Below are 72,089 nucleotides of genomic sequence, written 5' to 3'. Positions count from 1 at the left end.
TAATCTGCCAATGGGTTAAGCAAAATAATCTTAGTCCAAACTGAAAACAAGATTATATAGTTTATTCTTGGTTTGAAATAAGATTATTTTGCTTATCCCATTGGCAGATTATTTTACTTGTTTTAAGGAAAGACTTACTTAATTTTGACTTATTTTTCCTGAAAACAAGAAAATAATTTTTACTTGTCAAGAAAATGCTTCTTGATTTAAGAACTTTAAGATATTTTGACTAGAAACAAGAAAAAAACTCTAAGTAAGAACAGCATTTTTTGCAGTGTGTCATTGCTCCCTATGGAGGCCTCACGGAGCCAACTAAAATATCTTAATTTGTGTTATGAAGATTAATGAAGGTCTTACGGGTGTGGAACGGCATGCGGGTGAGTAAAAAATGACATTTTTGGGTGAACTAACCCTTTAAGGGAACTTAGTGAGCATCGATGCTCCCTGGTTTTCATGGTGCATTGTGGGACTTTTTGTTGTGCAAATGTTTCAGTGCACTGCAAGGATTTTGTGATTGAGAACGCCCTTAAAACTCCCTGATCAGTGGCCTGATTACTGCACCCTTAGCCTGTAGCAATTCCATAACAATTCCCTGGCGACACTAAAGCATTGTGGGGTGAAAAATATATAATATGTACTTTGCATTTAGCCAAAGAGAATAAAATAAGCTAAGAAAAAGGAAAAGCTGACTGATGACTAGCTAAGAGCTTTAGCATTTTAATATTTTAGCATGCAGTTATGATGGCTTCACACACGTGTTATGGCCATCAGCATTTGTTTCTGAGCTCTAAAAAACTTTTTCTGTCTGGCTCAGCTGGAATAAATATATAGTTTTTCTACTGGCTGATTTGACATGATCCTTGCTAAGCTCTGTGGCTTTAAATAGCGCTGTAATTCTCTGGAGATTAGTTCACTGTGGTGACTTAGTATGGCTGGCAACTTCACACGCAAGACAGGATATCTCTCATTCACTTAATTATGTAAATCAATTGGAGCCAGTTAAAGGATTAGTTCACTTTCAAATAAAAATTTCCTGATCATTTACTCATCCCCATGTCATCCAAGATGTTCATTTCTTTCTTTCGGGTCAAAGTTTGAACTAAATTGTCATATACAATATGCCAGTGCAAATATATAACAATTAGTTTAAACTTTGACCTGTGGAGGGCAGTAATACACTTAGCAGTGTCTATACTGCCGGAATTCTAATAGAGAAGAACAAGAGAGCTAGTTCAAGATGAGCATTTATGGTAAAAACGTATATAATTTGTAATTTTTTTTAGAAAATGAGTGATGGTTTCTCTAGATAAGACCCTTATTCCTCATCTGGGATCACATAGAATGCTTTGAAGCTGCACTGAAACTGTAATTTTGACCTTCAACCTTTTGGAGGCCATTGAAGTCCACTATATAGAGAAAAGTCCTGGAATGTTTTCATCAAAAACCTTCATTTCTTTTCGACTGAAGAAAGAAAGACATGAACATCTTGGATGACATGGGGGTGAGTAAATTATCAGGAAATTTTAATTTGAAAGTGAACTAATCCTTTAAATGATATGTGGTTTTGAAGGGAAAAAGAGCTTTGAAAGTATTTTTGAACCTAAAAGTGACATGCTACTCACTACACACAATTAAAGGGTAAATTCAAATCCCGTTGACGTGCCGTGAGAAAGGGGTTCTTGTAAAACCCTGAGTCAGATCTTTTGTTAGATCTCATAAGGACAGGAAGGCCAGTTTCTAATCCTGTCAGGCAAAGCTGACCCATCAGGGACAGGTTTACCTGCGTCACTAGGGCTAAAATGACAGCATTACGTGCTCAGCAAGACCCGTCGGAAGCGAGAGAAGAAGTATAATTTGATCAAAGATAAAAGACTAAATTGAACCTTGAACTTTAAAACTCTCTTATCTGTATTACAGTCTGTTAAAGGAATGTTCCAGATTCAGTGTTATTTTAGTATTATTTATATATTGTTACAGGAATTATTACTATTTTAAATTAGCTTTTTTTTAATAGCTTTTTTCAATTTTTATATTTTCAGTTTACATTTTCATTTTACCTTTTTTGTAATTTTGGTATGGTTATGTGCTTTTGTTATTTTTTTTTTAGTTTTTAATTTTTCAATAAATATTTCGATTTAGCATTAATTTATTTTTATTTCACTTTTAGTTTTAGTAATTTTGGTACTTCAAAATTTATTTTAGTTATTTTATTTCCTATTTCTAATTTCTAACCTTTTCATCTAATATTTTTAGTATTTAATAAAAAATATTATTTAATATCTAATTATTTTTATTTTATGTTATTTTATTTTATTCCATTCAATTCAATTCAATTCAATTCAGTTCAATTCAATTCAATTCAATTCAGAAATGTTTTTCGTACTTCTAATACATTACAATGCTGTTAATGACAGCAGAATTGGATCTCATTAGATTTTTGTGTGTTAAACAAACAAAAATTCAATTTTACAGTAATGCACTATAATTGAAGTATATGGGGGCAAGTAATTTAATTTTGTAGGGTTTAAAATTAAATTAACATTTTTTTATTCACCAGTGCTAAACTAATGCTCATTTTATGGGGCAATTTAACAATTGTGCCCCTTTTTTTTTTTTTAAATATACATAAATAATTAACACAATAAATATTGAAATAGTTTGTGTGATTATTTCACTTTTTGTTTAGATTATGATGTTTTAAAACCATGTCAATATTTTTATGATAGATTTTTAATATTTTATGATTAAATATTTGGTTTTGAGACAGTAAAATGAACAGCATACAAAGGTAAATGATAAAAAAAAAAAACCTAACACATTTTTGATATGACCTTCATATAACAAAAATCAACTACTGAGAAACATCCACCAAAGAAAAACCGAAATATGTGCATCAATGGATCTATGGGGTATTAATATATGAGATGGCAAACTGGCACAACTGTCCTCATATGGCACGTTTGCCCCTCCTCCTTTTTTCTCTCTTTATCCCTCGTTCACGGCTGAATAATTAATCCCAGAGTATGCTGTGTTCGGACTCACGTACTCACTTTCTGTCTCTCCGCTCCACTGTAACCCCCCTTTCACACATGCATGCTCATATTGGCCAACATGAACACACAAAGAGAAAAGAAATCCTTAGTCAGCATTCTTTTTTTCAGACGAGACCCTAAAAGTGTAACGGACTGCAGAAGTGACTGTCTTTGGTTTAGTTAACTTGGCATCTTTCAGGGTTTCCATGGAAACGTTACACCAGGCTTCACTTTCACAGTGCCCAGTATTCATATTCACTGCAGGAGTGAATGAGAATATGCAACACTCTCAAGCAATGTGCTGCTGTTGATGCTGTAAGAGGTGAACCAATATTATGCCTAAAGCTGGAACTTACTATAGGATAAATTACAATTACTTTTTAATAACTCAAATATTCCTTCTAGTCTCTCTTTAGCTGTTTATATATATATTATATATTTAAATTTAAGTAAATCATTTTTTTTTATTTTAACATTTAATTCTATCTATCTATCTATCTATCTATCTATCTATCTATCTATCTATCTATCTATCTATCTATCTATCTATCTATCTATCTATCTATCTATCTATCTATCTATCATATGTCTATCTATCTATCTATCTATCTATCTATCTATCTACCATCTATCTATCTATCTATCTATCTATCTATCTATCTATCTATCTATCTATCTATCTATCTATCTATCTATCTATCTATCTATCTATCTACCATATGTCTATCTATCTATCTATCTATCTATCTATCTATCTATCTATCTATCTATCTATCTATCTATCTATCTATCTATCATATGTCTATCTATCTATCTATCTATCTATCTATCTATCTATCTATCTATCTATCTATCTATCTATCTATCTATCTATCTATCTATCTATCTATCTATCTACCATATGTCTATCTACCATATGTCTATCTATCTATCTATCTATCTATCTATCTATCTATCTATCTATCTATCTATCTATCTATCTATCAATCTATCTATCTATCTATCTATCTATCTATCTATCTATCTATCTATCTATCTATCATATGTCTATCTATCTATCTATCTATCTATCTATCTATCTATCTATCTATCTATCTATCTATCTATCTATCTATCTATCATATGTCTATCTATCTATCATATGTCTATCTATCTATCTATCTATCTATCTATCTATCTATCTATCTATCTATCTATCTATCTATCTATCTATCTAACATAATATCTATCTATCTATCTATCTATCTATCTAACATATGTCTATCTATCTATCTATCTATCTATCTATCTATCTATCTATCTATCTATCTATCTATCTATCTATCTATCTATCTATCTATCTATCTATCTATCTATCTATCTATCTATCTATCTATCTATCTATCTATCTATCTATCTATCTATCTATCTATCTATCTATCTATCTATCTATCTATCTATCTATCTACCATATGTCTATCAATCTATCATCTATCTATCTATCTATCTATCTATCTATCTATCTATCTATCTATCTATCTATCTATCTATCTATCTATCTATCTATCTATCTATATGTCTATCTATCTATCTATCTATCTATCTATCTATCTATCTATCTATCTATCTATCTACCATATGTCTATCAATCTATCATCTATCTATCTATCTATCTATCTATCTATCTATCTATCTATCTATCTATCTATCTATCTATCTATCTATCTATCTATCTATCTATCTATCTATCTATCATATGTCTGTCTATCTATCTATCTATCTATCTATCTATCTATCTATCTATCTATCTATCTATCTATCTATCTATCTATCTATCTATCTATCTATCTATCTACCATATGTCTATCAATCTATCATCTATCTATCTATCTATCTATCTATCTATCTATCTATCTATCTATCTATCTATCTATCTATCTATCTATCTATCTATCTATCTATCATATGTCTATCTATCTATCTATCTATCTATCTATCTATCTATCTATCTATCTATCTACCATATGTCTATCAATCTATCATCTATCTATCTATCTATCTATCTATCTATCTATCTATCTATCTATCTATCTATCTATCTATCTATCTATCTATCTATCTATCTATCTATCTATCATATGTCTGTCTGTCTATCTATCTATCTATCTATCTGTCTGTCTATCTACATATGTCTGTCTGTCTATCTATCTATCTATCTATCTTTCTATCTATCTATCTATCTATCTATCTATCTATCTATCATAGTTCTATATATCTATCTATCTATCTATCTATCTATCTATCTATCTATCTATCTATCTATCTATCTATCTATCTATCTATCTATCTATCTATCTATCTATCTATCTATCTACCATATGTCTATCAATCTATCATCTATCTATCTATATATCTATCTATCTATCTATCTATCTATCTATCTATCTATCTATCTATCTATCTATCTATCTATCTATCTATCTATCTATCTATCTATCTATCATATGTCTGTCTGTCTATCTATCTATCTATCTATCTATCTATCTATCTATCTATCTATCTATCTATCTATCTATCTATCTATCTATCTATCATATGTCTGTCTGTCTATCTATCTATCTATCTATCTATCTATCTATCTATCTATCTATCTATCTATCTATCTATCTATCTATCTATCTATCTATCATATTGTCTGTCTATCAATCTATCTATCTATCTATCTATCTATCACTCTATCTCTATCTATCTCTCTATATATCTATCTATCTATCTATCTATCTATCTATCTATCTATCTATCTACCATATGTCTATCTATCTATCTATCTATCTATCTATCTATCTATCTATCTATCTATCTATCTATCTATCTATCTATCTATCTATCTATCTATCTATCTATCTACCATATGTCTATCTATCTATCTATCTATCTATCTATCTATCTATCTATCTATCTATCTATCTATCTACCATATGTCTGTCTATCTATCTATCTATCTATCTATCTATCTATCTATCTATCTATCTATCTATCTATCTTATGTCTGTCTATCTATCTATCTATCTATCTATCTATCTATCATATGTCTGTCTATCTATCTATCTATCTATCTATCTATCTATCTATCTATCTATCTATCTATCTATCTATCTATCTATCTATCTATCTATCTATCTATCTATCTATCTATCTATCTATATATCTATCTATCTATCTATCTATCTATATATATAACTATCTATAAATCTATCTATCTATCTATCTATCTATCTATCTATCTATCTATCTATCTATCTATCTATCTATCTACCATATGTCTGTCTATCTATCTATCTATCTATCTACCATATGTCTATCTATCTATCTATCTATCTATCTATCTATCTATCTATCTATCTATCTATCTGTCTATCTATCTATCTATCTATCTATCTATCTATCTATCTATCTATCTATCTATCTATCTATCTATCATATGTCTGTCTATCTATCTATCTATCTATCTATCTATCTATCTATCTATCTATCTATCTATCTATCTATCTATCTATCTATCTATCTATCTATCTATCTATCTATCTATCTATCTATCTATCTATCTATCTATCTATCTATCTACCATATGTCTATCTATCTATCTATCTATCATATGTCTGTCTATCTATCTATCTATCTATCTATCTATCTATCTATCTATCTATCTATCTATCTATCTATCTACCATATGTCTATCGATCTATCTATCTATCTACCATATGTCTATCTATCTATCTATCTATCTATCTATCTATCTATCTATCTATCTATCTATCTATCTATCTATCTATCTATCTATCATATGTCTGTCTATACACACACATCCACATATTTCTCATTTTGAACATTTAATATAGATTATTATATTATATTATATTATATTATATTATATTATATTATATTATATTATATTATATTATATTATATTATATTATATTATATTATATTATATTATATTATACAGACCACTTTATCTTAGATGACCCCAGTAATCTCAAATGTGTCTTTTCAACAGTGTCACAATAAATGCTATCAAAAGTTTATATCAGAATGAATTTTAGGAGAAACACAAAATTATAAACCAGCATAAATGCAAGTCTCTTAAAAGTTTGCCTAGCTGGGCTATTTAGTGGGGAAAGGTAAATTAAAGCCAGTCCCTTTAACTTAAAAAGTGAATTTTTTTCTTCATCTTAGCTTAAGCATTAGCATTAGCATTTCTTCAGCTCAGTCAAACACTAAAGTTTGTTATTTTTCTTTATTTCTTTACAATGCAGATAAAAATGAAGTGATGTCTGTCTCATTTGTACCAAACCTCACCCAGTTCTGTCTCTAAATTGCTACAGTTTGAACAGCGGAGGAAGAATAAGATGGGCGGAGTGAGAGAGAGGGTTAGAGGGAGTAGAGGACAGACTTTCAGGTGGACGTGATACTTCTCACATTCACTAAATGGGGCTTGGTTTAGTCCTTTTTTTTCCTCTGTCTTACTCCAAGTTCAGCCTCAAAGGAGCAAGTGTGCATCAGTAAACCTATACCAGGGCCTGAATGTCATCCAACAACTGTCCCTGGAGTCCTGAACACTCAGATCTCAGGCACTTATTAGCCGTGCTAAAAGATCAAAATGAACGTGACTTGATTATTTCTACATACTTTACAGTTGCTCAAGCAAAACTGACTTAATACTGTCACTGAGTTACAAAACAGGACAAATGAGGACACACGTGCACACAAATGTAGAAGTGATCATCTTAAACCATTAAACAAAAGATCAAAAGGACAAAAGGACATATCACACTCTTTTAGTAATATTGCAAATGGTGGTTTTTCCAAAACGTTTATCGTGTGACTTAGACATCTGACAGTAACCTCAAAAGCTTCATTGTGCTTCAAAATGAACAGGAAGTAATGTAACACGCCAGGGAGAGCGATCAAACTAACCTGTGCACACATGCAAAAAAAGAAAAAAGTAATCACATATTTAGCCGTGTTTGTTTTGGTTCGCATCATTTACTGAGTGGTTTTGTGGAGGAGAAGTATGTTGTGTTTTTGAAGTGATGGATGTAATATTCTTGGCTTATTTGATTGAATTACTTATTTCTGGCAGACAATGAAACGAAAAAATTCCATTGATTTACACTGGATGAGCGACCCAAAAGAATTTGAATTAGATGGCTTATGAGCTCCCAGTAAATTTCCCTGGCCCCCTTTTGCAATGATGTCATTGAGTGGACAGGAATCCGAAGGAGAAAAATAAACAAGCACTGCATTTGCCAAACCATTACATCACAATCACAAGATTACTGGCATTGTTAGGCCAGAAATGGTGTGACAGTACCTCTAACATGGGACATATCGTAAGTTTGCACTCTTTGAAGAAAAGGTTCTATTTAGAATCTTAAAGGATTCTGTCAGGTGCTTTGTATTCAGAAGTATTATGCAATCATTTAAGACATTTTTCCTTAAATAGAACCTTATGGCATAAAAGGTTCTTTAAAGGTGCCCTGGAACTTTTTTAAAAAAAAGATGTAATATAAGTGTAAAGTGTCCCCTGAATGTGTCTGTGAAGTTTCAGCTCAAAATACCCCATAGATTTTGTTTAATTCATTTTTTTAACTGCCTATTTTGGGGCATCATAATAAATGAGCCGATTCAGGGCTACTGGCCCTTTAATTCTTGTGCTCCACGCCCATGGAGCTCGCGCTTGCCTTGAACAGTGCATAAACAAAGTTTACACAGCTAATATAACCCTCAAATGGATCTTTACAATGTGTTCTTCATGCAGGCAGCATGCATGCGTCGGATTATGTGAGTATTGTATACTGTTATATTGTTTACATTTGATTCTGAATGAGTTTGAGGCTGTGCTTCGTGGCTAACGGCTAATGCTACACTGTTGGAGAGATTTATAAAGAATGAAGTTGTGTTTATGCATTATACAGACTGCAAGTGTGTAATAATGAAAATAGCGACGGCTCTTGTCTCCATTAAAACAGTAAGAAACGATGGTAACTTTAACCACATTTAACAGTACATTAGCAACATTCTAACGAAATATTTAGAAAGACAATTTACAAATATCACTAAAAATATCATGATATCATGGATCATGTCAGTTATTATTGCTCCATCTGCCATTTTTTGCTATTGTCCTTGCTTGCTTACCTAGTCTGTTGATTCACTTGTGCAGATCCAGACGTTACTGGCTGCCCTTGTCTAATGCCTTTCATAATGTTGGGAACATGGGCTGGCATATGCAAATATTGGGGGTGTACACCCCGACTGTTACGTAACAGTTGGTGTTATGTTGAGATTCGCCTGTTCTTCAGAGGTCTTTTAAACAAATGAGATTTACATAAGAAGGAGGAAACAATGGAGTTTGAGACTCACTGTATGTCTTTTCCATGTACTGAACTCTTGTTATTTGACTATGCCAAGATAAATACAATTTTTCATTTGAGGGCACCTTTAAAACTGAGTCACGAACCCTAGGGTTCTATATAGAACCCCACTGAAACGTTTTTAGAGTGTACACAGAAAAAAGTGAAAAATTATATTTAAAATCAAGAAGAAATCTTATTAGTAGTCTAATAAAAGTTGTTTTATTTTACATGGAGCTCATAATACTACTCATTTCTATCTCCTTAAAACCTTTTTTGAACACTTTTGCTCACAGAATAAAGTAACAGTTGACTGCAAATAGCACATTTCTACATTGACAAAACTTTAGCTTTATTTGATAATACATCCACACCAATAGGTGTCAGTATAAATCCCAAGACAACAATCTCATCAGCCAGTTCAACAAAAACAATCACTGAGTACGCCTAAAATAAGGGTTATGCTAATGTGTATCAGTTTTTGTATATCTGACCATATGCTGAAAGTTACCACAGTGATTCATCTTTAAAATAACTTGATTTGAAGAAAATGTGATGTTTGACCATCCACATCTTACTACCATGATGTTAAGGTAAGCGTTCCCATGATGTTACTTACTATACAGTTGTTTTTAGCTTGCTGCTATATGTTTAGCTAGCTAGTTTGTTGCTAGGGTGTTTGCTAGGCCTTGCCAGGTGTTATCTAGGGTGTTCTGTGGGTGTTTCCAGGGTGTTGCTAAGCAGTTGCTATGTTGAGTTGGAGTGGTTTTTAATGTGTTCCTTTTGAGGTGGTATTACTGGCCTCAGAAGAACCCAAGTCTATAGGGTTTTTTGTCCAATTGCGTTGAAAAAGTAATAGACCATTTCAAATGACAGTACTTTCCAGGCAGAGATAAAATGAGATAAAAGATGTTTCAGGACTGCTTTCAGTATTACCAAAGTGTTTCAGGAATTCCCAGTATCAGTCATGGGTCACCTTTTCCCTAAAGATGTTGTTATTGGTTTGTGTTTGTCCAGTGTTGCTAAACTGACAGACAAGGTCAATCTTCTGGTTTCATATACATTTTAGCAAAGAATTACAAGAAGAGATGACATTAAGTGTGGGAACAGTGCTTGGAACTTCCTATTTGTCACTTTTTGTGTCCACTTTCACAACCATGCACAACCTTGTGAACCTTAAATGAAGACGTTCAAACTTCTATATGTATGTGTTAAGGGGTTTTGATGACTTTATAACAATCCATTTCCTCTAGTTCAGATGACACGTAGTTGCCTTCCTTGCTAACCTTGCATCATGCCCACTCACTGTTAAACCTAATCCTGTTACCGCAAAACCAGTAATAGATCACTTCCCATACATGCCATACCTCATGCTACTGGCTGTTGGCCAGTTTCAGTCTTAAAATAAAGATCTCGTAATCTAATTGTATTTTGTAATTACAGTGCACAGCATAAATGAGTACACCCCCTCTGAACAAATACAAAAGATGTATTTTCTTTATGATCACTAATACAGTTAATGAAAAGATGAATTATGAAATTTATGTCATTAATAGCCATAAAATAAGTAAATTAGCCAATTTTGTTTAAATTAAGGATTGCAGAAATGAGTACACCCTAGATTTAATTAAACAAATGTATAATATTCTAGTATGCCCTCCATAATTTTGAATATACTGCTCTGACCATTCTTGGCACGGAGTGTACAAGTTCATGACAAATGGTCACATCTGTCCCGTTTAACTCCTGGATGATGAGCTCCTTAAATGCCCTGATCTTTAATGGGGAAGTGTTGCTCAACTCGTCTCTACAGAATCCCCACAGGCGCTCAAGAGTGTTAAGATTGAGTGCAATACATGTTCACAGAAGGTTTTTCACCTTGGGAGAATACATATCCTCATTGTCATGTTGAAAAAATGCCCAACAATGCAGGGAATGAGGAAAGGATAACATCTTCTGTTTCAAGTTTGTGTATTAAATTACACAGTGGTGTAGGAATTCATGACAGCTTTGATAAAGCACAAATTCCTCACACCTTCAGCACTCATACATCCCTATATAAGAGCTTTATTAGTACTGAACTTTACTGTGGGAACCAGGCACTTCTCACTGTACTCCTCCTCTAACAACACCATAGCATTTTGGATGCTGTTAGATCCAAAATGATTGATTTGGTCTCATGAGACCAGAGTATTGATTCCCAGAATCTATATTTTGTAAAGATGGGGTTTGGAAACCCAGTGCTTTGGCTACTGTAGGAAGTTCCAGTGAGAACAACAACCATGTCATTTCTGCAGACTGCATCTTACTCTGTGAGATAAACAGTCACTCTTTTCATAGCTTTTGCTGGCTCTAAGATACTCGCTTGGTATTTCTCCTGCTCTTTGTCTAGCAAAAAAATCCCTCATCACTAAATGAAAGCTTACAATGAAGGCCTGATTATTTCAGGGGCCTTGTCACAAGTCCATTGTTTTTTCATTTCTGTGTTACTTTTGCTATATTTTCACACTTAAAACAATGATTTGGTAATCTTCTTGTACCACTGTCCTCTTTTATGCTAAGAAATAAGTCTCCTGACAGTTCTCTCTTGTCAGCATTAAGTCTGAGAATGATTCAGTGGGTTATATAACACTTTTAATTGTCAAGAAATTACTTCTCTTTAAATGTTTTGGTTAAACATACTTACCTGTTGATCAAACATCGCCTTAAACTTACACCAGAACATTTTTATTTTGTTTTATTTCGTAACTGTTAGGAGGGTGTACTCCTTTTTGCTACACAACATTTTATCACCTTGATAAGAAAATCTTATTTTCCTGAATAATTTTGACATGCTTCTTTGTTAATTGATTAAGCAGACTTGCTGGAACATTATATCTCTGCCCTAAACACTTCTAAGTAATTGAGTAATTGCTGACTTTCAGAAGTTTCAGAAGGGGTGTACTCATTTATGCTGTGCACTGTATGTAATTTCTAAATGTGTAATTCCATTTACGTATTCTCAACATCTCACCCCTTTTTAATTTAACGTTTTTCAGCATCCTATTCCAGTTTGCCACTTTCTCCTATGTCACTTTCTCCTCGCATAATAAAATAGTTTCCCCACTGCACCCATTCGAGTGCAAGAAAGCGATGTTGTGCTCAATTGTTTAACACATAGGAAAGACATCTCGAAAGTGAAGGCTGGATGTGTGAGACTGTTGTCTGCTCTTGACCCTGTTCACTTTAGATCCCATTACTTTGCACACTGACCCTGACCTCCATCTAGATTAACTTACTCTCAGTGCTTCTCCATTAGCCAAGCACGTTGTGCACATACACAAAGAGGTTCAGGTACAGGTGCGCACAAACACAGATAATGCTGTTTGCAAATTGTGTAAGTGACGCATTCGAATGGCAACCAGAATGCCAACCTATACGTGCACTGAATCAAGTGGCATTCTCAAACTAATACTACCCATGCTGTATATCGCTGCCACTAAGCCCTAGATAGATCAGTCGGTTTGGACAGACAGATAAATAGATAGACAGCAGACACAGACGGACAGATAAATGGCAGACAGATAGACTTTGTCCCTAGGGATTTATTGTCATAATGCTCAAAGTACTTCAGCTACAGTGACATGGCTACATTCTTTAACCTTGACCAAAGTGGAGTTACTTGTGTGCATGTGTATGTTTATGGAGCCTTTGAATATATAAACTGAGTAATCGGCCTACTTGGAAGTCGTTCAATTACTCTATTACTCTTTATACACATGTGGTGCCAGCTTAATGGTGATTTACAGGGTGTGACAAAGACTTTGCATGAATGCTGTGGGCATTTACCTAAAGCATTTGGCTCTACAATCTTAACACTTTCAACCCACATAAACCTTTGAACATACAATAGTATTTGAAAGTATACATGCATACACACAAACCCATATTTCAGAATTTTAAAAATTCAAAAATTTTACAGCTGGTGATCTTGGATTTCAGACCTCACGTGATAGAAATTCGATGCCATTTTATGGTCTTTCACCTGCACAGCATCATAAAGTGAAGTGTGTGTATACAGGGTGTGTGTAGGGGAGATGTCACGAGGAAGTGTGTGTGACAGTTTATGCAAGTTCAAGGTGATGAAATTTGTTGTCTGAGGTTGAAAGATAAGTTAGCCCGTCCGGTCAGGGAATCTTAGGAGACCGTCGAGACAATAATCTGTCTCCGAGCCAGTGCACATAGTGAAGATGTCCATCGTTATATGAATCGTATCAAGTAATGCAAATGATCATAGCCACTTCAAATAGCCAATTAAGGACTCCTTTGTCCTTCTGCCGGGTGACCAGAAATTCACACGAAATACTGTTATATCACATTGATACAGAACACTGACTCATTTTCCTGACTATGACTCAGTGGTCATGTGCACAAAAAATTTGTCCTTTTGCTTCCTGTCTCTCGCTCTTCCGATCTCATTCTGAAGTAAATTCTGACCTCTAGTGGACTCAATGTGTCATTGTTGATTTTAATGTAACCGTTCACTGTATTCACAAGGGCTAAAATTTGCGTAACCATAGTTTTGAGTCAGAATATTCCACACATGCAAATGATTATTTCAAACACCTAGATTGAAAGCCAACTAAACTTATACACAATTCATGCCCTCCAATTTCATATTTTGTAGAGCTTGTGTGAGCAATAAAGCCACACTGGCTTACAAAGGGAGCATGTTGTCATAAATGTTTCCCATATTCATAAAGAAGCCTATTACGTTATAGTTATGATATACGATAGCAAATGTGATATGATGTACCAAAATTTCAATTACTTAAGACTTTGATTTGCTTTTGGTCTGAAATACTTCGATTAGTTTTGTCCCAAAGACCCCAATCAACAATTCAGCTTTTGTTGTTGTTGTTATTTATGACATTGTTATAGGACAATTTAATTTATTCAACAATAAAGTTTTAATTTTTCATGCACTGTAAAATAACCATACATATAATGACAAGGAAATTTTAGATGTCTCACAAGAAATCATAATACTGCTGACTATACAGACATGAATTTGTAATTACAAACTACATTTTTATGTACTAAACATTAATTTTCAAGAATTCATATATAACTTTGTACAATCCAAAAACATAATGGAATTCAGCTCAACATACTACACTATGCTACACAGTGTGATATTTTGCCACTACATTTCTATACAAGGTCTTTAGAATTCAGTATTGAACACATAGGCTAATGAAACTGATCAGTATTAAAGATGTAAACACCAGCACATTTATTCTAATAAAACACATTGAATCTAATAAATTCTTTTAAAATGACTTTGATGATGCACAACCAGGAACAAGTATCTTGAAAGCCTATGACGATATGCATTTCAAAGAAATACAACCCATAATATGAGATGTACATGAAGCTTTATCAAATTCATCGCCTGCAAAACTTCACTTTTGTCACTCCCGTATTTAATAATGTCCAAACACTGTTGTCTGGGATTCTTCATTGACATTTTTTTTTGCAGCTTTCGCCATTATACCAGTAGGTGGCGATAAGTGCCTCATTCACTCCATCTCGTTCAAAACGGTTTCATTCAGGTAAGGAATGAAAAACAACTGTTGTGTTCGATTCTATTTTGATTTCGTTTGGGACTATTTTCGACGGCCGACCAAAACTAGATAGAGTAACAGGCAATGTTGTGTCTACAAAGTTACTCAATATTAACTTACTGTTTATGTTGGTTGTTTGAGACCCCCTGAACCAACATGTTCTTATTTTAATAGTTCATATGTTCACATCACAAAAATGGAAGGAGGCACCAAATAATATAATAACGACAATATATACACTGCTCAAAAAAAATTAAAGGTACACTTTGAAAACACATCAGATGTCAATGGGGAAAAATGTCATGCTGGATATCTATACTGATATGGACTGGGTGATGTGTTAGGAGCGAAAGGATGCCACATCGCTTGATGGAAATGAAAATTATCAACCTATAGAGGACACTCCGAAAATCAAAGTGAAATGATGCAGCAGTCTAGCCTATTTTGCTGAAATTTCATTGCAGCAACTCTAAATGGTACTCAGTAGTTTGTATGGCCCCCACATGCTTGTATGCATGCCTGACAACGTCAAGGCATGTTCCCAATGAGACGACGGATGGTGTCCCGGGCGATTTCCTCTTAGATCTTGACCAGGGCGTCACTGAGCTCCTGGACAGTCTGAGGTGCAACCTGGCGGCGTCGGATGGACCGAAACATAATATCCCAGAGGTGTTCTATTGGATTTAGGTCAGATTAGTGTGGGAACCCTTCAGTGGTATCAATTCCTTCATCCTCCAGGAACTGCCTGCATACTCTCGCCACATTGTCGTGCACCAGGAGGAACCCAGGACCCACTGTGCCAACGTAGGGTCTGACAATGGGTCTAAGGATTTCATCCCGATACCTAATGGCAGTCAGGGTGCCATTGTCTAGCCTGTAGAGGTCTGTGCGTCCCTCCATGGAAATGCCTCCCCAGACCATCACTGACCCACCACCAAACCGGTCATGCTGAACGATGTTACAGGCAGCATAAAGTTCTTCACGGCTTCTCCAGACCCTTTCACATCTGGCACATGTGCTCAGGGTGAACCTGCTCTCATCTGTGAAAAGCACAGGGCGCCAGTGGCGAATGGCAAATGCCAATCGAGCTTCATGGTGCCAGGTATTGAGCGCAGGGCCCACTAGAGGAGACCCTCATGAAGTCTGTTTCTGATTGTTTGGTGAGAGACATTCACACCAGTGACCTGCTGGAGGTCATTTTGTAGGGCTCTGGCAGTGCTCATCCTCTTCCTCCTTGCACAAAGGAGCAGATACCGGTCCTGCTGATGGGTTACGGACCTTCTACGTCCCTGTCCAGCTCTCCTAGACTAACTGCCTTTCTCCTGGAATCTCCTCCATGTTCTTGAGACTGTGCTGGGAGATGCAGCAAACCTTCTGGCAATGGCACGTATTGCTGTGCCATCCTGGAGGAGTTGGACTGCCTGTGCAACCTCTGTAGGGTCCAGGTATCACCTCATGCTACCAGTAGTGACACTGACCCTAGCCAAATGCAAAACTAGTGAACAACAGTCAGAAAAGCGAGTAGGGGAAAAAATGTCAGTGGCCTCTACCTGTAAAACCATTCCTGTTTTGGGGGTCGTCTTATTGTTGCCCATCTAGTGTACCTGTTGTTAATTTCATTAACACCAAAGCAGCTGAAACTGATTAACAACCCCCTCTGCTACTGAACTGACCAGATCAATATCCCAGGAGTTTAACTGACTTGATGCTATTCTCTGATTAAAAAGTGTTCCTTTATAATTATTTTTGAGCAGTGTATTTTATATTATATATAATTTGACACTACTGTGTCTTTTATTCACTGCCCATAGAATGAAATGAGGTTGACTAGAGGCTGATATGGTTCAGGTGAGTGTTTGCCTTTTGCTTTGGACCTGTTCACAGTTTTTGCACAAATGTCTTTAATGAATGTTTGTGAGTCAAGGGCTCTTGAGACGGGCCATGACTGGGTTGATGAAGGAGAAGTTGTTAAACATGCTCTGGTCCACGCTGTTGATGATGATACGATCTGTGACGGAAAGTCGAGGCTTCTCATTTATGAACTCCTTATCGAAGTTGCTACAGTCACTTGCTGATTTCTGTAAACAGAAAGGCGCAATATGTCAGTCACAGGTAACAGTTTGTAACGAACTCTGTTCCAAAATCTAGTGGGCTGCTGTTTTGCAGTTTACTGTCTACATAGGCAGCTGCCTGCTAAGTCAGGACCTTTACACAACAACAATGTACTAAAAACAGAAACGTTTTTCATTTGGGTTTTTTTTCGAGTATAGACGACAACATTGCCAAAATGATCACCGTTCACACAGATATGCAAAAACAACTAAAAACACTGTATTCTTCATGCCAGGCCAGTAGATGGCGATGTCACTTTGTAAAGAATTACTACACGCATTCGCATGACGGCGCTGTTTTCAGAAATTCGCATTTTTGTAGCTTACACAGAGAAAATAACGGTATTGTTTACAAAAACTTGCACTTTTAAAACCATTTCAAAAATTTAGAATTTTCAGGCCCCCAAAACACTGTTGTTGTGTAAATGAATGGCCAAAACTCACACCACACAAAAAAGTGCATGTGAGACTCAACGTTAGCATGCTGCTAAGCTAAAAACGCAACACTCTAATAAGCATATATAAAAACATGCTTGATTCAAATCAAAGATAACATCTTGTTGCAACTCTAGTGTCTCTTCTAACTTTAACCTCTGAATTTACCAGTTGATGGCTGAGAGTAGGATCCCTAAATGGGTGTTTTTTTTTAACCTCTTGAAGTTCCTGTTTCAACATCTATGTAGAATATTCCATGCATTTAAGTCACTAAAATTAAAATATAAGGAACAAAATTACTTATCTGTCTTCATATTTTTGTGACAGTTATAATTCCATTGAAACTCATGAGACTTATGATACATGCAGTCCTTCATTTTGGAACCGCTTATGCCAGTCCATAGGCAGCTCATTAGGTCTGGAACAGAACAACAGACTTTTACAGCTGTAGTGAACTTACCACAGTGGGCCTGAAGGGTGGCTCCACCTGTCGTTTCTCCAGTGCCTTCCAGTCTGTGTCTCTGAAGAACGCATGCTGTCGTATATTTCCTTTCATACCCAGCCTTTGCTCTGGTTCCCGGACAAATAGCTATAACCAGTCATAAAACCCAGTTATAGTTTATAACAAATTGAGACCCACAAATCAACGGAAAGTATTTTTAAAATATTTTTTTTATTGTTAACTCAGACGTACCTTTTCAAGAATGTCCCGTGCGTCTCTAGATAACCAGCGTGGGTAGTTCGGGTCATCAGTGCGAATGGACTGAAACAACTCTTCCTCGTCATGCCCATGAAATGGGGATTGACCAATCAACATCTCATAAAGAAGGACACCAAATGACCACCAGTCTACAGATGTCCCATATTTATGCCCAAGCAGAATCTGTGAAATGTACAACGTATAGTACAAATAATTTTTGTTATTGGTTTATTTGCTTTATTTTATTTAATATTTGTGCAAATTGAAATAAAAGTACAAATGTGTGTATAAACACTTTTTTAAATTTTTATTTTATTTTCAATTACATACCGTTCAAAAGTTTTTAATTTTTAATGTCTTTAAAAGAAGTTTCTTCTGCTCACCAAGGCTACATTTATTTAATTAAAAATACAGTAAAAACAGTAATATTGCGAAATATTATTACAATTTAAAATAACTGTTTTCTATTTGAATATATTTCACAAAGTAATTTATTCCTGTGATGCAAAGCTGAATTTTCAGCATCATTACTCCAGTCTTCAGTGTCACATGATCCTTCAGAAATCATTTTAATATACTGATTTGCTGCTCAAAAAAACATTTATTGTGCATAGATGTACAAAATATTTGTGTACAATATTTTTTTTCAGGATTCTTTGATGAATAGAAAGTTCAAACGAACAGCGTTTATTTGAAATACAATCTGTTGTTACTTTTTAAATGTCTTTACTGTCACTTTTGATTGATTTAATGCGTTGTTGCTGAAAAAAAATATTAATTTATTTAAATTCCTCTCAAAAAAATTAAAATAAAAATTCTTACTGACCCTAACTTTTGAACGGTAGTGTATAATGCTACAGAAGCTTTGTATTTCAGATAAATGCTGTTCTTTTGAACTTTCTATTCATCAAGGAATCCTGAAAAAAAAAAGTAAACAACTGTTTTTAACATTGAAAATAATCATAAATGTTTCTTGAGCAGCAAATCAGCATATTAGAATGATTTCTGAAGGATCATGTGACACTGAAGACTGGAGTAATGATGCTGAAAATTCAGCATTTCCAACACAGAAATAAATGACATTTTATATTATATTCCAATAGAAAACAGTTATTTTAAATTGTAATAATATTTCACAATATTACTGTTTTTACTGTATTTTTAATTAAATAAATGCAATCTTGGTGAGTTTATTACACATGCAATATTACATATATCCTCACCTCAGGGGCGATGTAGTCTGGTGTTCCACAGAAGGTGCACGTTCTAGCTTCTCCGATCATGTTCTCTTTACACATGCCAAAATCAGCAATCTTGATGTGACCATCAATGTCTAGTAAAATGTTATCCAGCTTAAGATCTCTGCAAAGTCAAAATACACACAAATTATCAGTGCTTACTCTTTTTTTACTTTTTTTTTCCCATGTTCCAGTTTATATATACAGTACAGTCTAAAAGTTTGGAACCACTAAGATTTGTAATGTTTTTAAAAGAAGTTTCTTCTGCTCACCAAGGCTACATTTATTTAATTAAAAATACAGTAAAAACAGTAATATTGTGAAATATTATTACAATTTAAAATAACTGTGTAGTATTTAAATATATTTGACAAAGTAATTTATTCCTGTGATGCAAAGCTGAATTTTCAGCATCATTACTCCAGTCTTCAGTGTCACATGATCCTTCAGAAATCAATCTAATATGCTGATTTGCTGCTCAATAAACATTTATGATTATTTTCAATGTTAAAAACAGTTGTGTACTTTTTTTTTTCAGGATTCCTTGATGAATAGAAAGTTCAAAAGAACAGCATTTATCTGAAATACAAAGCTTCTGTAGCATTATACACTACCGTTCAAAAGTTTGGGGTCAGTAAGAATTTTTATTTTTATTTTTTTTAAAAGAAATTAAAGAAATGAATACTTTCATACATCATAAATACATCATAAATGTTTCTTGAGCAGCAAATCAGCATATTAGAATGATTTCTAATCATGCTTTGCAACCTTTGACAAGGATGCATTAAATCAATCAAAAGTGGCAGTAAAGATATTTATAATGTTACAAAAGATTAGATTTCAGATAAACACTGTTCTTTTGAACTTTCTATTCATCAAATAATCCTGAAAAAAAATATTGTACACAAATATTTTGTACAATTGTACACATTAAATGTTTCTTGAGCAGCAAATCAGCATATTAGAATGATTTCTGAAGGATCATGTGACACTGAAGACTGGAGTAACGATGCTGAAAATTCAGCTTTGCATCACAGGAATAAATTACTTTGTGAAATATATTCAAATAGAAAACAGTTATTTTAAATTGTAATAATATTTCACAATATTACTGTTTTTACTGTATTTTTAATTAAATAAATGTAGCCTTGATGAGCAGAAGAAACTTCTTTTAAAAACATTAAAATTCTTAGTGGTTCCAAACTTTTCGACTGTACTCTGTGTATATATATATATATATATATATATATATATATATATTAGTAACGCTTTACAATAAAGTTTATTTTGTTAGCATTAGTCAACATGAACCAACAATGAATGAACAATACTTCTACAGGATTTATTAATCTTCTAATACATTTTTAACATACAAATTTGTATGTGTTAACTGTACAACATCATTAGATAATTCACTGTGGACTAACATGAACACAAATATTTTATCAATCAATCAATCAATCAATCAGTCAATCTTTCTGCACACTTATAGCTCATATTATGGTAGTTTGGAGTTTCTGCAGTAGCAAATACCTGTACACGATGCCTTTAGAATGTAGAAACTGCAGGCCGCATATGATCTCTGCTGCGTAGAACCTATCAACAGAGAAAAGAGGACAGGAGGTGGAAGAGGGTGAAAAAATGACTTAGACTCTGCCCACAGAAACAGTGGGCAGAGTTTAAGCTTTTAAAATATGTTTGTGGGGGCTGCATATGAGTCTCACGTGGAACGTGGGAGGTCAAATCTGTGGCAGGTCTGAATGTGGAACATTAAGTCGCCTCCGTTTAAGTACTCCATCACAAAGAAAAGATTTTCCTTTAGAGACCAATACAGAAACAGATAAGTTCAGACTGGTCCAACAAAACCAAATTACTTCAATATGTGAGAGTGGCTCAATGTGTGTCATGGGAGTGGGTGGAATGTCCAAAATTTCAGGGCTGTTCCTTAAATTCATAGGCTTTAAACTAAAGTTTATAATTATTGTGTGTTTTTATTTATTCACATGTTTTTTATAGTATTTTATAGTACTTAAGTATAGGACCATAATAGCCCTTCTTAATTGCAGACTCTTGTTATTTGTTTTAAAAGATATTTTAAAAACCACAGAACAGAAGAAGCATAGCAAATATATTTCTATTTATCAAACTGCCTGTCCCCAAGTGTGTCAGTGTGCATTACCTTGGTCTGGAAGGTGCAGTAGAGGTGTGTGAGAAAGGGGTGTTCCCAGGCCAGAGACAGCACTCTCCTCTCCACCATAGTGCATTCAACATCATCATCCATCAGAACTACATCTTTCTTCAGGGCCTTCACTGCAAAGAACTGCCCTGAGCCTTTCAGCTCGGCCAGGAAAACCTACAAACACACATATGCAAGATATGTATCAAATCTGTCCAGAATGATGTTCCTGAATGCAGCTATTGTTCTGTCATATTCAGCGGTGCCATTTATAATAGCTGTCAATGGACATTACCAATATAGCCAAAAAATGACTGACTTCATTCAAGGGACATTGAGTAAGTAGTTAAATCAAAGTATAGCAGAACTATGCCAGTTCCTTAAATTATTAAAAGAAGATTTAATCATGCTTTGCAACCTTTGACAAGTAGATGTATGTATCCAAATTCGTCATAGGCTGTAGTATTGTGAACAATTACCAAGTTTAGTTTCAACACGGCAAAGTTTTCCCATTTGTTTGTTGGTATTCAACAATTATTTACTGAATATTTTTTATTTTGTCTCAGTTTAGCCCAAAGAATCGAAGTATTTCTTGTTTTTAGGCCAGTCGTTTCAAAAGTTAATATACAGTAGCCGTATGTGAGTTAAAATGGAAATCTGAGTCGAATACATTGCTCTTACCTTTCCAAAGCTTCCTTTGCCCAGCATCTTATGCAGAGTAAAATTGTCTAGGGTGAATTTGTGGTGCTCTTTGCGTGGGGTGGCATACAGGGGCTCAGGCTCTTCAAGGCTTGGCCTGCGACCCTCAGCTGAAGAGTCCCATGAAATACCTTGATGCTCTGTAGGAACAGAGAAGAGCTGGACATCAATAGCTGAAACAAGACAGCATTAATCAATCAATTGCTCTGTTCCAAAACTTGATGAGCTGGCAACATTTTTTGGCATTATACTGCAAAATTAAGCCTCACAGGATGTCATTTTGATCAAACTCTAAGGCAGAATGTTTATTTAGGCAATCCCAGAATGCTCAGTCATGGTGGAATTAGTCACGCCCACGGACCGTTTGCTGAACGTATGATGCATACCGTCGCAAGGGCTGTGCCAAGTGTGCGACCACACAGGGCCTTTTTTGCATGGATGCACAAAGGTTTTTTTATTTAACACTAAAAAGTTAAATAAGCATATATAGCCTATTAACTATTACGCACTTTTCGGACCATCAGTGAGAACAACGGTACCGCAGAACAAGTGTAGACTACTCTATCTCTAGACGTTTTAAACTTTTTTTTAAAATCCAAAAATTTAAAAAAGCAACGAAATTGACAGATATTCATTCAGTTCGCAGAGGAAAACAACTGAAAAACAGTGCTGGTTGTTCTCTCGATACTGTATATTTGTTTTACTGACTGAGAAATCATTTCAGATGATTTAGTGAAAGAGCAGTCTAAACAAATGTGAGTGGATTCAGACCGTTTGACCCATTCATAATTTAGAACATAATTTAAGCGTCAAAAATATAGTGTATAGTTCCGTTACACAGCTGTTAAACTAAATGTATGAATCGAAGCAAACTGTTTCCTTAAATATCCACAACACAAACAACAAATTGTTCCTCATTATATAATAATAATAATTTATATGAAATATAGATGAAATATTTGATGTAGCAGTGATATGTTCGTGTTTTTCCATATTTGTTTTTGTAATGTTGCTGTTTTTAAAATTTACTTAAAGTAAATATATTTTATATATTTATTTTATAAGATGTGATTTTGTTTTATTCAGTGTTACTATCAGCAAAAAAAACAAAACAGGTACATTAGTGTTAGTATTTTGAAGTAGTAACTGTCCATACATTGCACTTTAAAAAGAATCTGTTGAGGCTCTTATTGGTGTATAGAATATATTTTTCTATCTGTCAAAATAGTACAAGATTATCCTACAATATATGTGACATCAAATAAGTAATAAAAGTAATCCAAAAGTAGTCAGATTACGTTACCAAAAATGTGTAATCTAAGAGATTATATTACCGATTACAAATTTTAATCAGTAACTGATTACAAATCGTAAGTAATCTATCCAGCTCTGTTCAGTAGTATCTAAGTCGTCATCTGATTGGTTGAATTCTACAGGATGTCCGGGAGACGTGTGTGTTGCATTCTTTAAAATTCCTGGCTCCATTGTTGCAGTAAACTTACACAATGTTCTTGAATAAATATATTTTATCCAGTACTGTACACTCACACTTGTACTGTACAAATTTTTGTGTGCTGTATAATTTTTTTTTGTGTGCTGTATAAATAATTTGGGCTTATTAGAGTATGTAAGCTTGGCATCCTGCTGATGTCAGATTCCACTGGAATCAACTGTAATTTGATCTTTAAAATAATTTCAGTGACATGAGAGACCTCTCAATCTACTTCCTAGTTCCTTATAAGCACAACTCCATTCTGGGAACTTCTATACAGGGAATGTTTCAGTAACCTGAAATAATTTTGATAATGTTAAAGTAGCAAGTTCAACACTGTTCAGAATTGTGTGATTGTATGTCATTTTGGCATATGGTATATGTACCTTTGCGTGGCAGAGGTGGTGCAGGCTTGAGAGGAGAAACTGGTAAGTGGCCTGAAGGCTCTCTAGTGACCCCTGCCTGACTTACACCCACTGGACCCTCTCGACCAACAATCTCATCCCGCGAGCACCGAGCCTGCTATGGAAAAAAAACTCACTGAATTCATATCAGATTGATATTATAATTGATAACATTACCACATGATAATGTAGGTCATAGACATCCTTCAGCATGTACTACATTGACTACATTGTTACATGTACTACGCATTAGAGAAGATTTCTACATCCTGAAACCTACTCTAATGCATTACTAGCACATGGGCCTGTTGTACATAACTCCAATTTTTGCTTTATTTGCATTGTGATGACAGTTTTCATTCAACATGGTGGACAGGTGACAAAGGATATTGATTATAAATATATTTAATCCAGTACTCTAAATTGTTTTTTACAGCAACATGCTAATGCCATACTCCATTGGAATAAACTGCGCACTACTTGAGTCTGTTGTGCTATTAGTGTACTATGAGTGGCTTGTTAACAAAACTGCTGCCTATAAAAATGGTAACAAACTTCAGTAATTATATAGAGCTAGCTTCAAATGTTTGTGCCATTAAACCCATGTGTTATTACCCTGTTGAAAAAAAACAGCATCTGCTGGTAAGGTTTGTTTTGAAGCATGGCAGCTGGTTAATGCTGGTCCCTACATGGTCATGAGCTGGTTTAAGCTGGTCAAGTGGTGGTCCTAAGCAACTAGCTCCAGCTCAGGACCAACTAAGGACCAGCATAAACCAGCTGCCATGCTTCAAAACAGACCTTACCAGCAGATGCTGTTTTTTTCAACAGGGTAGGTAGCCAGCTGTAGATTTTAACTAACATGTTCTCTTGGTTCTTCTCAAAACTGTCGCTCTGCTAGACAGTAGTTGACCTAAAAGAGACAACTAAATGTATGGTCACATTAGCGAAAACCGTTAGGAAATTCCCAAGCACGAACATTCCTGCTGAAATTACTGGATTATATCCACTAAAATTCGAACAGCAGTAAATGAAAGTGGTGTGACATTTGTTTCATGTTTTTGTCACACTGCATAGCATGTGTGGTTCATAATGTGTGTATCTTCTAACCTGTTGAGTGGTCTCAATCATAGCCAGGGCCTCTGCCATTAGCTTCTGGTTGACGCCACAAAGGTTTGCTACTTTCCTCTGACATTTATGGTGAACGTTCATGCCACACTCTGCAACGAGAACAAACTTAAAACACTGAAATGAAATGCAAATCTAAAAATGTCATGTGGATATTTTTATACTTTTAAAAGTATATAAAAACATGATATGCATTTACGCAATTACTTTGCATTGCATTTATTTTGTGCACCAGTGGGTTTCATCTAAATGCAACTGGATTTTCCTTATGCAAATGCTTCAAAAAGATGACATTTGCAACAACAGCTGACATTTGCTTCCCTCATTAATGTTCCTTATACATTTTTAAAAATTTGAATTAGCTCATGCCAAATTTTAATATCTATTTATATGATTTTTTTTTCTTTATTTAGTAACTTAGCAATTTTTTACTTAACATTTTGTCCTTATTCTCTTCATTCATAATATATTATTAAAAAGACAAAAAGTGCCAAGGTTGTGTATCAACTTTGCTACATCATATCTTTACCCTTTAAACTAATGAACTCCATAACTCTATAATTTCATAATAATAAAAATACATCCTCCTCCTGGTAAACGAATTTACTTGCAAATGATGCATCTGTTTTATCACTTTTTCTTGCATTTTGTATGCTTCATATCAGAAATTTGCTTTAAAAATCATCTTTTCAAAATGTAAAAGGCAACAGTTTCACAGACTGACCTAGACATTCAGTTGACGTGGTTGTTGAATGAATTACCTTCACATTTAAGGCCCTGCCGAGCAAGACCCCATAACAGGGTCCCACAGTGTTCACAGAACGTCGGGCTCATGTAGTTATACACTTTAAACCTGTGAGGCATGTCAATCTTAAAACGTTCCTTATGGATCTGAAACACACACACACACACTTAGTGTAGAACATATACCGACATACCAGTTAAACATTGAAAATATCCAAAACGTCATTCATTTTTTTTACAGTGTGACTCAATAAATTGTAAAAAAAAAAAAAAAAAAACTATTTTGTGACGTCTACCAGTTACTGAAAGAGGAAGGAGTGTGAGACAAAAAGATGATTCATTTTCTTAAATATTTATAATTATACTTTCATCTGCAGATTACTAAACTTAGCCTATAGTTGCACAAAATGTCCAAAGGTCTCTGGCTTAAAATCAGGGCACCAAAATCCTTTTGTAAGTGTAGAGTATACTCACAAAACAAAACACTTTCTGTACTTGATGTGTTTGTATGAAAGGGCGAAGAAAACCTTGTATTTACCATAGTTTCTTTACTATTTATTGCTGAGCCTGTGCATTTGGCGATGACTTTGTCGATACACTTTTTATGGATTGCGGCATTGCATTCTGGGGAAAAAAAGAGAAGTGTGTAGGAGGAGTCTTTACAGTGATTCAAAGGAAACTTGTTTAGGAACTGCAAAAGGAATGAGAATGTGAAGAAAAAAAAAAAAAAAAAACTTACGTCGACACTGATATCCCTGTTTATTCAGGCCCCTGAAGTAGGAAAAGAAACCGTGACATAAATATTGGTTTTGTATTAGGTGATGTACAGTGCTAAATTACTGCATATAAATCTAAAGTATATATATATTTATTCACTGTTATCATATCGTATACTTCATCTCATACACAGACTGCACTTTTTTGAAGCTAAATATGTAGAGAGTAAATAATATCAAATTATTTTTATGATTGAGTGATATTTTAAAGATTTAAAACATCAAAAAGTCGTCTTCTTCTAAATGTTATAGCTTTGCCTCTTGAAATGATTTTTCAGTAACACTTTATTTTAGTTTCGTTGTTACATGTACTTATTATTATAATAATAACAACAACAGTAAATTGTGCATAATTACATGCGACTAACCCTACAGTAAGTACATGTAGTTTAAAAAAAAAAATAAAAAAATACTCTGTACTCAAATTTTAATTACACTGACAAGGACACAATAAAATAAAATGTAACCCTTTTTTTTTTTTTTTTTTTTTCTTCAGCTGATGTAATCAAGTCCAGGTGGGTGGGGGAAAATAAAATTAATCTTTTTTTTTTTTCCCATTATTTTTGCATGTTTCCATCCAATCATATTACAATAGATAAATCCATAAAGTCTTGGCCCACATTATTTCCCCCTGAATATTCAGATTCACTCAAAAATACATCTTATTAAGGAAGTTGTAAGTGCTGTTTCATGTTGAAACAGAGGACTGTATGGAAAAACTAATTTCTTAGTATCAGGAATGCATGTGGTTACATGTGGTTATTTGGGAGTGTGCACAATACCAGACAAACTCCTTGCAGACTGAACAGAAAGTCGGCTGAGGGAAAAAGGTGGCGGTAAACTCGTGACATTTGACCACGTGAACTTTGGCCTGTTTGATGGCTCCTCGTCTGTGATGCAGGGCGAACACCCCTTCTTTTTCCCGTTCACTTTCTCGATCCGCTTCACCATGACCTGCAGCGTCTAACAAACAAGAACCCACACCACCAAAAATAATTATGAAGTCACCCAATATGAAAACATGTATAATAATAGAAATAATAATGTACTAATCTGTGAAAGACAAAGTGTGGATCTGAATAAAAGAAAGACTCACCACTCCTCTCCAGAAAATAGCGTGCCTCCATCAGTACGCGACCCTGTGGCTTCAGTTCCACCTATAATCCACAAAATGTATTGAAATCATATATAACATAATATTTCCTTTAATATTTTTAAATTATATATTTAAATTTTTTTTAGTGTTCTAATTCATCTTTTTAAATAAATAACAACAACAAAAAGTTATAGCTGTAAGTCCATGGATGTACATTATATCAGCAGTTTGTTTCCATTTTGCGGCAGCGTAAATCTATATCGCACACAAGCACTGACCCAGATCTCCAGTTTGCCGTTCTCTTTCTTGCAGCGTGATGCGAGGGTGTCAAGCTGGACGGTAGCCTCGGTCTTTAGCTCAGCTGTCTTGTCCTTGACCACCACATGCATTACCCGTCCTCTGTGAACGTGAGCGTCAAACGTGCTGCTCCAAGGCGGATACATGGTGGGCCGCTTCTGCTTGTACACTTGACCTTTTTCTACAGATACAAACACAAATAAAATACAAATACACCACTAAATCAGAGTTTCACACCACTGAACATTTGACTGGATTTAAGCTTTAAAAGTATCAGCACAAGTAAAACAATTCTCTATGTGTTTTACAGCCGGATCTGAAACTAATACTACTGAAATGACACAATGCTCTTACTGTGATGGTAATCTGGCAGCTTTTACTGCAGGAAAACCGAGCCATTTTGCTAGAATTTCAACATTTTCCCTTAAAGTCAACATGACATTTTAAATCAGCTCTATTTCCTTTTTCTTAATGCATGTTCCTGGTCTAGCATGATGCAAGAATGCACGTTAGATAAAATCTTCGTAATTTTTCATTACTTGCTCCATCTCTGAAATGACTTTCCTTTTTGCTAACATCATTTATTTTTTTAACCCCTGCCCTCCAACCACCTGGTTTAATTCTAATGTGTAACGCTCACAATCCACTCAATTCCCAATGGATAAAATCACGTCCATCCCTATTTTTTTCCCCATTAAATTTGAATTCAGAAATGCATAACTAAGTAAAACCAGTTGCGAACACTCTTTCATGTTGAGTTTAATTTGTAATTTTGCATCCATCTACTGGAATCGCAGTTTATTACTTGTACTTAGCAGTCAAGATGTTTCATAGAGGTTTGAGAATGACGAGACGCTTCATATTTTGACAGGTAACTGTGGTTGTGGTTGGTTCTGAAGAATGAAACCAAAGGGGTTGCTTGGAAATCCTTGTGTGTGCAAGACTGCTCAGTGACCATGTCTGAGTTATATGTGTGTGTACAACTGCATATCTTTTCATCTAATCTGACTTAAACCCACATTTTACAAGCTATAGAGGTCAGTGCAAGCCAATATGCTTAAAAAATAACCACAGTTCTCAAAAACATGCATGCAAACAGTGAGTACCAATGCACTTTTGCAGAAATAGTTCCTTTCATATAAATTTGATTTGTTGATTATAAGTTGGCGTTCTAATTGTCGCATTCATTTGCATTTCAGAAGCAGTGATTAGTCTTAGAGGAATAATTCACACATTTTTTTTTTAATACATGAATTCATCATAATTTTAAGTCTTTCCAATGAATTGGTGAATCCAGTTTACAAAACCGCTTTGTTCATGCACAATTGGACTGATTCAATTCTCATGTTCTCAACTCACTGAAACAATTATCTAGCTGCAGAGGGTTTAGAGAACTTCTTGAAATCTTATGATACTTTTATTTATCGTTTCCTTCTTATTTGAAGCTCAAAAGCAACACTCCACATTAATCATATTTGCTTGGAAAAGAGTGACCAGAACATTCTTTAAAATATCATAATTTGTGTATTACACAAGAATAAACCGAATAAAGACAAGGTTTGGAACAAAATGAGGGTGACTAAATAAGGACAAACTTTTCATTTTTGTGTAAATTATTTCTGTAGGCCTCGTGTAGTGTCACATATAGAGTACCTACAGTAATGCAATATCTTGACAGCATCTTCAAAACAACTTGCATTGTTTCATATTTGGCTGTCAAATGCTCTCGGACATGATGAAAATTGTCACAGCTCCATATTTTTGGGAACTGACTGACTCTGTCTTCATAAACTGATTCTTTTGCTGAATAGTTGTTTTAATGACTAAGAAGTGCCCCTTTAAAAATGTAGGAAGTATGTGTGATGAATCACAACCTAAATGGTGAGAATAAAAGGAAAGAAACAGATACCACCTTTTTACTGACAATGACAACTATGACACACATTTCCCTTGAAGCAAAAATTCACACAATATTCAATAAACTCTGACCGGACACATTGCTTGCACACTTTCAACTCAGAACTGAGTAGGTGGGTCATGTGGGTGTTTCCTTCCACTACAGGCAATTTTGTCCATGTAGAATTTTAGTAAATATACTTTCTAAAAAATGTTTTAATGTACTTCCAAACGTTTCTTTAACACTTAATGTGTAACACTTTAACATGTACATGCATCACAACAAAACTTTAATTATTTTATTTTCTTGAACCATATCCACCACAAACCATTTATTTTGTGGTAGCAATTTTTTTTTAAACATCTTTTTAATAAAATGGAAAACTACTTTGTCTTGCATTGCAGCGTTTTATGTTTCATAAATACACACAAATACTATTTTTAGACTTTTTTTCTTTTTTTGCATAGTTTGCCAGAATTGCAGCTTGATGCACAATAAAAATATTCTATTTTCCAAATCATTTACTTTGATTTTTCTTTGCACATCACATAATTTAAGTCTTAAACATGCTTTTGAATGACAGTGTTTGTCCACTTTATATCTATGCACACTAACTTTTGAAAAATATTTATTGGAGGCAAAATTGTTGTTTGTTGTGGTAATGACACTAGTTTTTTATAAAAAAAAAACATAAAACATTAATAAAAAAACATTTTTGTATTGATATATTTTCATATTGAATGATACAACAATATAAAGATAAAATATAAATATATATGTTAAAATATTTGTTTAATCTTTATATTATTTACCTTTGTATTAGACTTTTAATATTTAAATGAAAATTTATCAATAGGAAATGCATTTGAAAACGAAAAGATGAAGGCATGGTAAAAAGCCAATTTTACTTTGATCTTCATATAACAAAAGAACAAAGGTTAAAATCAACATCTGGCTGATAAAATCTTAAAAATGCCTATAACTGAAGAAACTACCCAGGGGTGTCTGTTTTCTAGCTACGTTTTTTCACAAACTATTCTGATCTATCAGTATCAAAGGTATCTTACCAGTCTCCACAGCCTCTTTCATGTAGACGGCACAGTATGGATTGAGTACTTCTTCATGGTAAGCAAGCCCTGGGTCCATCTCAAAGCTGGAAAAACCAATCCTCAGGAACGGAGACATGACTGTAAACTCTCAGATCCAACAGCAACAGCCTCTGATATACAGTGTCCTTTAAAAGTATGGTGGTTAATTCCACTGTGAGAATGTTCTGTACAGTGATGTACTCCTATTTGATGCTTATTTTCATATTTGTGGTGTCCGTTATATGGGTTTCCTCACTCAGACAGCTCTCAATAGTGGACAGTTATTGGTCTGGAATCGTGATGTCCTTGTTTCTGTGGCATCCAAAGTAATATTTTTCACAATAAATATTTAACTTTGTCCTTTGTCCATCAAATCGGTCTCTCTTATAGCCACTGTTTTAGAAGGAATGATGTTGGGATGAAAACTTGGAAATGTCTATTAACAAAAAAAGAGAAAAGGATAGAATATTATAAATTCAAGAAAATATAATAATACATGGGAAAAAAGCAAATTAATAATAAATGGCATAATAAAAATGTATTTTATATAAAATCTACTGTATATAATATATTGATTCTAAATACATAAAATAAACTCCAAATATATATATATATATATGAAAATTAAATAGTAAATGGACAATAAGCCATATATACAAGCAGTTGACTTTTTAGCAGATTTCTAACATTTTTCTGACCAATTTATATTCAATACTAATGAGGAGTTTTGTAAAATTACAGACAATAATAAATTCAATAAAGTAATCAAAATCTTGTTCAAGTGAGTCTCCAGGACATGTGACATTAACCATTCACTAAACTCTAGATGAAAATTAGCTGTAAACAACCTGGTTGTATGAACATAAGATCATTCTGATATGCTCTCTGTCTAATGGAAACCAGATCAACAATGAAGCTGAAGATATGCGTTAACTTCTTTCCACTACACATGCGCTTTAAATGAACATGTCACCAGTTTACACCAACCAACATGTTTCACTCACACAATAACACTTAACATGCCAAAAACTCAGCAGAATACAAGAAAACTAAGCAGACTTGTTAAACAGTTGGACCACAGAACCATAGTAAGAGTACTTACCAGTTGAAAACTGGGAGGTAACTGGTGAAGGAGAGAACCAGAGAAAAATGACTATTAATAGATGTGAAATCCAAAACTACCAACCAAACAGCCTGCCAGGATTCACTTCCCCGCTGAGTCACATACAGTACTAACACACACACGTCATGGTCATGCATTTACACTTTGCTCAAACTCTGTGTATGTAATAGTGCAAGTTATTCATATATATATATATATATATATATATATATATATATATATATATATATATATATATATATATATATATATATATATATATATATTTAAAAAAAAAAAAAAAAAAAAACGGAAACCAAGCTAGATTTTTACTAAGGGGGTAACGGTTCAAATTACTTGTTTTTTATTATGGTTTTAGGGTCACAGTTTCGCTACATTTCCAGAAAAATTGCTATGTTCAGGGTAAAAAGAACTACTGTCAAAAAAATAAGAACAAAAAAAGTCAAACTAGAGGCAATGGCACAAATAAATACAATAGAGCAACGATACAAATAAACTGCTAACAGGAGTTTTTAGATACAGAAATTGAATAACAATCAAATGTAAAATAACATTGCATAAAATCACCACTGTATAAATTAAATAAAGATTAATCATTACAGTGCTTCCCACAGGTTTGAAATATACTTGCGGTGGTAGCCGAGCGAAAAAATCCTCCTATTACCCATGGCACAAAAATGGTCTACTACATGTGACAAACAAATAATGTGTGATTTTTAACAGTATTTTTATTTATTGAAATTAATTTTAATTACATAACATATTACATTTAATTACATACTAATATTATGCATTGTAAATTATGCAAAATTACAGCATTTAAATGGTTTACCTTTTCCTATGTTCTCCTTGCTGTCATATAGTGTCTCTCTTAGTGAATGGGACACAGATTTTACTAGTAATTTATAAAATTAATAATATATGTGTCAAATAATGTTCTTAGTGTTTTCTTCCTGTGAGGGAGACTGCAATGAATTACTATGAATTAAATAAAAATCAAATTAAATACAATTTATTGTGTAACCAAAATAACAATAATGCCCAAAAGAAACTTAGTGTGTGACTTTTAATTATAAACAACCCTGAAATACACCAGGACTCTTATTTTGAAATATCTGTACTATTGCAGGCTGATCCTTCAGATTCTTACAATCGTCTAAAACATTTTATATAAAGGCCATAAAGTAGACATTGTAATAATTCATCAACTTGAGTTCATTAGCAATCGCTTGGCATAAATCTGCGCTTTTCATTGATTGAGAATCACTTTGAAGCAGTCTGAAGCTCTGTTGCGTGAGCTTGTAGAACTCGCAACAGCGCCCCCTTGTGACTTTGCAAAATGCAGCGCCCGTTTGGATGTCAGTGGGAGTAAACAGTTCTGACGCACACATAACGAGCAGGTACGAAACGACTAGTTAATCGATCGTGGATGGTTTCATTATCTTGCGCGGATATAAAAGTATAAGAGGATAAAAACAATAATAGCAAAAATGTGTCTCCGAATATACTTGGGCACTGCATTATTAAAGTTATAAAAGCTATTCAGTCAAGAACAGTAAGTGATTTCCTTGTCTTTTGTTGTTTGATTAACTTTAAAAACACAGACAGTAATATTAGGCTGCTGTCACTTTAAGACATAATACACGGATCCAACATACTGATACTGTTATACATGCGTTGTCTTTCTCGACTGTTTTAGTTACTAGTGTCCTATGTTTGCTAGGATGCTCGCAAATAAGGGCAAGTTGACATAATTTTTATGTGAATTTGTCCATTTAAGCACAAGACTTGAAAGAGAACTCAATATTTGTGCACTGTCTGAGATGCGGGTTTGGCGGGTTTTTATTTATTTATTTTTTATCATTGCTGTTGTAACGTATTTGAAAGCCAGAAAACATATTCATTAACAGAAACATAGATGCGTCATAAGATTTAAAATTAATCGTGGTGCAAGTGTGTGCCGAACCATGGGTGGAGAACCGTACTGTTAGATTTTTTACTGAGAACCATTATAGAAATTATAATGCTGTTGATTGGTCTAATATATATATATATATATATATATATATATATATATATATATATATATATATATATAATTATATATATATATTAGACCAATCAACAGCATTTGTGTTGTAATGTTAATTACCACATAAAAAATCAAAGTAGCGTAGTAGTGCTTATAATGGAAATAAATGGAGCCAATTTTTGGAAGCTTTAAAAGTGAAAATGTAAAACTTACAATTTTAGCAAAGTACTTACATTAATTATTCTGTCAAAATTAACGTATATGTAAAGCCATGATCACATTTTTTATGTTTTTTTTATGGTTTTTAGCATTACGTTGTCTTGGCAACAAAGTGTATGAAATGTAAAACTGGATAGAAAAGGTTAGTACATGTTAGCGTTTGTTCATGTTAATACGTCAGTGTTATTCTATGTCAGTGACTTGTTAAGAAAAGTCAAAATGTGCTAACCATACATTTTGGTAGGGTTTTTGGTTGGTTGTTAAGGCGTTGCCTAGTGGTTTCTAGGTGTTCTGAGTTAAAATAGCCCTTCTCCAAGTCTCTATAATATTTGTGTTTTTTATCCATATATATAAAAAATATGAAAAAGTGAATACCAGAAGATGACTGTAGATTATTAAGGAAGAAAAATAAATAAATAAATGTGTAAACAGAATATATATATATATATATATATATATATATATATATATATATATATATATATATATATATATATATATATATATATATATATATATATATATATATATTCAGTTATTTTTCTTTAGCACAAGTTTCTCAAGTTCTCTTTCTTGTTTGGTAAATGCGTCTGCATGACTGCCAAGCACTTCCTGTCGTTTGACTGACAGCTCAAACCGCACTTCCTGTACAATTGAAGGACTGTAGCGCAGATAGCAAGTTGCTGCTGCTACCTGCTTCTGCTACCAGGATAGACAGAAGAGAGACAAACAACGGCAGACGGATATAAAGAACACAGCAGGACACAAACGGACACTTAAATGTCATAACTTTATAGTATTGGCTCCATGAGTGTGATATTTCATCAAACGGTGTGTGGGGTCAATGCTGACTCTATAGAGTCGACACAGTTGAACTAGCCCAGCATGTGAAAGCTGCAGGGGTGGAAGAAGTGTGGGATCAAACAACAAACCCCTCTATTGAACTCACACACTGGACTGGACTGAACTATAAGTACATTTGAGCTTTCGCAAGCCTCTCGGGAGGATAAACTCATAAGGCTTGTTAAAAGAATATTCCAGGTTCAACACATAAGCTTCATGAACAGACTCTGTGGCTCATTTACCACAGAAAACATTCTCTCATCTCTGCATTTGTAAAAACAAAACGCATTACATTAATTCACTTACAATGGAAGCCTATGGGGCAAGTAAACCTGGAGTGTTTAGGCAGAACCGTGAAGGTTGTGTTTTGTTAAAGCAATTGTATTCTGTATAAAAATGTGTTTTATTTGAGCTGTAGTTGTTTGTATTTGTCTTTTTGAGATGGGACCAGGGTTATTATCGCTAACTAAAACTATTAAAAACATTTCTGTTGAAATAAAGCTGAAATAAAATCAAATATAAGCATTAGTTAAAAACTTAAACTAAACAAATTCGAAATGTTGCCTTGATGATAAACAGAAATATGTTTAAGTTGAACCAGTAAAATTATTAACTGGAAATAAATATAAACAATATTTAAAAAAAAAATAATAATAATAAAAGCACAATGAAATTACTAAAAAATTAACTAAAATGAACATGAAAACTAATAAAAATAAAAAATAATTCAAAATATTAATAAAACCTAAAATAAAACTGGATGGGACTACTGTTCTTCTCTTCATATTAGGATATATATATATAAAACTAAATATCATGCAACACTAATTCATTATAAATGAGTAAGTCTGGTATCCATGCAAAACAGTTCTAAATTATTACTATAAACAAAAAAAACAAACACAATTACATCAGAACGGGATCTTCAAAGTACTGTTTATATGAAGTAGGGCTGGGCGATATATCGCATGCAATTGTCACGCCCATTTCGTCAGTAAAGCTGGTTCCCTGATTGCCGCTAAATCGCCATCACCTGCTTTCAAATGGAGCGGCATTTAATAAACAGAGCCGTAGTTCACTGATAAGCTACGCAATATCGTGTTCATTAACGAAGGCGATTCATCTGCGATAATGAACGCGATATTGCGTAGCTTATCAGTGATCTACGGCTATTAAATGGCGCTCCATTTGAAAGCAGGTGATGGTGATTTAGCGGTAATCAGGGAACCGGCTTTACTGACGAAATGCGCGTGACAATTGCATGCGATATATCGCCCAGCCCTACTTTTTATAAACAGTACTTTGAAGATCCCGTTCTGATGTAATTGTGTTTGTTTTTTTTTTTGTTTATAGTAATAATTTAGAACTGTTTTGCACGGATACCAGACTTACTCATTTATAATGAATTAGTGTTGCATGATATATAGTTTTAGCAATGTGCGCATCCGCGATAGTCACATCGCAGAATGTATAGGGATAATAGTTGATCCGTATGGACAAGGCACAGAGGTTCGAAAATTTGTGGATTAATTGTTTTAATTGTAAAAGTTTAAACAACATAGAGCGAAAGTTTATCATTTGCATGTTTGGTCCTGTCAGTTTAAACATTCAAGCGATTTTAAACCAGTTGAGTTCAAGAAGACGCAAAAGAGAACTCGCATGCACAGAGCAGCAGACAGCACATGAACACTGAATTCCCTTTTCTTCCGCATCTATTTGTGCTTAAATGGACCCATACATGCATAATTATGTCAAAATGCCTGTCCCATTGAGTGTTCTTGTAAACACAGTCACTTATGGTTTACGTGAATGTAAACAATTGAGAAAGAAAACGGATGCGTATCATTATATTGGATCCGTGCATTTGGTCTTAAAGTGACAGCAGCCTAATATACCTGCTGCCATCTGTCATTGTTACTCGAACAACAAAATACAAAGGAAAAATCACTTTTGTAGATGTAACAAAGATCAATTATATTTAATTTATATAGTCAAGACTATGAAGTGTTATTTTACATTTGATTATTCAATATCTGTATCTGAATACTGTTAGACTTACCTGAAAAACATAAAGCACTTTAATTTCTATTGTATTTATCAATTCTTGTAATTTGTTTATTATTTCCTGTTGCAGATAAACTCCCCTACAAATTCACCCCAATCATTCTAGAATGATTAATTATTTCCAAATGCATCACATTTTCCACAAAAATATTAAGCAGCACAACCGTTTTCAACATTGATGATGATAATAATAAGAATTTCTTCTGCACCAAATCAGCATATTAGATGAATCATGTGACACTGAAGCCATCTCAAGAGTTTAGTTTTGATTGTTTTGGTCAAATAAATGCAGCCTTGGAGCATAAGAGATGTCTTTAAAAAAACAGACTTTTAAAGGGTTAGTTCACCCCAAAATTAAAATTATGTCATTTTTTACTCACCCTCATGCCAGTTGTTCAATATTAATATTATAAAGCGACGAGAATATTTTTGGTGCGCCAAAAAAAACCAAAATAACGACTTATATAGTGATGGCCGATTTCAAAACACTGCTTCATTAAGCTTCGGAGCGTTATGAATCTTTTGTGTCGAATCATGATTCGGATCGCGTGTCATACCACCAAACTGCTAAAATCACGTGACTTTGGCGCTCCGAACCGCTGATTCGTCACAAAAGATTCATAACGCTCCAAAGCTTCCTGAAGCATTGATTTGAAATCAGCCATCACTATATAAGTCATTATTTTGTTTTTTTGGCGCACCAAAAATATTCTCGTCGCTTTATAATATTATTATTGAAACACTGTACTCACATGAACTGTTTTAAATATGTTTTTATGGATCTTGAGAGAGGAAATTCCATTGCTGGCTATGCAGGCTACACTGAGCCATCGGATTTCAACAAAAATATCTTAATTTGTGTTCTGAAGATTAATGAAGGTCTTACAGGTGTGGAACAGCATGAGGGTGAGTAATAAATGACAGAATTTTCATTTTTGGGTGAACTACCCTTTAAATGGAAGTTCAAAATATTGTGGTATATACAAAAAAAAAAAAAAAAAATTCAGTGACAGAATTAGCTCATTTCATTCATTCATTCATTCATTCATTCATTCATTCATTCATTCATTCATTCATTCATTCATTCATTCATTCATTCATTCATTCATTCATTCGGTGGACTATAGTGGAGTAACGTAGGCAAAAGTAGGGGGCCATTTTGGATATAGCCTGGGTGTTTCAGGAAAGGGAGATATCCAAACCTGGACTGACAACCACAACTAATGTTTGACATACAGTGTGAGTCAAGATTTAACAGCTATGTAAATTCAAAAACAGAAATACAGTGTTGTGCATTTCTATCTGATTCTCTTTCTATTTGTAAACGAACAAGGCAGGAAATGTTCACTATAACAGTACCTGTATATGGTGTCTAATAAGAGTGCATTAAAAAGCAGATCTACAAGGTATCACATTCACATACAACATCATTGTTCCATAATATCCTAAGAGAAAGAGCAGAAAATTCATGTGTATGTCTTACAACTTATGACTTATTCTTTTAACCCTAAAATTTAAAGACGAAAAACTTAAAAAAAGCACATTCACACAATAGTTTTTCCACAGCCTCAATAACAGCAAATAGCTGAATAACAGCAGCTGTTTACACACATCATTTTCATTCCAACCAATTACAGCTGCTCTTATTCAGCTAGTTGCTGTTATTGATGCTGGTATTGACTTATTTAGCCATTCCTACACGTGTTGATTCATCGTAGTATTTTTAACCCATGGTTTTCTGCCGCAAGGCTGTTGAAATAACATAGCACCTTCCACAAACCATTATCACATCATATTTGAGGTTTAGTGCCATGCTAACCTTTGTAAGTAGTCAACGTATTACAACTGAGCAGTACAACTTTCATGTACATTTTCTTTGTAAACCTATGATTAAAAGGATAGTTCACCCAAAAATGAAAATTTGATGTTTATCTGCATACCCCCAGTGCATCCAAGATGTAGATGACTTTTTTTCTTCAGTCGAACGCAAATTATGATTTTTAACTGCAACCGCTGCCGTCTGTCAGTCAAATAATAGCAGTGATTGGGAACTTGAACAATAAGAGTCGAAAAAACTTCCATAGACAAATCCAAATTAAACCCTGCGGCTCGTGACGACACATTGATGTCCTAAGACACGAAACGATCGGTTTGTGCGAGAAATCGAACAGTATTTATATAATTTTTTACCTCTAATACACCACTATGTCCAACTTCGTTCAGCTTCCTGTTAGTGAGGTCTGATCGCGCTCTGACAACGGAAGTGATGTCTCGCGCTCATTGAAGTATATGGGCGAGACATCACTTCCGTCATCACAACGCGTTTTTTGACCTCACTAACAGGAAGCTGAATGAAGTTGGACATAGTGGTGTATTAGAGGTAAAAATTATATAAATAATGTTCGGTTTCTCGCACAAACCGATCGTTTCGTGTCTTAGGACATCAATGTGTCGTCACGAGCCGCAGGTTTTAATTTTGATTTGTCTAAGCAAGTTTTATTTACTCTTATAGTTGAAGTTCCCAATCACTGCTATTATTTGACTGACAGACGGCAGCGGTTGCAGTTAAAAATCATAATTTGCGTTCGACTGAAGAAAAAAAGTCACCTACATCTTGGATGCACTGGGGGTAAGCAGATAAACATCAAATTTTCATTTTTGGGTGAACTATCCCTTTAACATTAACTGTAATGGGAAGTATTATGAGTCGACAGACCTTTTTTTTCTTTTTGATAGTTAGCTTTAGATGAAGGCTATAAATCAAAACTTAAATGTTTAAGGCAACAAACTTAAGCAGATTTTTTAGTTTTCTCAACTTGTTGTATTGAGTTTATACAACAAAAAGTTGAGAATTTGAAAATCTCCTATAAAAACAAGTTGAGAGAACTCAAAAATCTGCTGAAGTTTGTTGCCTTAAACTTTTAGGTTTTCTCAACTTTTGATTTATTACAGTGTACTTCAGATAATATACAAAATATTATAAATGTACTCTCAACAGTGTTTTAGACAGTTGAAGTGACCAGTTTTAAATTTACTCATGTAACACTGACATGATTTGTGCTCTTGGTTAAAGTGTGGTTGGAAATTGCACTCTGATTGTGAGTAAGATGTTCCAGTGCCCGACATTTGCAGTTCCTCTAATTCACACATACTGTGTCATACCACACAAGGTACTTTGTATGTTCATATTTTTCTTGTTTTTTGATAGTTTTGTTTTTCTAGATCAGCCTGTCCAATGTGTATTTTATTATGGCAGAGCACTTGCATACATTACACACAGTGTTCAGTGTTAATGTACAGTACAATGCTTTAAAAATATCACCTAAACCATGTCTTTACATGCATCCTTCAGAAAATGTGATTATTTATTTTTTTTATATATTTTTTATATATATTTTTTTTTACAATAATGCTGTGGTTTCCAAGCAATTATTGGCAATTAAGTGAGTCAAAGTTAAATTTTCGAAAAATCTCAGTTGTTTCATGTAACACTTTTTCTGCTCTGGTGTTTCATAAGAGATCTCAATGCCTCAAAATGAGGCCAAGAAGATGCCAAAATCTCCAATCAAAATTCAGAAATCATGATATGACTCTCGATTATAGAGGAATTTGATGAAAAATCAACAATAGTCTCATTTTAGGAGAAACATCTGAGAAAGTTTAAATGAAACATACTCTAACTGACACCTCTATAAAGTCTCTTGAACTTTGAAAGAGCAAGATTTGAGCAATAATATCTCTTGAAACCTATAAAAGGGCTTCATTCACCTCTGTGGTTATAGAATTTACATCTTGGTAGGTAAGGCTGAAGCCACAACAATTCAGAATGCCAACAACTGACTTAGAATAGACGAAATAAGCAAAATGAGCTCAAATAAGGGATAAACGAGCTCTCAATCCTTCTATACAACGAAAATCCAGGCTTATGCTTTGAACTGCAACAAAAGCTCGTGATCAACAGCTTTTGCTACACTTGTGTGGGAAATGTTAGAGAAAAATAGTGAGAAAAAACATGTTTTCTTCTCACAACTGAAGAAAAAATCTTCTTGATACATCCCACACATGGCGTTTTAAAAGCTCGCATTATGTTTTCAGACCAGGTTCTTGACTGCAAAGTTAATTTCTACACGGTTTTCCTCCACGTTTTGTGGTTTCCTGCAACTGCCACACGAACAGCTACAGCAAAAACCAACTGAAAAGGTTGCAGAATGTATGTGATGGCGCTTTAACATATTATTAGTGAATTTTTAGTCAACAGTTAACTTCTAGTCAGCAGTTACATCAGCCAGTGTGTTTCTCCTTTATTGGTATCCTTTTAGTTCTGTTTACGTGCGGTTATTAGAATTCATTTTTTTAAACTAAGCTTAAATTTAACCTGAAGGCTCATATATAAAGTAAAGAGAATAAAAACAGCACTTACCCCGCACAGTTCACCGCAGTCAACGCAGCTGTTCAGTGCTGAACTCTAAAAGTACGCCTGCTTATAGAACTTCTGTAGACCTTCAGGTTGCGCGGGCACGTCACGAGCGCGTTTCACACCTCTCATCACACACTGAAGGAAGCAGAAAACAAGTGCTCTGCGGTTTGCAAAATTGCAGTTACCTGCAAAAATATAGGTCAGTGTCTTTTAATGACAAGCTCGAATGACGTGCTCAAAGTTCGCATTCTTAATTTTATTTTAGGCTATTAAATCATAAGTGAATTTTTCAGTGTATTTTGTCGTCTTAGTTTCAGAGGCTAAACATTGCATAAAATGTTTTGTAGCCTGTACATTTTATTATAATTTTTAAATTATTATTATTAAGAAGCAGGGGAGTGTCTACGAATGTTACATTTGTCTGTCAACATTTCAGCAAACAAAGTCCTGTTTTCTGTCGGCTCTTTTAACTCGTTTTGAGTCGAATCTTCTCAATGAATCAGTCAGACGGTTAGTAAAACTACTGAAATGGGTTTCGATTCTCTCTGAATGATTTGAACGGCTCACTCACAAAGGGAATCGTTTAGATATGAAGTTATTTATAACCTATAAGACTTTACAGAAATGATTTAAATACAGATATGTTACAGAAATTGAATAGACACAATTTGATAGACACTAGCAATAATTGTTCTACTTCTGATAATACCCACATGGAAAAAATACTAGTAATTTATAGTAAATACTAAAGTGTTTTTGAACCATACTATAGTAGCCTATACTGTATATAGGCCTATTATAGTATTTACAACACTTTGTTAATGAATGCTACAGCATACTGTAGTATTAACTATAGTGAACTGATAAACTGTAATGAATAATGTAGTATACTTTAGTTTTTACTACAGTAAACTGTAGTGTATATTGTAGTATAATATACTATATAGCCTATAGTACAGTATTGGGTAAAGTAATTCGTTTACGTTAGGGGAGACTGGGGGCAAATGTAACGGGGCAATTTTAACATCTCAAATTACACCATGAAACTCATTTTGAATGCAGGTGAAAAAATACTAATTTATAGTAAATACTATAGTGTTTTTGAACCATACTATAGTAAATTGTAATATACTGTATATATTATAGTATTTACAACACTTTGTTAATGAATGCTACAGCATACTGTAGTATTAACTATAGTGAACTGATAAACTGTAATAAATACTTTAGTTTTTACTACAGTAAACTGTAGTGTTGTCATATAATATACCCTATAGTTGTAGAAAACTTAGTACAGTATTGGGTAAATTAATTTGTTTATATTACTATAGTTGTTATATTACCACAGCAACTATAGAATTACCACAACAAATAAATTCAAGTACTTCACTATAGTATGGTTCAAAAACACTATAGTATTTACGATAAATTACTATAGTATTTTTTCAACTGGGTGTGCTCTGTGGAGATCTCTCTCTGCATGCCAAAGGACAAGCTTTCAAATCCTATTTGGTAAAGTTAAAGACTAATTTTAGAGGTATAAAAGTTTTTTTTTTCATCTACAGTCTTTTCCTCATACTGTCTTAACCATTAATGTCTTTGAAATTAAATCTGTCTTGTTTTTATGACCATTCTGTTGTCTAACATTTGATATCTTTGTCAAACATTAGCTTCGTTGTTTCTAGCTAGCAGGGTAGCTTGTCACGGGATGGTACAATCGGGGGCAATTGTAACACTGCATTACAAATGCCCCAGACACCATCAAAATAGTGTCCAGCTTAGTAAGGACATCAAAATAGATTGATAGTTTCCAAAAATTTAAGAAAAGCGTTTTTGCCTCTCATTCTGGGGATCTATTTTACTGAGTAGGCCCTGTACACTCTCTGTTCATAGCATGCCTAGGTTCAGACCAAGGAAAACAGCAAAGGGAGTTAATTAACTGTTCTGGATAATATGGATGTAATGGATATTGAATAGTATTAACTATATCTACACTATATTGCTAAAAGTTTTGGGACGCCTGCCTTTATGTGCACATGTACTTTAATGACATTCCATTCTTAATCTGTAGGGTTTAATATGGAGTTGGCCCACCCTTTGCAGCTGTAACAGCTTCAACTCCTCTGGGAAGGCTTTCCACAAGGTTTAGGAGTGTGTTTATGGGACTTTTTGACCATTCTTCTAGAATCGCATTTGTGAGGTCAGGCACTGATGTTGGCGAGAAGGCCTGGCTCACAGTCTCCGCTCTAATTCATTCCAAAAGTGTTTTATCGGGTTGAGGTCAGGACTCTATGCAGGCCAGTCAAGTTCTTCCACACCAAACTTGCTCATCCATGTCTTTATTGACCTTGCTTTGTGCACTGGTGCGCAGTCATGTTGGAACAGGAAGGGGCCATCCCCAAAATGTTCCCAAAATGTTGGGAGCATGAAATTGTCCAAAATGTCTTGGTATGCTGAAGCATTAAAGGGATAGTTCACCCAAAAAATTTGATGTTTATCTGCTTATCCCCAGCGCATCCAAGATGTAGGTGACTTTGTTTCTTCAGTAGAACACAAATTATAATTTTTAACTCCAACCGTTGCCGTCTGTCAGCCGTATAATGTGGGTCAATGGGAACTTCGTCTATAAGAGTAAAAAAAACATGCACATACAAATCCAAATTAAACCCTGCGGCTCGTGTCGACACATTGATGTCCTAAGACACGAAACTATCGGTTTGTGTGAGAAACCGAACAGTATTTATATAATTTTACAGTATTTATATCATTTTACCTCTAAAACACCACTATGTCCAACTGCGTTCAGCACTCGCTTAGTGAGATCTGATCGCGCTCTGACAACGGAAGTGATGTCTAGCACTCATTGAAGTATAAGCGCAAGACATCGCTGCCGTTGTCAGAGCATGATCAGACCCAGAATTTGGATTTGTCTAAGCAAGTTTTATTTACTCTTATAAATGAAGTTCCCATTGACTTGGATTATACGTCTGACAGACAGCAGTGGTTGGAAACAAAGTCACCTACATCTTGGATGCGCTGGGGGTAAGAAGATAAACATCAAATTTTCATTTTTGAGTGAACTATCCCTCTAAGAGTTCCTTTCACTGGAACTAAGGGGTCAAGCCCAACCCCTGAAAAACAACCCCACACCATAATCCCCCTTTACACTCGGCACAATGCAGTCAGGCAAGTACCGTTCTCCTGGCAATCGCCAAACCCAGATTCGTCCATCAGATTGCTAGACAGCGAAGTGTGATTCTTCACTCCAGAGAACACGTCTCCTCTTCTCTAGAGTCCAGTGGTGGCGTGTTTTACACCACTGCATCCGACGCATTGCATTGCACTTGATGTAAGGCTTGGATGAAGCTGCTCAGCCATGGAAACCCATTCCATGAAGCTCTCTACGCACTGTTCTTGAGCTAATCTGAAGGCCACGTGAAGTTTGGAGGTCTGTAGCTATTGACTCTGCAGAAAGTTGGCCACTTCTGTGCACTGTGCGCCTCAGCACCCCGCTCTGTGATTTTTTTTTTTTTTTTTTTTTGTGGCCTACCACATTGTGGCTGAGTTGCTGTTGTTCCCAATTGCTTCCACTTTTTTATGATACCACTAACAGTTGACCGTGGAATATTTAGTAGTGAGGAAATTTCAAGAATAGACTTATTGCACAGGTGGCAACCTATCACAGTACCATGCTTGAATTCACTGAGCTCCTGAGAGTGACCCATTCTTTCACAAATGTTTGTAGAAGCAGTCTGCATGCCTAGGTGCTTGATTTTATACACCTGTGTGTGGCCATGGAAGTGATTCGAACACCAGAATTCAGTGATTTGGAGTGGTGTCCCAATACTTTTGGCAATGTATATAGTGTATATTCTCTGGAGTTTTTAGTGGTCATTGGTATTATATGTTACAATTGCACCCATATTCTGTTACAATCGCCCCCGCATGTGGGGGCAGATGTAACATTTGACTTCTAATGTTTCAATCAATATTGTGACTCTCATTTGGTGACTGTTAACGAGTAGAACACAGATACAAGTTACTGACATAAAAATAGTATCCAAATATTTCAAAAGGTTTTTGAGTAATGAAGACATGACCAAATTTGTTAAAATTGTCCCCGGTCTCCCTCTATTGTTATATTACCACAACAACTATAGAATTACCACAACAAATTAATTCAAGTACTTTACTAAAGTATGGTTCAAAAACACTATAGTATTTACTACAAATTACTATAGTATTTTTTTCATGAGGGCATGTAGTCGATTGAATTACACCTGATTTTCACATGATGTTTATTTTTAAGTAGGCTGGACTAGTTTACCCAAAAACACTGCTAGAAAGTAGGCCTAAAAAGGTTTATCCAGCACAAAATATTATAGTAACAGAAAATTCTGGATACGTAAATGCACATTTTTGACTGGTGATTGGAGTCGGTGGATAATTTTTTGAACCGGTTCTTAGAAACCAAACGATTCAATAAAATGAATCATACGTCCCAACTGTAGCAAGTGACTGTTCTGCCAGCAGGCGGAGCTAAATTCCAAAAAAAAAGTGCCGAAGAGACACACTTATCTGTCTTTTTGAGAATATGGGTAATTTCTCTTTCTGAAAATGTTTATTTGATCACGAAAACTATATATATTGCTTAAATAAAATATATATTATATATATATATATATATATATATATATATATATATATATATATATATATATATATATATATATATATATATATATATATATATATATATATTTTATTTAAGCAATATAATTTGAGTAAAATAAAAGATAAAAAAAGTGTAGGCTATATTTATGGGCAATAGTGATATGTCAAAATTGATCAGCATGTGCAAATACTGTTTGAGAAACATTTAAGTATGTACTTGTTCAAAATAATGACTTGTTATAACCAACCTGCTATTTTAATAACTTTAATCATGTTTTTTTTTTTTTTTTTTTTTTTTATAGCTCTAAATTACATTAATAAATAATCGTGACAACATTCTATAAAAGCCACCAGATACATTAGCCCTTAAAATATTATGTTGTGGATATGCAGTGTATAAAGTAGTTATAAACATATAATAAAACAATGTTACAAACAGCTAAATGACAACCAGTTAACCAGCTACGGATGGAGGATTGATTTGTATGGTGTATGTTTTGTAGTAGCCATGGGAAGGAAGATGTGATGAATTGTGGGAGGAATTTTTTTCTTTATTGCACTCTTTGTTTTGGGGAAAGTAAGTGAGCGGCAATAAAGAGAGAAAGATGAAGGAGAAATAGGGAGGGGTGGGGTGGAGAGTTGGAAATATGGGGGGATGGGACGGGAGAGTAAGAGAAATGTAATTGTTGCGTTGCATCAGGGAACATGCCTTCACTCTATATTTTTGTTGCCATGGAAACCTGTGAGGGATCTGGCGGATGCCTGGGAGACCCCCAGCGAAAGTCCTCCACACTCTTTCACACACACAGAGAAAGAGAGAGAAATCCTGTGTGGCTGTGTGGGTATGTCTGAATAAATTTCATTTTAATTATTTGAATGGAATCCAAAGCTTTGGAAAGAAGCGATTGTTGTGTCTGTTATTTAGATTTATGATAAAATCCCACGGATTGCCCAAAGCCCCACTTAATCTCAATGTGTAGCTAATTAATAAAAGCTCTAGGGAAATTAACTCATTGCTTAATTTTATTTTATCTAATGAGATTGATTTACACCAATTATGAAAGAATGAAATACTGGCCGTAGAATATTACTGTTAAACAAGATAATAATCGAGATGAATGATATTTTGATTGCTAGCATCACTTTTTTCTTTTACTCCTCCATATTGCATGGATACTTACGTTCATGTTTCATAAACTGAGTAAAAAAAAAAACAAAAACAAACATTACATTGCAATACTTTACATGATACTTTACCTCAATTTTTGTTTCATAGTTTTGTTTTCCACTGTTTTTCATTTTTCAAAACTGAAAAATATTTAATTTTTTAACTTTACTGTACAGTATACTGTACATACAAGAAAATTGTGAAGTTTGATAAAATTATATATATATATATATATATATATATATATATATATATATATATATATATATATATATATATATATATATATATATATATATATATATATATATATATATAATTTTTTGTCAGCTGATTTTCTTTTGACTTAATATATTTAATAATTAAGCATATTTAATAAATAACCATAACATTGTCACATGACATGCAGGTAAATAAATAAAATATTTCATCTTTTTTAGTGTGTGTTGATTTGTTTTAATTTATTTATTTTAATTTGATTTAATTTTTCATGAACTCATTAACCCCCTACAATTGCCGAACTCTAGTTTGGGAAACCCTGATGTTACCTAATGTTTAATGCCCTTCATATTTTGGAATATATTTTCTTTATCTTTGTAATTTTATATCAATATAGTATCAATAACATTGTATTTTTCAAATCAATATGATAAACAAGTTAGGTAAAAAAATAATAATCTAAAAGTAATCCAAAAAGTAATCAGAATACATTACCTAAAATGTGTAATGTAAGAGATTACATTATGTACAAATTTCATTATGTAATTTGTAATCTGTAATGGATTACAATTTAAAAGTAATTTACACTATATAATTTAATATTTAAACATTTTTTAAGGTGTCCGTGTTACAGTGTAATTATATATTTAAGTACTGAGTAATAACAATTTACTACATGTACTTACTATAGGCCTTAGTCGCATGTAATTTTGCATAATTTATAGTTATTACTACAGTAACAAGTAATATGTGTATCAAGGACACTGTAAAATAAAGTGTTACCCATTTATTTTATTTATATACAAATAAACATAAAAATGATTAAAGATAGCATTTTTTAATAAAGTGTTTTAGCTTTTCACATATCACTGTGTGATGTTGCTTTTATAGTTTTGCTAAAATGGAACGTTATCTCAGGAAATGTGCTTTTGCTGTGTTGAGAAACTAATTAGAGGCATCACAAAACCCAAAAGCTTAGACACCATCTGTGCTAACAAAAGCAAGTTGTTAACTTGTGTATTGTCTTGACTTATTTTCAGCAATGGATAAAACAATTAAATCCAGTTAGACTTTTTGATTAGCAGTTATTTTTTTAATAAGCAAAAATTGCGACCTCTACTAATGAACTCTGGACTAAAAAATATATATATGCATTTCAAATTGTTTATGTATAGAAAACATATGTCTAGAAGGCAAATGTAACACAACGCCTGTTTATGCTTAAGGGAAATGATAGGAAACCACTTTCTCTATTATTGCTTCTGTTAGTGTTATTTTTACAGGAAGTATGAATGAATATGAAACAGTTTTCTCAAAACCATCTCTGTTTAAACAGCTCGCATGCTGAGATTGTACTGAGTCATTCGCAGTGAATACAAATGAAAGTACAACACACAAACACACACACAAACAAACACACAAACACACACAGATTGCTGGAATGCCCCATGCAGTGAAATATCCAGCCGCGTGACTGAATTGGCTGTTGAGAGAAAAGTTCAGTGAAAAAATATTCATAATGTGAGTGATACTTCAAAACAGCATACAGGAAAACCTAAATACTGTGGTTCATTTAGATGAAAACAGTTTATTTTAGGTTGTATTATCAGGTTTTTCATAGTTTTAGTTCATATTCAGTTTGTTTTCACTATTACAGCACTTTTCCAAAACACTCCTCCATGACTGGAACAGACAGGAAATGATGCGTTGTGCTTTGTGCCATCTGAGAGACTTTGTGTCACCAGATAGAATGAAAACAAGCAGAATCAGACACAAATATATAAAAAAAATCTCATGATAGACATACAATTGTAAAAAGCAATCACAATTAAATCTCATATACAATTGGAAATGGTTGTTTCTTGTATATAGTAATTAGATTCAATAGAGAACAAATGGAGAATCTCAGATGTGTAATGAAAAACAGGCATTTAGCCTACAGAAAATCTTGCCATTAGCTGTCACTTGTGTCACATTGTATCAGATTTGGCATCTGTGACCAAAATTGTTGGTTCTTCTTCTAATGGAAAGTTGCCCAGCATGCATGTTGAAGTGCAGATTATATAGGGAGATTATATATTTTTAAAGAGTAGCAAATAACATTTTGGTCTTTCACTCGTATCAAACTACAGTATGGACTATTTAACAAGCCATTTGACTTTTTTGGAACTCAAAATGCCCCAAAGGACTCAAAACAACCTTGAAGCCCATTTTTCTCTTTTAGCATCTGTCTTTGACATCTCTTCTCAAAGCCTCCTCCTACTTCTTCACTCAGCCTTTTCTGTATTTCAAAAAGGGCTAATACTGGATCTTGTAGACCCAAAATTCTGAAATCTGCAAGCTATTGTCTGAACATCAAGTACTTACATTCATGTTGCTTTAATATTTTCCAAATGGAACACAGAGAAAACTCTAAATGTCTCGCTCTTGGAAGTCCAAAGCACGACGATAAAGATAAAGATAAAGATCCAACCACGGCCCATTATTGGATTTCTAGCAAAAGTGGTCAGGTTTTGATTTTTTTTATCTGTTGGTGTTTGATAGAATCCATGATACCATGTATCTGAACAAGATCTCCAGGACCTCCAGCAGAAAAATAGGCCCACAACATTAAATATCCAGCAGTATATTTAACCGTGGGCATGGGGTACTTTTTATCCATGTGTGCACCAAACCCATCTGGTGGGTTTGCTGCCAAAAACTTTTTTGTTTGTTTCATCTGACCATAGAAGCCGGTCCTGTTTGAAGTTCCAGTCTTGTCTGACAACTGAATATGCTGGAGATTGTTTCTTGATGAGAGCAGAGGATTTTTCTTCTCGAACATCTTGTGGGGATGTAGGTGCTGTTTGATCATTTTTTTAGGCTTTCTGAGACTCAAGACTCAACTAATCTCTGCAGTTCTCCAGCTGTGATCCTAGGAGAGTCTTTGTCCACTCAAACTTTCTCGCCGTGCATTAGGACAATTTAGACACACGTCCTCTTCCAGGCAGATTTGTAACATCTTTAGTTGATTGGAACTTCTTAATTATTCCCCTGATGGTGGAAATGGGGATTTTCAATGCTTTAGCTATTTCCTTACAGCCACTTTCTATTTTGTGAAGCTCAACAATCTTTTGCTGCACATCAGAACTATATTTGGCCTTTGTGTTTCCTCATGTTTATACTCCTGTGGAACAGGAAGTAATGGCTGGACAATTTCATGTTCATGATCAAAAGGATAAACAATGCAGATTTATTTTTACAGTCATCTTTGATCATATTTACCAAGGGTGCCAATAATTCTGACCACAACTGTAGTTAGCTAAGTTTACACTAATAAAAATGTTCACATTAAAGTTAATTTTAAGTTAAATGTATGAATTGGTGTACTCAAACATTTCAAATAAATTGACAAATGAGGATTCAAACACAGGAACTTAAATACACAAGTTAACAAATACAATCAAATCAGAAAACCATAGCAACACATCAGACAGGAGATGAACACAAGGGCAGAAAACCAAACTAAACTGAATATAATTGTGACACACACAAAAAAAATGCTGGGTTGTTTTGACAATAGACAAACCCAACCATTGGGTTAGATTAAGTATTTTGACCCAGCGCTTGGGTTTGTCCATATTTTACCCAAATTTTAGTTGAATCAAACCAGCATTTTTCTATCTATCTATCAGTCAGTACAGTAAGTTATAGAAATGTAGGATATAATGAATGATTATAATAATACATATTATAAATATTCGAAAGTTATTCAATTCTTTGTGTTTGACAGTCTGCATCCAATTTCATTGTTTGGAAAACAGCAGCATGAACATTCTGCTAAACTCCTTTTGTACTTTTTTTTCAGTATTAATAATCATCATCGTCACCATTAATATCTTTATCATACAAGTTATTAAATTTTAACATAGTCATAGTTTGAGCTTGATAGACAGACCCCATCCAATTCCATTCAAATATTTGGGAGAACTATAATTGTTTTTGTGGTGTAGTTTTCTGTTGCAGATATTTTGTACAGTAAGGATCCCTTTGAAACACACATCTTCTATATTGTTCAGCTCTCTTCCATCGATGGAAGATTTCAAGATGTTTATTCATGTTTGATCAGGTTGATAAAGCGCTCACACCTACAGGCAAAAATACAGTTACAAGGTAGCAACAGAGTATTGAAGTGGAGCTGTGCTTGATTCTTTTTCCATGATGAGTCATTTCACACCATGTCAAAGATATCAATATGACTAATACTAATTATGCCTTTGCATTTTACAAAGAGCCCATGCTTATTTCAGTCAGTGCATGTATTTTTTTTTTTTTTTTTCAGATCTGAAAAGGGTTATTGTAGAACAATGTTGAGGGTCATTACATTCACTTGTTATTACACTGCAAGAAATGCAATGCAAGGCTGACCTAGAACCAGCATCAAATGCATAAACATATAGAGTTTAAAGACTTACAGTGTGTGTTACTCAATGCTTGAATCTGATAACTCCGATATTCTGTATACAACCACATAGCAACCATCCAGCATACCCTAGCAACCATTTAAAACCCCTTGAAAATCAATGTATCAATTCCAATTACACAAGCTTTCTATTTGATTTCAATTTGTTTTCGATTCATTTTTCATTTATAATGTCTACTTTGTTTACATATGAAAGAGCGTATCTGTATTCATGCTGTAAATGTATAGCTTTATAGGAGTCATTTGTGTTGGTAATTGTTCTACACTAGTCGCTGTGTGTATATACGTTTTTGATTCACTAAAAAGAACAGGCTCATAAGAGTCATTTGTTAATGAATTTGAGTACACTTGTCACGTTGTATGTTGTTTTTGTGTGCAGCCCTTGGAAAAAAAAACTTGCTCAAAAGAGAGACATTTCTTGACCTTATTTTGAAACACTGCCTTTTTATTGCTTCACATTCAGTACAGGCTGCTACCTGCGAAACCAGATAACTATGATTTCTTTTGGCATTGCGAAAAACAACAAGTCCTATGCAACTGAGTGAGTAAGTTCAGCAGAACGAAGTGGAATCTGCAGGACAGGAAGTGCTGTGTAAATGCTTTCATATAGTGATGATAGGCATAGTATAAAGATCAAGGTTACAATTTATTTTACAGTGCTGTAGTTACATTGTAATTACTCAAATAAGTACGGAGTAATATTAATTAACTACATATACTTACTTTAGAGTTACAGTTAGGGTTAAAGGAACACTCCACTTTTTTTGAAAATAGGCTCATTTTCCAACTCCCCTAGAGTTGAGTTTTACCGTTTTCTAATCCATTCAGCCGATCTCCGGTTCTGGCGGTACCACTTTTAGCATAGCTTAGCATAGTTCATTGAATCTGATTAGACCGTTAGCATCGCGCTTAAAAATGACCAAAGAGTTTTGATATTTTTCCTATTTAAAACTTGACTCTTCTGTAGTTACATCGTGTACTAAGACCGATGGAAAATGAAAAGTTTTGATTTTCTAGGCTGATATGGCTAGGAACTATACTCTCATTCAGGCGTAATAATCAAGGAATTTTGCTGCCGTATCATGGCTGCAGCAGGCGCAATGATATTACGCAGCGTCTCTCACAAACGTCTCCATGGTTGCAAGGCACGTTCCCTGTGCAAGCAGGGGCTCACAGGCGCTGCGTAATATCATTGCACTGCTGCAGCCATGGAACGGCAGCAAAGTTCCTTGATTATTACGCCTGAATGAGAGTATAGTTCCTAGCCATATCAGCCTAGAAAATCTCAACTTTTCATTTTCCATCGGTCTTAGTACACGATTTAACTACAGAAGAGTCAAGTTTTAAATAGGAAAAATATCAAAACTCTTTGGTCATTTTTAAGCGCGATGCTAACGGTCTAATCATATTCAATGAACTATGCTAAGCTATGCTAAAAGTGGTACCGCCAGAACCGGAGATCGGCTGAATGGATTCGAAAACGGTAAAACTCAACTGTTTAACTCTAGGGGAGTTGGAAAATTAGTGTTCCTTTAAGGTTTGGTGTAGGGTTAGTTACTTTGTAATTATGCATAATGTTATTACTATAGTAACGTGTAACTACGGCGCTGTAAAATAAAGTGTTACCAAAATCAATCTTAAGATTTTAAGCACTGGAATTGGGTTAGATAAGAGGACAATTGCAGTTAATGACCCAATATTTCACAACTTTTTTTTTTTTTTTTACATTTTACAAGGTGGTAATGAATTTATATGAAAGCGTACAATTTTGGGGGGTGGGGGGTGAAAGTAAGCAAAAAAGGTCATCCCCTAAACCTAACCGTCCAACCTGATCTTACAGGAAAATGCAACTATGTTGGTGATTTCATATGAATTTGTACGTTTTTAATTGTACGATAATTAGAAAAAAGTAAACATGAAGGTCAACCCTTAAACATACCCATCACTGGCATGTAAGCAGATCATACGGATGAGATTGTACGAATTTGACGATTCGCCAAAACGTAAAATAGTTACAAATTTCCATGAGAATGTGTTGAAATAATCATGTTACTTAATTAGCAGATGGTGCCACCTATTCATTTCATCAAGTGCATATTAACATGAAAACAGGCAAAATATTAAGCACTCATTGAAGTGTATTTCATTTCAAAGCAGGTGTGTAGGTCTGCTGTGCCTTTCACCTTTCAACTCCATTGCAGTATAAAAAATGTTAAAAAAAAAAAAAAAGTTGAGAGAAAGAGTCGTCCTTGAAGCTGTATCTTGATTTCCGATTGCATGCAAAATGTGCAAGTCTAAAAGGAAGCTTATATCAAAGGAGAAACAGCAGCCAACAATTCAAAACTAGCCCCTGTCACCCCCCCGAAGGTCCTATGTGACCCAGTTTCAGGTGTGTTAGTATGAGAATGAGCTTTGTGGTTAACCCATGCAAGCAGCTTTTTTTTTTCTTTTCTTTTTTTTTCTCAAACAGGCACACATACACAGTATGGTGTGCTGCCAACTCCTGATATTATCTGTAGACTCATACTCATAATCACACATATATCAACACCAGTCTGACAGAATAGCTAAGTCAGCAGCTGTACCACAAAGAAACTTCACGGGTTTCATGAAAAGCTTTAAACAGTCAAGTGTTTAAACTTCTATAGAGTAAGTAAATAGTAATGTCAGCGTTCAACACTTTTGTATAGCTTATTTATTTACTTATTTTTACATAACGTGAACTTACAGTGTGCTTACCAAAAAAAAGGGGGTAATTGCATGAGTTAATATTAGGTTTAGAGTTAGATGTCGAGTTATTACTAGTAATTACTATTGTAGGTACATAGAATGTATGGAGAACTGGACTGTGAAATAAAGTTATACCCTGTTTGCTGTAAACATTCAACAATTACCAGGATTGTGTGCCATTCAGAAATTAATTAAGAATGCCATTAATGATTAAATTCCATTTAACATTTTTGAATTAAATTTAAATTGATGTAGTGAACAAGATATAGAATTGCAAATATAAGGAAGTAGAATTAAAGAAATTCATATCAGTTTTGTAACCTAAGCTCATTGGAAACTCATGCCTCTTTGTGATATTAATCTTTTATCATCATTCACCGGATATTTCAGTTATGAACTTGACGAGCTGATCTAGAAAGGCAAAGTCTGCCAAACTTTGAGTGATAGATGTGTACGGAAGAGGATTAGGGCCAAGCAATAATAAAAAAATAAAACCATCTCGAGATTAAAGTTGTTAAATTTCGAGAAAAAAGTCAAGATAAAATGTTGAGAACTAACCTCCTTAAATTAAGAGAAAAAAACGTGTTAAATTTCGAGAAAAAGGTTGAGATAAAATGTTGAGAATAAAGTCATTAAATTACGAGAAAAAAGTCATTAAATTACGAGAACAAATTCGTTAAATTATGAGAAAAATGTAGTTAAATTTTGAGAAAAAAAGTCGAGATAAAATGTTGAGAATAAAGTAATTAAATTAACGAATTTATTCCCGTAATTTAACAAATCTGTTCTCATAATTTAACAACTTTTTTTTCTCGTAATTTAATGTTTATTCTCGAAATTTAATGACTTTATTCTCAACATTTTAACTCGACTTTTTTCTCGAAATTTAACGACATTTCTCATAATTTAATGAATTTGTTCTCGTAATTTAATGAGTTTTTTCTCGTAATTTAATGACTTTGTTCACAACATTTTATCTTGACTTTTTTCTTGAAATTTAACACGTTTTTTCTCATAATTTAACGAGTTTATTCTCAACATTTTATCTCGACCTTTTTCTTGAAATTTAACGAGTTTTTTTCTCATAATTTAATGAGTTTATTCTCAACATTTTATCTCGACCTTTTTCTTGAAATTTAATGAGTTTTTTTCACATAATTTAATGAGTTTATTCTCAACATTTCATCTCAACCTTTTTCTCGAAATTTAACAATTTTTTTCTTGTAATTTAATGAGTTTATTCTCAACATTTTAACTCGACCTTTAACTCAAAATTTAACGAGCTTTTTCTTGAAATTTACCAACTTTAATCTCTAGATGGTTTTATTTTTTTTATTATTGCTTGGCCCTAATCCTCTTCCATAGATGTTAGTGAGAGATGAATTGACCTGATAAAGTCTTGTTTGAGAGTTTTGAAAAAATAAATAAATAAACGTTTGCGAAATTAATAAGTTATTAAACATTTATAGTCATTATGGATGGATGGATGGATGGATGGATGGATGGATGGATGGATGGATGAATGAATGAATGAATGGATGGATGGATGGATGGATGGATGGATGGATGGATGGATGGATGGATGGATGGATGGATGGATGGATGGATGGATGGATGGAGGTTTGATACTGGTGAATGTACCTCTGAAAGCAAGGGTGTGCTTTAAAATTCCTTCATATGAACATATTATCCTCGAAGAATATGAGACCTGATGGGCTGAATCTGTTTTTCAATTGTCTGGGGTTTGTTCCAGCTCCTGTTAAATACAAGAACAGTACCAAACTTAAAGAAAGTATCCACTGCCTCTCCCATACCAAAAAAATTGGGAGTTAAACAGTTAAATGACTTCAGACCCATAGTGCTGACGTCTATACTGGGAAAATGCACGGAAAAGGAAATTATGAGGCATCTGATAAATACTGTGAGTGATGATTTAGATCCATTGCGATGTAGATACAAAAAAGCTAAAGACACTGATGATGGAGTGTTAACAATTAGTTGCTGAACATGTACAGCAAACTACAAAATATGCAAGGATTTTGTTTTTAGACTTTACGTCTAAAAGAATTTTGTTGAAAGTATTCTGACTTTCAGTATGACCTTGTGGTATTGTAACTTGAGTGTTAAAAATAGAGCTAAGTTGTCAAAGATTGTTAATGAAGCCAGAAATATAATTTATTTCAAGTCAAGCAAAATCCTTAATGATATTAGAGGATGTGTTTTACCTCCTTTATTGTGAGTTCCCTTTGCTGCCATCAGGGAGGCGTTATAGGCAACCGCCAGACCGGTAGTGAAAAATGTTATCCTTTGTGCCTAACACTGTTAAAAAATTAAATGCAAGAGATTGCAATTTTTTTTTTTAAATGTGTATAGTAATTATGTTGTTTATGAATTGACATTTATGTATTGTACGGTGAAGCCAAAGACACATTTCTATAACACTGATAATAAAGTTAATGAACTGACTGATAGATAGACAGACAGACTTTGATTGATTGATTGATTGATTGATTGATTGATTGATTATGCCATTTTAAATGTTCCTAATATTGTTTTGGGAGTCTCCTACAACAGGTTTACATGCATGCAAGTTCAAAAAACACTTTCATTTTCTCATAATATACATTTAATTTCACCTCAGTTCTCAATGATTGGCAAACAATTCATTAGAAGCAGTTCAAAGAATCAGTCTCTCTAAACCCCTCCTTTCCGTGAGCCTACACTGCTCTGATTGGTCAGATGGCCCAATCCTTTGTGATTGGTCTATTACACGCACCGCACGCCCACTGCAGTAACTGAATAACAGCTATCAATTCGCAAGACATTGTATACAATGTATGGACATAAAAGATAGCATCGAATTTTATCAATTGGAGTCCAAGTCTGACGATGAAATGTCTGAAGTAGTCGATCAACTCGAAACTGATTCGCAATTACGACTGGAGAATGACGTGTCTATATGATAAGTGTCACCTTAGTTTTCTTATTTATAAGACGTGATTTATAAGACATGATAGCTCCTTATTAGATATCTACGGAAGAGGATTAGGGCCAAGCAATAATAAAAAATAAAACCATCTTGAGATTAAAGTTGTTACATTTCGAGAAAAAGCTCGTTAAATTTCTAGAAAAAAAGTCAAAATAAAATGTTGAGAATAAACTCGTTAAATTACAAGAAAAAACTTGTTAAATTTCAAGAAAAAAGTAGAGATGAAATGTTGAGAATAAAGTCATTAAATTACGAGAAAAAAGTCGTTAAATTACAAGAACAAATTTGTTAAATTACGAGAACAAATTTGTTAAATTACAAGTTGTTCTCATAATTTAACGACTTTTTTCTTGTAATTTAATGACTTTATTCTCAACATTTTATCTCGACTTTTTTTCTCGAAATTTAACTACTTTTTTTCTCATAATTTAACGAATTTGTTCTCATAATCTAACGACTTTTTTCTCGTAATTTAACAAGTTTATTCTCAACATTTTATCTCGACTTTTTTCTCGAAATTTTACGAGTTTTTTCTCGAAATTTAACATCTTTAATCTCGAGATGGTTTTATTTTTTTATTATTGCTTGGCCCTAATCCTCTTCCGTAGGATATCCTATGTGAGAACTGTAACAGAATGCCAAGCAAAGCTGAAAACCTCTAAGATAAGATACACATTTAGGCCAGATGTGTACATAGACTTTTTCGTCATAACTATTAACAAAGTAAAAAATGGCTATATGATTGTTTGACATTACAATGGGTGTTTACTGTTTACAGAGAGAATACTTCAACTAGTTAGCGTGGACTAGCATCTTAACATCCTATTACAATACAGATAGAGCTCCACTTTACTGTAATAATAAAAACGCAGAGGAAAAAAAAAAGTTTGTTTACAGTTATATATGCGAACCAGGTCTACAGCTATGTTGTAAACTCCCACGTTAGCCAATAGCTGATAATGCATTGCATTTTGTAAACAAAAGTCATGCTCCATCCTTGATCATTATCATACATAATTAATAAGACAGACAAGCTGCATTAATCGACACAATATTGGACCCACCTCTGAATAGCAGAATTACAGAAAAGTGAGTTACCCGGTTAGCAGGAGACATACAGACCAGGGTGTACGTTACACAACGTAACATACAAAACTACGAATTTTGAACGATCGCTAGAAAATATAAACATCAATCATTAATCATACTTACAGGTTAAGATTCACAGGAGCAAGCTGGTCCAAAGAAACTGGGCATTGATCCATATTTTAAGACCAAGCGTTTTTTGAATCCTGCGTTAAACTCCCTGAGGTCTGCACACGCAATAAGTGGGCGGACAATATGCTAATGTTTCGTTGGGACGTCGCAACGAAACGGCTTGGGATTTGTATTACAAACGACTCGTTTAACTGACTCAGAGTCGACTCTTACTTTTGAGAGACAATATGGTGCACTTTCAGTTTTAAAACTTTGCAGGATGTTTTCATTCACTTAAAGCTATGTTACACACTACACTCTTAGCCCGGATTTTATATTTACTTAAAAATATAATTACAATATACTTAAAATATTTAAGTTTGGTTGCATTACTTATAAAATATAAGTAAATTCTACTAATTTGTGGGTGTATTTGAATGTGTTAATAAATGTAAGTTAAATGCACTTAAATTATGAAGTTTTTCTCCTGGCCACGCCTCCTTCACATTGGTTTGCGGCAGGTAATGACGCCATTTTGTCGTGGTGTGTGTGAATTCAAGGAGCTGTTGATGAGCAGTTGGAACATTTGTTTTGGCTGTTCTACAGACATTTTTTCCTAACATTTACCTTTTTATAGTTTTTCACTAGGAGAAAATCAAAATTTTTAAGTTACCATCATCGAGGGTCAGGGGTTGTTTTAGTTGAGCTCTTGACCCTTAACTTTTTAATATTAGATTTTGTTTGGGCAGTTTTAACTGCAATAAAACCAACCAGACAAGCAAAGTTAAAAGATGATCAGGTGGTGTTGGTTATGTTTTCACATAATCATTATTTGATCTGATTCACTGAACTCATTTAGAGTCCAATCTCTGAGTTAGATTTACATTATTGATTACAGCAGCACTGTGATTCTACAGCAGAAGATCAACAATACAATTTTTTTTTTAAGTTGTCCTTATCACAAAAAAAAAAAAAATATATATATATATATATATATATATATATATATATATATATATATATATATATATATATATATATATATATATATATATATATATATATATATATATTTTAGGCACAAACCGAACACAAGAATCAGCCTGTGAATCTAAACGACGGTGACAACCAACATGTTCTGATAAACAGATCAACTCTGAACATTAGAAAACAAGCTACTAAAAAGTCACAGAAAAACAGCAAAATTTAAATAGTGAGAATAAAGAAAATTACTAAGACAATTCAGCTCATAATTTATTCATGCAGCAATGCATGATGGGAGGCATGGATGAATTTTGATTGGTGGCAAGTTAACTTGCTTAGTACATTGAACTTAAATATACTAGTTGTAATAACTACAAAGTAATTAATATCACAAAACATTTTAAGTTAAATGAACTCGAATTATTAAGTTCACATTACTTAATCATTACTTAATTTTTTTAGGGCAACCAGTTTCCTCAAATTTTTTAAGTAAATTCAACTTATCCGGGCTAACAGTGTACATGAAAAGTAATTTTCAAAAATCCATAATAGGGGCACTTTAATCTCAATGCTTTCTATGAGAAACTCTTGTGATATTTGGACATTGCTTTATTGTGTGCGTGAAATGCTATTTTAGATTTCTCACAAATATTCATGTGGGCCTCTCAACCATCAGAAATATATCTCGATTTATGGTCAGACACATTACTGGTGAAGCCACGTACAGCATACCTTTGAAATGATGTTGCCTGGCAACCATAGGTGCAGCCAGTCTCAATAGAAAACACTTAATGGTCATAATGTCACGCTTAATGAAATATGAACAAAATCATTTATACAATTACGTAGTGCAATGAATGATTTTGTTGTTCTCGGTTACACCAGTTCTCCTTATTGGTGTAATGTAGAGTCTGGACCAGGTGGTGTCTGGGTTCCCAACATGTTTAACACACTGTGCAAAGATCATTTCTGGTAATGAACTGTGAAGATTTATGATAAATATATTTGAAGTGTCTAGACCCATTTTGTATGTTACAACATAGTAATATTGATATAAGAACCTAATTAGATGAACCTGACATGTTCTTGAGAGGTTATGTGATATTCATGTTTTACACCAAATTTTGGCTATATATACAGTGTATATATATATATATATATATATATATATATATATATATATATATATATATATATATATATATATATATATATATATATATATATATATATATATATATATATATATATATATATATACAGTACAGACCAAAAGTTTGGAACCACTAAGATTTGTAATGTTTTTAAAAGAAGTTTTGTCTGCTCACCAAGGCTACATTTATTTAATAAAAAATACAGTAAAAACAGTAATATTGTGAAATATTATTACAATTTAAAATAACTGTTTTCTATTTGAATATATTTGACAAAGTAATTTATTCCTGTGATGCAAAGCTGAATTTTCAGCATCATTACTCCAGTCTTCAGTGTCACATGATCATTCAGAAATCATTCTAATATGCTGATTTGCTGCTCAATAAACATTTATGATTATTTTCAATGTTGAAAACAGTTGTGTACTTTTTTTTTTTTCAGGATTCCTTGATGAATATAAAGTTCAAAAGAACAGCATTTATCTGAAATACAAAGCTTCTATAGCATTATACACTACCGTTCAAAAGTTTGGGGTCAGTAAGAATTTTTATTTTTATTTTTTTGAAAAGAAATTAAAGAAATGAATACTTTTATTCAGCAAGGATGCATTAAATCAATCAAAAGTGGCAGTAAAGACATTTATAATGTTACAAAAGATTAGATTTCAGATAAACACTGTTCTTTTGAACTTTCTATTCATCAGATAATCCTGAAAAAAAATATTGTACATATTTTGTACAATTGTACGCATTAAATGTTTCTTGAGCAGCAGATCAGCGTATTAGAATGATTTCTGAAGGATCATGTGACACTGAAGACTGGAGTAATGATGCTGAAAATTCAGCTTTGCATCACAGGAATAAATTACTTTGTGAAATATATTCAAATAGAAAACAGTTATTTTAAATTGTAATAATATTTCACAATATTACTGTTTTTACTGTATTTTTTATTAAATAAATGTAGCCTTGGTGAGCAGAAGAAACTTCTTTTAAAAACATTAAAAACCTTAGTGGTTCCAAACTTTTGGTCTTATATATATAAACTTACACCAGAAAATTTTTATTTCATTTTATTTAGTAACTTTCAGGAGGGTGTACTCATAAACATTATATGGAACATCGTGTACTCATTTATGCTGTGCACTGTAAATATACAAAATATTTTATATATATATATAAATTAATTAATTAATCATAAATAATAAACTTTTTTTTTTTGTATTTTGACAAAATATTTTGTATATTTACAGTGCACAGCATAAATGAGTACACGATGTTCCATATAATGTTTATGAGTACACCCTCCTGAAAGTTACTAAATAAAATGAAATAAAAATTTTCTGGTGTAAGTTTAAGACAATGTTTGATCAAAACATTTTAAGAGAAGTAATTTCTTGACAATTAAAAGCGTTATATAACCCAAATGAATCCTTCTCAGACTTAATGCTGACAATGGAATCACTTGGGAGAGAACTGTCAGGAGACTTATTTCTTAGCACAAAAGAGGATAGTGGTACAAGAAGATTACCAAATCATTGTGTGAAAATATAGCAAAAGAAACACAGAAATTAAGAAAAAAAAGCCCCTGAAATAATCATGACTTCGTTTTAAGCTTTCATTTATTCATGAGTGTTTTTTTCAGGAGCAGGAGAAATGCCAAGCGAGTGTCTTAGAGCCAGCAAAAGCTATGAAAAGAGTGACTGTTTATCTCACAGAGTAAGATGCAGGCTGCAGAAATGACATTGTTGTTGTTCTCACTGGAACTACCTACTGTAGCCAAAGCACAATAAAGTCAGTTTCCAAAGCCCATCTTTACAAAATATATATTCTGGGAATCAATACTCAAATCAATCATTTTGGAACCAACAGCATCCAAAATGTTCTGGTGTTGCTAGAGGAGGAGTACAGAGTGAAGTGCCTGGTTCCCACAGTAAAGTTCAGTACTAGGAAAGCTCTTATATAGGGATGTATGAGTGCTGAAGGTGTGAGGGAGTTGTGCTTTATCAAAGCTGTCATGAATTCACACACCACTGTGTAATTTAATACACAAACTTGAAACAGAAGATGCTACCCTCTCCTCATTCCCTGCATTGTTGGGCATTATTTCAACATGACAATAACAATATGCATAATGTCAAGATTATAATGTCACAATGGGGAACAAAAACATGTATGCTTTGAAAAATAGTTATTCTTATGAATAAGCCCATCCCATGAGGCCAGAAACATACAATATGCAAGTATGCAGATGCAACTAATTGGCCAATGCATACCAAGTGTGCTCTCCTGTTGTACATACTTAACTTTCATACAGTACTTGAAGATACTTAATGTAATAGTACTCATGTGGCTAACAGAGGTATACTATAGACAAGTGGTGTCCAACTTTGGTCCTGGAGGGCTACCGTCCTGCAGATTTCAGTTCCAACCCTCCTCCAACACACCTGTCTGTAATTATCAAGCAGCCCTGAACACCATGATTAGCTGTTTCAGGTATTTGATTCGGGTTCGAGCTAAAATCTTCCGCTTTGTGGCTGAATTGCTGCTTTTCCTTCCACTTTCAAATAATACCACTTACAGTTAATCGTGGAATATCTAACAGAGATGAACTTTAAAGATCTCCTTTATCACAAAGGTGGCACCCTATCACAGTACTACGGTTGAATTCACTGAGCCCTTCAGAATGAGCCAATTTTCACAAATGTTGGTAAATGGAGACTGAATGGCTAAGTTCTTGATTTATACTGATTGAAATACCTGAATATCAATAATTAAACGGTGTGTCCCAATACTTTTGTGTACCTTCAGTTGTCTATGCCAAACAAGGACCTTCTGTAGGAAATTAGAGAAATGTTCATGGCAGAAAAAAAAGCCTCCAGTAGTTATGTAATATCATCTGAGTGTGTGAGCGGGATGTGCTGTAAATAGCCCACAAGTTGCCTACTGTTTCCCGGAAATTATGTTCAATGGGGTGAATAAGTTCACATTTGTTTTAAATTCTCTGGAAATCACAGTCAAGTATAAACTATGCAGTCGTAGACTTTTATTATTAAAGGAATGTTCTGGGTTAAATACAAAATCTGTGGACAGCATCTGTCGATTAGCCACAGAAAATAAATTTGACTCGTCTGTCAGTTTGAAAATATAAGCAAGTCGCTTTTACACTGGAAATCTATGGGTCAAAAAAACATTAAAATACACACTGTTACTAATGTTCAGCTACTATGAAACATTATACATGTTAACATGGGACTAGATTGATGCCCTGTCCCATAGACTTCCATTAAAAGTGCACTTTACATGCGATTTTTGTTCATTTTTACAAACTAAGTCTGAACTGTTGTTTGTGGTATCGGACATCCGGTAAGGTTTACATTTGCAGATCATCAGACATTGACAGTTTTTAATTATTGCAATATTTGAAGCATTGGAAAATTATAACTGCAGACAATATTTCAATAGCAGTTAATCAAATTTTAATACATTCTACTTGTGAAGTGATCCAGTTGTGTCAGAAAACAGAAAAATATATCACTACGAAATTCATTACAAACAAACAAAAATATATAGAAAACATCCAATTTTGCATAGATCAATAACACATTTACATAATAGGCCATGACAAAAATTCACTTGCCCTTGTTTTCTAAAGAGAAACAAATGATGCATTACAACAGGCATGTACTTTTGGGAAAACAAATGTGTATATAGTTTATGTATGCAGCCAACATTCATGCACATATATATGTACATCTCAGCGTACACGCACATATCAAATATCAATCCTGATATTAATAATAGTCCGTAATGCCCAAGTCGCCCGGGTGTTGAAACGGCACTCGCCTGACGAACACGACAAACTTTATAAAAATAGTTTATCAGATCAAAATAAATATAACAAATATATTAGTTCGCTTCCGAAGTTAATACTTCAAATATAATTCGCCATTATAAATATAATTTGGTCTTGAAAGATTTCAGATAGTTCTGCAGTGAACTCAAGGATTGGGTTTTTTTCACAGTTTAGACGTATCCTCGTTCCCTCTTGTTGTCTTCATCCTATAGAGACTTTCTTCTGAAACGTCTGAAACTCCAACCAAAGCTAAACCTCCTCTAGATTGTTTGGTTAGTCTTCTTCAGCGATTCAGCACACCACCGTGCTGAAAAAAAACTAGACCAGCCTGGTCTATTTTGATGGCTTTAGAGAGGTTTTGTGTACTTGACTAGCAGACAAACCAGCTAAATCATCTAAACACCAGTTTGACTAGGGCGGGAGACCAGCTAGACCAGCTCAAACCAGCTAAGACCAGCAGTCATCACCTTTAAACTTTTTTCTTTTCCAGGGAAAGCAGAAAATATATCCTATTCCATGACTAAATCTCATATTGAAGGCAAAAGAATCCATTCGGTATGAGGCAACCTGAGGTTTCCTGATGGATGGAATGACTCCTTACATCCCCTGAGTACACTAGGTGGCTGTTGATTTGCGTCCGCCGAGGCAAAAGGTTAGCTTAGTTAGCAAACTGGGAGTAGAAGGCCACTTTGACTCGCTCGATTTGATGACAGAGTTTGATGGCGGGGCCGAGCTTTAGGTCCATGCATTCTTGGACTGTAGGAAGGGTCAGCAGCAACAAGGCCTGTCCATCAATGTCCTTGAGACGGAAAAAACATGTATGAGTTAGCATAAATATTAGTTGTTTTTTGCCAGTTTTGCTTGTTCTTGTTTGCTTCAGTTGCACACAGCATGATGGTGCATGTATGATTCTTAGATGCGTATCTGTGTGTGTTTACTTTTGAAATTTTTGGATTGTTTTGTAATCTGCAGTAGACCGAGAACCTTTAATAATAAAGATATTTTGATTTCATGTTGACTACAATAGAAAGCCTTTTATTTTGGCCTGAAATATTTTAAAAATAATTACTTTTTTTATTATTTAAATTATGAAAATAATACAAGAACATAAAATATTAATAAAAATTGCCATGATGATTTTAAATTATGAAAATAATAAAAATAATAATTATTAAAAATATCTTTTTAAAATCTTTGAGTATTTGAAATCAGAAGTAAATAAGAACACTAATAAAATAATTAATATAAAATAAAATATATAATAAACAATATACAATAATTAATTAAATTTCAATTATGAAATTAATAAAAAACTCTAATAAAAAAATCATTCTTTTGACAATTTAAATTTTGAAAATAGTAAAATAATCAATATTTTTTAGTTGGATTAACTGAAATAATTCAGTTGAATTAAATGAAGTGATATATTAACAAAAATAAGTGTTTGAATTCAGAAAATAATAAAAGAAAATAAGAATACTAATAAAAATAATATTAAATATAATCTTATATTATAAATATTAATCCTATTAAATATTTATTATATTAAAAATAATAAATATAATCAACAATTTAAACACTCACTGGCCTTTTAATATAGCCTGCAATATTTAAATAATAATAATTTCAATTATGAAAATAATAAAATAACATAAAAACTAATTTAAAAATTATCTTTGACTAAGAAACTCGTGAAAAAAATACAATAAAATAATGAAAAATATTCTTATTTAGTTTAACTGAAGTCTGCAATATTTAAAGAAATAGAGTAGTTGAATTCAGAAAATAATAAAAAAAAATAATAAAAAAATTAAAAACAAAAACAATCTTTGACCATTTAAAATTTATCAACAAAAATAATAATAATAAAAAAAATATTTTTTGTTTAATTAACTGAAGACTGCAATATTTAAAAAAAAAATGATTCAGATCTTTGAATATTTTAATTCAGAAAATAATAAAAGAAAATATGAATACTAATTAAAAGAAAACTTTTAATCATTTTTAATCAATGTAATAATCATTTAAATGCTAAATTCTTGAACTGAAATAAACTTATTAAACTGAGAAATCTGATTTAGACTGAAAACTTGACATGAAAAAGCCAAAGAAGTGCCAAGTGATGGATAGTGTCCTATACCTGCTCTTGGAATATCTTTGCTAGAGAGGCACAATCTGTAGATGTGATGAAGTCAACCACATCAGATACACTCCATTCCAAAGGATTCCTCTCTAACACCAGACGATCTTCTTCTTCAAAACTCTCCGTCTACATATACACGAGCAAAGTTCACTTTAGCTAATATACTTTGACTCTAGGCATTTGTTATAAATGAAAGGTATTACATTCAGGGTATGTTCTATACTGTATGTCTGTATGGACACTTTACCTTTGTTTGTGTGTGGTTGGCCGTCTGGTTCTGGCTGTAGGAAACCGAGCGTGTGGTTCTTCTGGGAGAGGACCTGTCGGAGGTATTTGGATGGGTCGCCCTGCGCTGAAGAGCAGCACGGCGTGGTGGTCTTCCTCTCCTCGGAGCGTCCTGGAACGAGTGGGCAGAGGCCTCCTCACGGAGCGAGTTGGAACTGGCCTCACTGCCCCACTCCTCAAAATCCTCGTCCTCATCATCATAGTAATAATCGCTGTCCTATGAAGACACAGTGGAGGGACAGTGTTACATTGTATCTTAAGGTCATATTTACCATTGCTCTGCAAAATTTCCTCATTTGAATATTCTGCGCTAATGGGAATTTTACATAATGACATATCATTTCCCCATGCAGATTCCGGAACAATTTATACAAATTTGAAAGTGTCTTCTGTGTGATGCTTTGTGCATTACTACACTATTGACAGTGGACTTTTTTGCCAAATTTTGCTGATTTTGGTAATGTGACTAAGACTTTATCCAGGTTTGATGTGCTAAAGCATCAATAAGTCATATCTCTTTCATGTTAATAAGAATTTTTTTATTCAAACAAGTTTTTTATTTCGGTGGATGGTTTCTGTCACATCGCACACTACAAAAAAAAAACAAACAAAAAAAATGTAGTCAGTCACTGATCTACGGAAGAGGATTAGGGCCAAGCAATAATAAAAAAAAAACATCTCGAAATCAAAGTTGTTAAATTTCAAGAAAAAAGTCGAGATAAAATGTTGAGAATAAACTCGTTAAATTACGAGAAAAAACTCGTTAAATTTCGAGAAAAAAGTTGAGATAAAATGTTGAGAATAAAGTCAGTAAATTACGAGAAAAAAGTAAAGATAAAATGTTGAGAATAAACTCGTTAAATTACGAGAATAAACTTGTTAAATTACGAGAAAAAACTCGTTAAATTTCGAGAAAAAAGTTGAGATAAAATGTTGAGAATAAAGTCAGTAAATTACGAGAAAAAAGTAAAGATAAAATGTTGAGAATAAACTCGTTAAATTTCGAGAAAAAAGTAAAGATAAAATGTTGAGAATAAACTTGTTAAATTACGAGAAAAAACTTGTTAAATTACGAGAAAAAAGTTTAGATAAAATGTTGAGAATAAAGTCAGTAAATTACGAGAAAAAAGTCGTTAGATTATGAGAACGAATTTATAAATTAACGACTTTTTTCTCGTAATTTAGTGAGTTTATTCTCAACATTTTATCTCGACTTTTCTCGAAATTTAACATAATTTTTCTCGTAATTTAAGTTTTTATTTTGTAATTTAATGACTTTATTCTCAACATTTTATCTCAACCTTTTTCTCGAAATTTAACGAGTTTTTTCTCGTGATTTAACAAGTTTATTCTCAACATTTTATTTCGACTTTTTTCTCTTAATTTAACAACTTTAATCTTGAGATGGTTTTATTTTTTTATTATTGCTTGGTCCTAATCCTCTTCCGTAGTGATCAGCATTTTCGTCTTAATTTCCACAAAAAATAACTAAAGATCCTAAGAAAATATAAATTTACTTGAGAAGAATATTTTTCTTATCAAATAATAAACAAGATAATAAAAATATTTTCATTTAAATGAATTGAAATCTGCAATACTAAAAAAATCAATCTTTGAGTATTTGAGTTCAGAAGTTAATAATACAAATAAAAATATTAAATTATGAAAAAAAGAATGAATAAGCAAATAATATTCTTTGACAATTTAAATAATAAAATAATGAAACAATATTTTAGTTGAATTATCTGAAGTCTGCAATATTTAATAAGACTTTTTTTCAGACTTTTTGTGGGTTATAGCAAAAAACTAAAAAAAATGTATAAATAAATTTATGCTTAAAACAAGAAAAAAATATTTTTCAATATATAAATCTTAATATCTTAAAATGCTTATTTTATGGATGTTCAGATATTTTTACTGGAAAAAAATGACTGATTTAAACAATTTTTTTTTTTTTTTTGCAGCACAATTGTTAGCTCCGCCCACAACATATTTAATTGGTCCAAGTACCCATTTTGCTTAGTAGTTAATTAAACAGAAAAAATGTTTTGATTGGCTGTGTTTTTGTGCAACATTTGCTGTTTAATGTGCAGGTGCCTCAAGCATATTCTTTATAAAGCATGCGTTTTTGTCTGGGTTCATGTGGTTTGGCAGACCTGAGGTGACTCTGTGGTGTGGTATCCTACAATAGAAGAGCGCCGTTTTTTCTGTACAAAGATGGCTTTGCGTTTCTTTCGGCGTCGTGCTGGTTTGGTCATGTCACCGTCCTGAGCGTTCTCTCCTAAACTTGGGCGACCAACTTTCCTCTTCTTGTAATATGCTACATCAGGAATAAATGTACATAAACACACACGCATGCAATTATCGACAGTTAGGAAAAAACTATCTGTAAGTCTGAATGTATCTGTGTGTGTCATGGAGAAAATAATACATTGTGCTTGTGAAACGCCATTTTAATTCCAAGTTAGAGAAAACATCATTTCATCATTGTAGAGGAATAAAAGACTCACTGTATTTGGTCTTGGTCTGACTGGAGCAGTTTTCAGGGCAATTGTCAGACACAAATGTTGGGCCAAAAAGATTCGGACAACACTGGAGTCTCTCACATACTCGCCGACAAAACTCCGATACTTGATCTGCTGTTCGGACGACTCTCATTGTGGAGCGATAGCTTTTCCCTTTATATCTAGAAATAAGCAAACATGTTTCACTGAACTTCTAGTTTCCACTATTAAGAACATTATGAAATGAAACATTTTAATATTCACCACACACACACACACACACACACACACACACACACACACACACACACACACACACACACACACACACACACACACACAACAGCTAATCTCTTAAAACATTATTATGCAAATGAAGGAAAGCACTCTGTTCATTATTATTGCACTCTTGAAATTTGTTTGCTAATTTATCAGTAATATTATTGCTTTTAAACACACACACACTAAATCTACCCATCACAGAGAACTTTCTGCATTTTTACATTTTCAAAAAACATAACTTAGTATGATTTATAAGCTGTTTTCCTCATGGGGACCAAAAAAAATGGATTTTGGATAATGCCATCTTTGTGGGGACATTTTGTCCCTGTAGCGTAGGGTATTCCTTAACCACACACACACTCTCACTCATTCACTGGTGTTGGGAGGATTATTTTTAATGAACCTGCTCAAAAAATTATAATCTTAAAAAAAAAAAAAAAAAAAAATATCTTTAATAAAATTGTGATTATTCCTCTCTTTTCAATTAAGCTATATACAACGTATCAACTTATAATTTGTTAATTATAGTTAAGAATAATATGGATTAACAATATTGGACATTAATAACATAATTGTTCAAATATTAATCATAAAATTGGTTAATTATTATAAATAATCATCTATTACAGTTGAGTGATTTACAAACAAATGCAAATCACATCAACTAAATAACAAAATAAAAAAAAAATCAGTTCAAAAAAACATTTCCTTGGCGGACTGGATATTACTAACACACAGAACAATTTAAAAAAACTATTAAAAAAATATATTTCGACATACAAGCACGGAATTACAGCAATAATAACTGATAATTGGTCTTGTGTACTAAGAAGTTTGCTAAATCTGCTAAAACATCCCTTTAGGTATGTCTTAAACATTTTTAAATTCTTCAAATACAAAATCTTTTTCTTTTATGGATAGGATTAGTCTGTGTAAATTACTGTATAATGAGCTTCCTACAAAAATAATCAATGTCTATGGTATAAACATGAGCGTGTGTGTTCATACTTGGCTTTCAGGGTTTCCTCCTGACAGTTCCACTGTGGGTCTTCCACCATCTGTAGTTCTCTGAGCACACGGCCGGGTTTATACGCTGAGTTTATTAACATTGTCAGAATCTGCAAGAAAATAACATGATCAGGCTATTTATGTAATGAATCAAATGAAAACAAATTCAAACACACAAACACATGTGCATATATACTAGAGCTAAAACAACCACCTATAGGTAGTTGATATGAAATACATGGAAGCAGGGCCTAAAACTAACTTTTTGCCACACCTGCCAATGGCCAGTGACTTAAAGCTGCAGTCCGTAACTTTTTTTGGTTAAAAATTACCCAAAAACACCAGCCAGTGTTCAAAACTATCTCCTTACCTTAGCCCGATTCGCAGCCGTAAGCTTGTAATAATGTTTTCTAATTAGAGCGGTA

At 33.5% G+C, this 72,089-nt stretch overlaps 2 protein-coding genes across 7 annotated transcripts in view; both read right to left on the bottom strand.

The window, feature by feature from the left end:
* Nucleotides 1–14,336: 14,336 nt before the first annotated feature.
* On the bottom strand, nt 14,337–42,106 carry prkcq (protein kinase C, theta). Of its 4 annotated transcripts, XM_067392299.1 has the most exons (19): nt 42,013–42,065; nt 32,414–32,434; nt 31,291–31,747; nt 28,308–28,507; nt 28,030–28,090; nt 27,716–27,896; nt 26,897–26,928; nt 26,696–26,781; nt 26,175–26,304; nt 25,396–25,505; nt 24,271–24,406; nt 22,375–22,532; nt 21,697–21,870; nt 21,242–21,333; nt 21,051–21,113; nt 19,503–19,641; nt 18,274–18,462; nt 18,040–18,168; nt 14,337–17,111 (listed from the first exon to the last, which is right to left on the bottom strand). In XM_067392299.1, exons 3-19 carry the CDS (start codon nt 31,406–31,408, stop codon nt 16,953–16,955), a joined length of 2,157 nt encoding a protein of 718 aa, XP_067248400.1. In that variant the 5' UTR covers nt 31,409–31,747; nt 32,414–32,434; nt 42,013–42,065; the 3' UTR covers nt 14,337–16,952. The 4 variants fall into 4 exon arrangements, with proteins under 4 accessions (XP_067248400.1, XP_067248399.1, XP_067248403.1 ...); XM_067392298.1 differs by lacking the exon at nt 32,414–32,434 and having other exon boundaries at nt 42,013–42,106; XM_067392302.1 differs by lacking the exons at nt 32,414–32,434; nt 42,013–42,065 and adding an exon at nt 32,316–32,382.
* A 21,051-nt stretch (nt 42,107–63,157) lies between these two features.
* The window catches only part of sfmbt2 (Scm like with four mbt domains 2), a 57,875-nt gene continuing 48,943 nt past the window's right edge, over nt 63,158–72,089 (bottom strand). For 2 of the 3 annotated variants that reach the window (XM_067392295.1, XM_067392296.1), the window contains exons 16-21: nt 71,665–71,774; nt 70,381–70,556; nt 70,027–70,190; nt 67,833–68,087; nt 67,583–67,711; nt 63,159–66,241 (exon numbers count right to left, since the gene is read on the bottom strand). In XM_067392295.1, the coding sequence (XP_067248396.1) occupies nt 66,101–66,241; nt 67,583–67,711; nt 67,833–68,087; nt 70,027–70,190; nt 70,381–70,556; nt 71,665–71,774 (975 nt within the window). In that variant the 3' untranslated portion in view covers nt 63,159–66,100. Of the gene's footprint in view, nt 66,242–67,582; nt 67,712–67,832; nt 68,088–70,026; nt 70,191–70,380; nt 70,557–71,664; nt 71,775–72,089 lie in introns of all 3 variants that reach the window. The other variant, XM_067392297.1, reaches the window with a different exon arrangement.

The sequence above is a fragment of the Chanodichthys erythropterus genome, chromosome 8 (genome assembly GCF_024489055.1).
Source record: "Chanodichthys erythropterus isolate Z2021 chromosome 8, ASM2448905v1, whole genome shotgun sequence".
In the NCBI taxonomy this organism is placed as follows: domain Eukaryota; kingdom Metazoa; phylum Chordata; class Actinopteri; order Cypriniformes; family Xenocyprididae; genus Chanodichthys; species Chanodichthys erythropterus.
The sequence above is the reverse complement of the archived record's forward strand: the minus strand, read 5'-3'. Positions and strand labels throughout refer to the sequence as shown.

Excerpts from the sequence above, each read along its gene's own strand:
- prkcq (XM_067392298.1), bottom strand. The coding sequence starts at position 31,408 with ATGTCTCCGTTCCTGAGGATTGGTTTTTCCAGCTTTGAGATGGACCCA. Across the intron at positions 27,897-28,029 it reads CTATTTTCTGGAGAGGAGTG|ACGCTGCAGGTCATGGTGAA; the intron begins GTGAGTCTTTCT and ends CTTGTTTGTTAG. Across the intron at positions 18,463-19,502 it reads CAGACTACATCGCCCCTGAG|ATTCTGCTTGGGCATAAATA; the intron begins GTGAGGATATAT and ends TACATTTCACAG.